General features: G+C 42.9%; 2 protein-coding genes across 2 annotated transcripts in view; one reads left to right on the top strand and one right to left on the bottom strand.

Annotated features, from left to right (window-relative positions):
- The window catches only part of MAGED2 (MAGE family member D2), a 6,135-nt gene extending 655 nt beyond the window's left edge, over positions 1–5,480 (bottom strand). The window contains exons 1-8 of the mRNA XM_059385247.1: positions 5,372–5,480; positions 3,824–3,897; positions 2,959–3,450; positions 2,044–2,352; positions 1,862–1,925; positions 1,527–1,606; positions 874–968; positions 4–175 (exon numbers count right to left, since the gene is read on the bottom strand). Coding sequence (XP_059241230.1) covers positions 4–175; positions 874–968; positions 1,527–1,606; positions 1,862–1,925; positions 2,044–2,352; positions 2,959–3,450; positions 3,824–3,868 — 1,257 coding nt within the window. The 5' untranslated portion in view covers positions 3,869–3,897; positions 5,372–5,480. The remainder of the gene's footprint in view (positions 1–3; positions 176–873; positions 969–1,526; positions 1,607–1,861; positions 1,926–2,043; positions 2,353–2,958; positions 3,451–3,823; positions 3,898–5,371) is intronic.
- A 7,969-nt stretch (positions 5,481–13,449) lies between these two features.
- Positions 13,450–37,491, top strand: ITIH6 (inter-alpha-trypsin inhibitor heavy chain family member 6). Its single transcript, XM_059385246.1, is given in 23 exon segments — positions 13,450–13,539; positions 14,849–15,027; positions 19,433–19,548; positions 20,380–20,433; positions 20,436–20,607; positions 22,930–23,075; positions 23,078–23,112; positions 28,604–28,681; positions 28,683–28,724; positions 34,196–34,280; positions 34,283–34,351; positions 35,210–35,234; positions 35,236–35,581; positions 35,583–35,623; positions 35,625–35,685; positions 35,688–35,772; positions 35,775–36,194; positions 36,197–36,301; positions 36,304–36,610; positions 36,612–36,692; positions 36,971–37,184; positions 37,187–37,313; positions 37,316–37,491. Coding segments are annotated over 23 exon segments (3,054 nt in total).
- Positions 37,492–69,175: the final 31,684 nt, after the last annotated feature.

The raw sequence follows: 69,175 nt of genomic DNA, 5'->3' as shown, positions 1-69,175 counted from the left end.
AGCTGCAAGAGGAGGCAAGAGGAGACAGGGACAGAAAATGAGCATGTAGACTTCCAACTGTGGCCACCCATTCAGCTGCATGCCTACCCACTCACCCTCACTGGACCGATTTCCATTCATAAAGATGATGCTAAGAAGCACCATGAGGAGACCTAGCTTTGGTGAATCCTTAGTCCTAGGGAAATAACAGAGTAGAGAAAAGGTTTATGTCCAGCAGCCATCTTCAAAAAACACACCAGCCAGATCACTAGGCTATCCTTTCCCAGATTCCTGAGACATGACAGAATTCTGCCTAGTCTATGCTTCAAGCTCTATGTGACCCTGAGCAAAGCACTTAGACTCTTGAGTCTCTGTCTCCTATAGAGTAGAATGGGAAAATCCAATCCTCCACCCCAGGTTGCCAAGAGGTTGGAAGGATGCCTGTCAACCTAGGACAAGCCAGGGACCCAGCCAATGTGAGTCCCTTCTTTCTCTGCTAGACCCCTCTACCCCAAGAGAATTCTAGACAAAGCCCCAGTGATTCTGCTGTCCTTCAAGCATCATGATTCACCCACACCAGGGAGCCCTTCCTTGAGAAGCATTCAACCAAAGCCAGTAGAAAGAGACATGCAATACATGTCTGCTTTCCTGGGAAGTTTCTGAAGAAACAGAAAACAGGAAGAATGCACTGCTCCAAGATGCTATACCCTTCAGTCAATCATAATAAAGCACCGTTAGCATGTGCAGGGCTCCAACTATGTGACAGAACTGGAACAGGGGCTTTTTAAGTCCTGTCTTCCTACCTCTCCAAGGGACCATGGGGAGAGATGACAGGAATGGGGTAGTGCCATAGACAAAAGCAGAGTCTCCCACCCCAGCTCTTTCCCAGCTTACGTTCCCAGTATGCCTGCATCAGTGGGCTCTAAGGTGCTGAGAAGAATGTACAAGTGGTCATTCTTATCGATTTCCTTCAACTGAATCCCAAACACCTAGGATGGGGAAAACAGCTTGTTAAGATCACAAATTCAGCTTCCTGAGCATCCCACAGCTCCCATGTACTTAGGTGTGTATGGGTGTGGATGCGGGTGTGGTTGTGAGTGTGTGTTGTGGGAGGGGAGGTTGGTAAGTGAGATAATGTAGATAAACCTAAGTGGTTGGCTCACAGCAAACAGGTAAGAAATCTACTGTTGTTCTCAGCATCATCTCTGTGATTTGTGAAAATCTAAGGAGACAGAGAATGGGGAATGAAAGAAGACGAGAGCATGTAAAATGCATTATAGGACATCTCCAGCAGCAGACAAAAGCAGGACTAAGTCGGGTGGCTTGGGTCCTAGCTGTGCTTTTAGGAGACTTGCTATGTGACCCTGGACTAGTCTATGTCCCTCCTTAGGCACTCTGGTTATGGGGAGGCCCCTTCCTGTCTATCTATTCACACAGTGATAGGGCTGAATTAGTGAGTCTCTGTGGTCCCACCCCAGAACAGACATGTACACTTGGTCAGTTCGATGCTTCCCCACTGCATCCATCCCCCATGGCTGCCCCTTCACCTTCTCCAAGGAATAGCCTGCTCGTTCAATGATTTCAGGGTACACATCAGTGTATTCTTTGATGATGTCCTTCAGCATGTCTGCAAGGGGAGAGTGTTGCAAGCACCTGAGCTCAAGTGAAGCCAGGTGGCCCCAAATCCAAGCTAAAGACCCTCTGCAAACCCTGCTGTGGGTGGCACAAACAGGTTCTGAAGTAATGAACAGAGATGCTAGCACTACCAAATTAGAACTCTGGGAGTACAAAGGTAGGAGCATAAGGGCAAGGAATGTCCTCAGCACATGGGAAAGAGGGCAGCGGAGGGCACAGCTTAGGGGGAGGGTTAGCAGGACTCTACCTGAGCGTTTGATGGGAATCTTTGTCTGGTCTTTAACCAAGAGATACTTCACCAAATCATTTGCCTGGAAAAGGGAAAAAAAGGTAGAAAGATCAAAATATGTTTGCAGAACATTTGAGAAGAAGACAGAAAAGACAGGCAATGAAGTAAATAAGGCAGAATGGAGAAAACAGGGTTCTTACCCTCCCCTGCAAAAGGGCCACATCTCGAGGTGGTGGTGCTTCAGGCTCTTGGGATGACTGGAGCTTGGCAGCTCGACGGCGAGCCTTGCCCCTACGGGCCTTAGGTGACCTCAGGGAGAGCAAAGCTCTCCGGGCCCAAGCAGCCAACCGAGTCCTTGATGCCCTGCGGGCCCAAAAGGCTATGGGGCCCCTTGAAGCCCTGCGGGCCATTGAGGCCATTAGGGCCTTTGAGACCCTTCGGCCAGCTGCGGTTTCAGAAGCTTGACTCTGATCACTGTTTCCATCGTCTTCGCCATTCAGATGTTTCACCTGCATCAACGGAGAGGAAGTTCAATATTGTCAAATGGAGCAGGTGGTCCTTTTCCCTCATCTTATCTCTTCTAGAAGGCCCATTAATCCCACCCCTAGAGTAACACCTTAACTAGACACTGGCCACGTTGAGTCTTGGCTTTGTTTTTCACTGATTCCCATGCAGGAATTTCATCTCTCTACCAGGCCTGGAGCAACCTAAGGCTGGGGCCCAAGGATTCTCCTCTTCCTATGTCCACCACTGACTCTGCTTGTACCACCCTGAAAAAGTCACCCCACTTCTCTGGGACTCAGCTTCCTTTTCTATAAAACTGGATTACTTTCAGGATTTAATGAAATAATCTATATGAATGCGTCTAGCTCAAGGTCTAACACATGGTAGCTACTATGGAAATATAAACCGCTTTATTTTCACATTGCAGCTACGTGGACTATCTCAATTCTCTATAAGTCTGTGAACTCTGCAGAGAGAAAGTACATCACATGCCTCTTGTTGTTCCTTCCCACCAGCCTTAACCAGCACAGGGAACTTTCTAAATGTTTGCAGAACAAATGAACCAACTGAAAGAAGCAGAAAGAAAAGACTGGTGATTATAGAGGTCTTACCTTTCTGGCTTTCTTGGCCTTGACCTTGGGCCGAGTATCCTGATTCTCCTGAACCTGAGCAGCTGCACCCTCAGGCTTAGGTTCATCTGCCAAAGCCTGAGAGGCAGGAGCCTCAGTATCCAGGGCCTTTGTAACCACCTTCGTATCAGCCACACAGCTGACCTTTTTGGTCTCAGTGGCAGGCATTGTCACAGGCTGAGGGTCAGCACTCTGCATCTTGGTGTCAGCTGCTGGACTCTTCTTTTCAACTGCCAGAACCTGGGTATCAGTCAGCTTAGTGGTAGGTGAGGCCTGAGTGGCAGCTGCCTTCTGAGCCTCTGGGGCCTTTGAGACTTCTGTGGCCTTTGAGACTCCTGCAGCATTTGACACCTTCATGGCTTCTGAGACCTCTGGTGCCTTTGAAGTCTTCAGTGTCTCTGAGACCTCCAAGTTCTGAGTCACTGTCAATAGGGTCTGTATCTTCAAGCCACTGTCCTTCTCTGAAGCTTCAGTCTGCATGAGGAAGCAGGAAAGCTCACAGACCTCCCCACCCCTAACTAGGCGAATGGTTCCAATATTCCAGGGCCTCACTCCTCTGACCTATACTAACTCCTCCTTACAGTGTGCTCTGCCCACCTAACCCCAACAAGGCCTCTCCTTCCTCTGAGCAGGTGGCGATGGCAAAAGAAGGGCACCTCCCTCCTTCTTTTCTCCATCCTTCATTCCTTCCTACTTTCCTCCCTCCCTCTACTGTGGCGGGGGGAGGGCACCCAGGCAGTTATGTGGGTAAAGAAGGACAAGGATGGGAGGGGTGGTGCCAAGGGAACTAAGGCAGGAACAGGGGCTGAAGAAAAGTAGCAAGGTAGAGGACAGAAAGAAGCCTTACCTGGAAGCGGGTTGGACCCGTAGCTCTCTCGCTTGTGTCAGACATGTCTCAAGTTGGCCTGGCGAGCGCTGAGCCTGAGGAGAGAAGGCCTGTGTCAAAGTGGGGTGGAGGTGGGGCTCCTGATCGTCCTCTCCAGTTCTGCCTGGAAGCTGATCCTCACTTTCCCCAGGGCCCCAATCCCAAACCCCTCCCCCAGCCCCAATGACTCCGTTCTCAGATTCAATAATCCAAAGCGTCTAGATCCCAATTCTCCGCAGCCGCACCCTCCCCTTCTCCAGGAAGATGTGCCAGCGCGGCAGCTCTAAGGACCCCGCCCCTTTTCCTAGTGCAACCCCCCCACCCAGCCGCAGGCCAACAATGCGCATGCGCGTTCGCTGCAGGGCCCACCTCACCCCGCCCGCTCTCCCAGAACAAGCTTTCTTTTGATGTCCACCGTGCACATGCGCATTCGGTAGCTGCCCCGTCTCTACGCCGTCTTTTCTCTACACGCCCCTTCTTAGCGATCCACAGTGCGCATGCGCAGGGGCCCGGACTCAGTCCACCACCCCTTCCAACACACTCCCTGCTCCAGGTCCGCAGTACCATTCAGTCCCGCCCCTCCCCTACATGGCTCCCTCTAAAATCTTCGCAGTGTCTGGCGGTCTTGGCCCCTCCCCTCCTTACACCCACCCCAAATCCACACTACAGCCCGGTCCCGCCCTTTTTCACAACACGCCCCCTCCAGCCTGTGGCAAAGCGCATCTTGGTTCCGCCCCTTCTTTAATACCCCCCCCCCCCCCTCAAATCAGAATGGAGCCAGTGATTCCATCTTGGGCTCAGCCAAACCGGGTTCAGCCCCCTCCCTTCCCATCCGGATGGATCCGGTATGATCCGGTCCCTACAGCAGGTTTTCTCCAGATCCCAAAGGGTGGGGCCGATCCCTACTGGGCTGTGATCCAGAGCCGGGCCCCGCAGCTCACCTCCTCCTTAATTTTCAGAGTGCGTCCACTCTCCAAGCCCCTCCAAAACTCCTAGACTGCCCTCCCCGCTCCAGACCGGAAGTGGCCCCGCCCCTTTCCGCCTCCCTAGGGGGCCTCGGTTGCAGCCAGTCTGCCCTTCCCCCCCCTCTGCTACTTATTCCTTATCGCCCGTATTCCCTCTGCCTTGCTCCCTGCTCCCCCTCGCATTATCTATTTTACCTCACAGAATTGCTTATTCTCCTTCCTTACATCCTCCCGTGTTACCTGTGCACCCCTTTCCCTAGCACTCCTTAACCCTTCTCTGCATTCTCTATTTTCTTCTCTGGATTCCACTTTTCCTCAGTATTCCCCTCCCCCTCCCAGTCCGCCACCCACGAACTTGGTTCCTCTCCTCCCCCCACTAGTCTCTGATTCCCAGTCGTTACCGCCTGCTACCCTATGTAGTCCTCATTGCCTACATCCCGCTCCAGGTCATCTCTCCCTCAGCTGCAGTGGTGCAGTAAGTATTGCCCACCTGCCTGGCTATAGGTTGGAGGGGACTGAAATCACTGTCTGGCTGCCAGGAAACCCAAATCTCAACGCCCCTCACCTTGTCCTCGAGCAAGTCCGGGATGAGTCTGCCCTCTCGCAATCCCTCTCGAAGTCTCAGCCTCCAGGACTAGAGCTGCAGCCAGCCCAGCCCAGCCCCTTTCCGCAGCCCCCTGCCACCCCCCTCCTTCCTTGGGGGTGGGGCAATGGGGCCCTGCTCAGGGCTGTCTGACGCCAAAGCCCATGTTTATGCCACTGTACCAGACTCAGTCTGCAGACCTTCCAACTAAAATCATCCTCTCAAAGCGATTCATTCATTGAATGTATTTATTTTTATATCTTTTTTTCTTATTACAAAGGTAATGTGTTGTGAAAATTCAAATAATGCAGAAATATATAACATACCAATGAAAGGCCACCATTATCTTATTTCCCAGAAATAACCACTACCAACATTTTGATATACATCCCTCTAGATTTTTTCGATTCATATACTAATTATTTGGGTTTTCTCCCCACAAATGGTATCCAACACCTACTGTTCTGTGACCTGCTTTTTCCCCATTATATATTCTTTTTTTAAAAGATTTTATTTATTTATTTGACAGACAGATCACAAGTAGGCAGAGAGGGAGGAAGGGAAGCAGGCTCCCCGCCAGGCAGAGAGCCTGATGGGAGGCTTGATCCCAGGACTCTGGGATCATGACCTGAGCCAAAGACAGAGGCTTTAATCCACTGAGCCACCCAGGGTGCCCCACCCATTATATATTCTAAACAGCTTTCCATAGTGCACATTTTTCTTAACAGATGAATAATTTTTTCTTGTATAGATGGCCCATAATTTATTTAACCAGTCCAGGATACACGGATATGGACACTTAGATTGTTTCTCTTTCTCTGCTTCATGCTTAAAGATGCTTTCCACACTCCTATATTACAATCCCTATTTTTTCAAGCACTTTTATGACTTCTGTATCTACATTTAAATATTTGATTATTCCAAAATCTGTTTTGTAAGTGTTCAGCTTAATTATTTTCCAAAATCACAGTTTCTTATCCCTATACCATGTGCGAATCTCTTTTTCCCACTGATGTGAAATGACACCTTTATCACCTAATAAATTTGCATAAGTAATTGGGTCTATTCAAAAGAACAAAATAAGATGAGACAAAATTGTCATTAGTTATTGAGTAATATGAATGCAGACCTGGACAACCCAAGACCATCAACTAAAAACCATAGAAACCATAATAAAATTCAGCACAGCAGTCAGTTACAGAAATTCAATGCCTTTCTTACACTCAAAAGTAATTCAAATCGTCATACCTCTTCTGTTTTATGAGGTCACCTTTTCCTTTAGTAAGCTAATAAAACATCAATCCCTTCATTTTATAGATAATTCGTACACACACACACACACACACACATTTCCCACACATTTAAGATAGGCCTCTGTTCTCCTGACTCCTCTCTTTCTCTGAATTGTTGCTCCCTCCAAGTTTCTATCAGTTCGTCACTTTCTTGCCTCCTAGGTTCCCTTCCCCATCCACAGGGCTTTATTTCATGCTAGACACAGCTCCTCCTTGTCTTCCAGCTCTAGTACCCAAATTCTCATTGCTTCTAAATCATAGCAAGCCTTGAATACCAAGATAAGGACTTTGGCCTTGATCTTGAGAGCACTGAGAGGTTTTTTGAAGGGTCTTAGGTTTTGATACAATGCAGATTTGTGTTTTAGAGACAATACCCTAGCTGCCTAATCCATAAGGAGTATAGATTAGATGTCTACCTGGAAAGAGGGTGAGTAGTCATCTAGGTAAGCAATGATAGTGGTTTGGCCTAGAGTGGTAGGAATGGAGGTAGTGAGAAATAATTAAATTCAGAATATATTAAAGAAGTAAAAAAGCAAAAAGACTATGAATAATTGGGTGTGGGGACAGGGGTGAGAAGGAGAGAAGTATCAAAGGGAACTCTTAGGGATCTGATTTGAGAGACCAAATGTGTCAATGGTAACCCATTTCACTGAGATATGGAATACTAACAGAGGGGAACTAGGCATTGATATTGAGATACCTGTGGGACATCCAAGAAGAAATATTCCACAGGCAGTTGAATATACATGCCTGAAGCTTAGGAAAGAGGTCTGGACTGAAGTTACAGATCTAGAAGTCATCAGTATATAAATGGTTCTTTAAGCTAGCACTTTTAGCACCTGAGAAGACTGTGCATCCCTAGAAGAGATGGGGCCTAAGGAAGAGCCCTGGAGACCAGCAGTGACTATGGCATAGGTGGGGGAAACCGAGCCCAGGAGAGAGAAGGTTGGTAGTGACCAAAGAGATAGGGAAAAAAGCAGGAGAATGTAGTGTCACAAAACCAAGTGAAAAGATTATTTCAAAAGGAGGAAGGGGTCAATATTGTTGAATGCTATCAAGAGGTCGAGAAAATATATGGTTTCACTTATTTGTGGAGCATAACAAATAGCATGGAGGACATGGGGAGTTAGAGAGGAGAAGGGAATTGGGGGAAATTGGAAGGGGAGGTGAATCATGAGAGACTATGGATTCTGAAAAACAATCTGAGGGGTTTGAAGTGGGGGGGGTGGGAGGTTGGGGTACCAGGTGGTGGGTATTATAGAGGGCACGGATTGCATGGAGCACTGGGTGTGGTGAAAAAATAATGAATACTGTTATGCTGAAAATAAATTAATTAATTTTAAAAAAAAGTCCTGAAAAAAATGTCTAGGGTTTATAACAATCAGGTGGTAGTTGGTCTCTGGTGACCTTGGAGAGGATAATTTCAGTACAGACATTTGTGGCATTCTTATCTTCTTCCTTAGTAATAAAACATCTTGAGTTTTAGCTGGACACAACCTCCTTGAATAAAGGCCATGAAGACTAGGGTTAAATTCTAAGGATAGTGGAGCAGTAAACTAAAAAGAACCTGGGTGTCTTAACAATTTCACAGTGCCATCATACTGGCTTTGGACTGCCTACCCTCTAGATTTCTTTTGGGTGAGATAAATACATATATGTCTTATTTAAGCCATTTTTACTTGGAAGTCTATGCCATGCAGTAGCTTCTTGATTACAGTGAGCTGAGATGAGGTATACAAGGCAATGAGTATAAACTACTCTTTCAAGAAATCCCTGAGCCTGATTTGAAGGTTCTCCCAAAATCTAGCCCTAATTAGTTCTTCAGCCTTTTTCTTGTTGTTTTTCTGAACACCACTTATATTCCAACCAAACGAAACACTTACTGTTACCAGATAAGCCCTGCTTTCTCTTGCTTAGGAGCCTTTGTACAATTTCTTCCCCACAGAACACCCTCTGTTACATATCCTCTGTTACAACTTCCACCATTTTAAATTCCAGAACATTTTCAGTCCTAGTTGTGGCCTTTGGGATCCTGGAATAACTTTAAAGGAATACACAGTTGAAAGCTTAGGAGATACTGGATTCAAGCAGGGAACTCAAGCAAAATCTCAGTTTAAGTCCATTGGTGAGGCATTCCCAAAGATTTATGAAGCCAAACTTCCCCAGTCCACTCTCAATACCACCATCTTCCTAACCTAATACCATAGTCACACTTACCTTATGACCTGGAGAATCAGAGGACCGGAAGAAACCTTATCAGAAGAGAAAAAACAAATTCATTCACAATCTTTACCCTTTGATCAGAGGGATTTCTTTCAACCTTCTCCTTGTGAACACTTGGGATATTTTGATCTTTGGCACCTACCCATAAAACTGAGATCCAAGGTCACTGAGTCCCAGACAAGTTTCCAGCATCCATACATCAGCAGGCAAATACCTGAGATCATATGGGTCCTACATATCAACTAGGGACAAAGGTGAAAAGGTGAGTTATTACCAGCAGCTCTGTTCAGGAGATAAGGAAAGGCAGGCTAAAGATGGCTTAGTGCAGAACATCAGAGGATGAAACTGCCTAATCCAGGAACATCTAAGATTTCACATCACTGAGGCTTAAATTGGAAACCCAGAATATCCTTAACCACCAACCCTCTCCTAACATATTTTCCTTTCCCCAAACTATGCAAAATAAGTACCTCTTAATTTTGCAAAATTTTGGAAAATTTAGAGATAAGTCTGGAAGTAGGTGGCAAAGGTTTCTTTCCAGGGATACCTATCATGTCTTTAGTCATCTAAATCTGCATAGTCTAGCAATCAGCTTAAAACTGGACATCAGACTTTCCTGTTCTTCACACTTTTTTTTCAGTCATTTCCATCACTAGGAAAGGCCTACTAATGATCCCTTCTCCTGGTCCCCACTCCTCATTGCTGTTGGGCCCTTTCTGTCCTTCAGCCTCTGGAGGAGGCAAGTCTTCTATTTTCGATTTTCAGATTCCTATGTCCCCTATCATGAGCTGCTGGTGAAATCTCTCTTTTTCTTCCTTTTATGTGCAGGACAATCTATTTTGTAATACTCTACGCCCAGAAAGCCATCTACCCACAATCACAATGACCTCATTTTGTTAAACCAAGGACAGATTTCCCATAGATGAGGAAACTGGCTACCCCCTTTTGGACTAATTCTTTTTCCCCTGCTCTTTGCACATTGAGTCCTTTCTCAGCACAAGTCTGTGAAGCAGGTTCAGGCCATTCAATAGTCATTGAGCACCAACTCCCCTGCATTTTTAAACATTGATATTCCTTTTTTTGTTCTTGCTTAATTTTATAACTTGAAAAAATATAGCCTCCCTTCCTTATTCCATCCATTTTTGACAGATAATTTCAACTACCCACATTTTAGTACAAGGATATTAGGGTCACTACCCTCCCCCTGCCCATTCAATGACTCACTTGTCAGTTTTATCTTTCCTTTACATTGTTCAGGTTATTAACATTTACATTCTGTTCTGCAGCCACAACCAGGTCTTTTATGTTTTGTCCCCAGGTTGGCTCTAAAACCTGAAAACCAATAAATAACATTTGCGTTATCATGACTATGTAAATATTTTTCAAAACCCAGCTGGGTACTGAGCCAAGAATACACTTCCTTCTTTACAAGTCCAAAGGCACAGTCTTTGAGCCTCTCAAAGAAGATTTCTACTATCAAGGTAGAAGAGAGTCTCCCTTATGTTCTGTCAGTGGCTTATAATCATGTTATACTTTATTTTGCTTTATATATGGACCATGATTTTCTCAGTTATACATTACACACACACACACACACACACACACACACACACACACACTTTCTAATAGACTTTCCTTTTCCCTTGAGTCATTTGCCTTTATCATATTCATTCATTCAACAAATATTTTTTGAATGTCCACTATGTACCATACACTTGTTGTAGATGCTGAGGTTACACAGTGGTGAAGATAGACATTCTTGCTCTCAAAGAGCAAATATTCTAGTGAGAGCAAGAGAGAAAAATAATCAGATAAAGAAGTAAAATATATAATAAGTTAAAATGTGGTAGGTGCTATGGGGGGGGGGGGATAAATCATGGTAAAAAGAAATGTGGAATGCCAGGGAGGGTGGGAGATTATTGTAGTTTTAAATAGGTTGGTCAGAGAAAGACCCACTGAAAAGGTCAAATATGAGCAAAGACTTGCATAACATGAGAGAGCTAACCAAGAGGACACCTGAGGAAAGAACATTTCAAATGAAAGAACAGTCAGTGTAAAGGCCCTGGAACAGGACAGTGTCTACCATTTTTTCCTCCTGCCTGACATTTTTAGAGAGCATAAAGGTCAAAGTTGCTAGAGTGAAGACAGAGAGGGAAGTAATATGAGGTCAGATAGATAACAGGGCTTAATGTTATCAGGTCCTGTAAGCCACAGTGGGATCCACAGGAGACTTTTGAGCAGAGGTAGGTGAGGATCTGACTTTGGTTTTATGAGGATCCCTTAGGCTATTCGGAATACATACTGGTGGTGGAGAGGCGGGGTGAAAGGGAAGATGACAAAGGGAGAAGCAAGATGGGTGAGGAGGCTACAGTAATCCCTTGGGTGGGAGTAACCACTTCCTGGTTCACTGTTCTGGGCATCTGTTCTGGAAGTCCTTCAGTTTTGGAAAATTAACTTCTAATATGTTTTTAACTATTCTTCTTTCATTTTTTCTGTTCTATCTAGAACTTCTATTATTCAGATGTTGAAACTGCTGATCTCTATCTCTTAAAATTTCTCTCATACCTTGTGTTTCTTTGTTTTTTGTTTTTGTTTTTGTTTTTTGTCCCCTACATTCTGGGAACTTCCCTCAATTTTATTTCACAGTCCTGTCGACTTTTTTTTTTATTTCAACAACTGATTTTCCGTTTCTTTTTTAAAATTTTTTAATTTTTTATAAATATATAATATATTTTTATCCCCAGGGGTACAGGTCTGTGAATCGCCAGGTTTACACACTTCACAGCACTCACCAAAGCACATACCCTCCCCAATGTCCATAACCCCACCCCCTTTCTCCCAACCCCCTCCCCCCAGCAACCCTCAGTTTGTTTTGTGAGATTAAGAGTCACTTAAGGTGATTTTCCGTTTCTAAGGAGTCTTTCTTTTCTCTGATTGTTCCTATTTTGTGGTATCTAGCTCTTGTTTTATTCATGCTGTATCTTCTTGAATTTTACTGAGAATATTATCATTTTTTCCCTGCAGTTCTTTCTTGTTTCCAAAATTCCCAAATTGCTCTGGGATCAGTAGTTTTATTTGTTTACTTTAGTCTTTTTCTTCCATGCTGCAGGTTCTTTTAATTTGCTTGAGGATCCTTGGTTATCTATTCTTAGTTAAGAGATAGGACTGGTAGCTGGTTTCTCTGTTGTACAAGCAGGGCTGTTTTCTAAATAGGGCTCTCCTCCATGAGGAAATTCTGACAGGAAACAAACTTTGTGTGAACTTGGGAGAGGTATCAACTGACAGGCTATGAGTGGTCCAAATATCAAAATGAGGAGGCTTTGTTCTGTGGCACCTAATGCCATAGGACTAGTTGGAGTGTTCCCTACAGAGTTTGTAAAATGAGGTTAGAGATTTTGCCTGAAGCTAAGTACTGGAGCCGTATGTTCTCTACATGGGTGGAAAGGGCAGGGAGACAGGGGTTTTGGCTGATATTGACATCCCATGTGCAGACCTTCAGGTAATCTTTTTATCATCTCTACTTCTCACTGTCATCCTCCACTATACCTGCAGACACAGTCCAGAGCATCTCCGGGTTCCCCTATACTGACTAATGCCTACCAACTCAGCATCTCCCCAGACTTCCTCCACCTAAGTCTCCAGAGGGACAGGGAGCTTCCCATACTTTTCATCTCAGTCTGGTCTCATCCCACTCTAGTCCTAGCAGTTAATATTTACTGAACACTAATCTTGTTCCAAGCATTCCAAAAATACAGTGTCACTTAATCTTTATTACAACTTTACCACAATCTTATGAAGTAGGTGTTATTATTATCTTCATGTTATAGGAAGAAATGGAGGCTATAGAGTGGTTAATTAACTTAATACTATTAAATACTAACTATTAATATTATTATCTCAATGTTACATCTTCAGTAAGTGACAGAACTGAGCTTTAAATCCAGATGATCTGAATCCACTAGTTCTATTTTAAACTACTGTGTTATATTTTCACTCTCTCCCTAGCCCGTCTTGGCCTCTGACTATTCTGTATATTGTAAGTCTCATGTCTGTGGAAGTTCTAATTAGTTATGGGACCCTAAGTAAGCCTTTCTTGTCTCAAAGTTAAAGTTAGTGCCAGAAGGGACCAGGATTGGGGCCTTGCACCACCAACCCCTCTCTCATAACTGCAACATTTTTAAGATGATCCATCCTAAGTGACCTTTCTCTGGCCCGAGTTTCTGGTCTCCTCTAGATGTTTATAGGAAAGAAAAACTCCACCTTGAGCCAACATAGCAAACAGACAGATCCACAACTCTAGTATGTTTAGCTTTTATTCATCTACAGCTGGATGAGGGGGAAAAACGGAGGCATGGAACTGGCCCCTCTCCAGGCAAGATGACAACCCCAGCTCTTGGACAATTCTGGATTGTATGGGCCTCAATGCCACATTCAGAGTCTTCCCCACCCTTCAGGATAGTTCCTCTCTTTCAAGAGAAGGGATACCCTGAAGAAAGCAAGAATTTGGGGATTGACCCAAGCCAGAGGTGAGATATCTGGGTGGAGATGCTCATCTGTGTCAGCTTTTTGCTGACCATCCTCCTTGAAATGACATACCGGGGACCTCCATGCCCACCTCATCAAGCCCAAAGGTTAGTTCTGGGAAAAGGAAACAAAGTCTGGGATTTTTGAGAAAATTAGCTCTTTGAAGGGTAATAGGGAAAAGTTACTGGATCTGTTTTCTCAGTCCTACAACTCAGAAGCTAGGGGCAGAGAAAAGAGATATTATTGCTAAGCACATGTCAGGTGCTGCACCAGAGATTTTAGAGTTACTCTTTCACTTAGTCCTCACAGTGTCCCCGTGACCTAAGCTCTATTATTGTCCCCATCAAATAGAGGAGGAAACGGAGGCTCAGAGGTTAAGACTTAGTTAGGAAGTGGCGGAACTAAAATTTGACCTAGGTCCATCTGATCCCAAATGCCTTCATTTCCCACTGCCCAACACTGAGAATGAACTAGGTGTATGTTATATGTGGATAAATGGAAGGATCATGGCTTCAGAAAAGGTGAGGAAGAAGATCAGTATTTTAATTGTAAGTGACCTCAATCTCTGGGCCCAGTTAACACATTGGTAAAATGTGGACTAGAGTAGTATCTAGCTCAGAGAGTCAATTCGAGAGTTAAATAAGATCATGGGTGCCAGATGCTTATCATGCTTTCAGTGCATGATGGCATTTATCGGATGTAATTTTTTATACCTGAGATCTTGAAGAGGAAGAAAATAAATATGTTTGTCACAGTGCCTTGCATATAGTAGGGCTCAATGAATGACAGCCACTCTATTATACTCTAAAGCTTTGCCTCTCAAAGTAAAATCCATGTACTAGCAGCATCAGCATCACCTGGGAGCTTTTCAGAAAAGGCACAATCACAGGCCCCAGCCCAGACTTGCTGAATCAAAATCTGCATTTTTTTTTAAGATTTTATTTATTTATTTGACAGAGAGAGACCACAAGTAGGCAGAGAGGCAGGCAGAGAGAGAGAGGAGGAAGCAGGCTCCCTGCTGAGCGGAGAGCCCGATGCGGGACTCGATCCCAGGACCCTGAGATCATGACCTGAGCCGAAGGCAGCGGCTTAACCCACTGAGCCACCCAGGCGCCCCAAAATCTGCATTTTAACAAGATCTCCAGGAGATTCATGTGCACATTGAAGTTGCTGAAACACTTGTACAGATGTCCCTTAATTTGTGATCTCCTGAAAATCTGGTTCTGAGACTTGATAAAATTCACAGAATATTAAGCAGATTTATGAAATGGATGACAGAGGCAGTTTCCCCTCTCTGGTCTTCAGCTTCTCCACCTGTTCCCTGTGGTTCAGGAGTTCTGGGTTCCCAAGTACATGTTCCTAAGCACATGTAGGCCCATGGGAGAGTCTACTTAACCCATCTTCCTGTCTTCTCTCTCAGCTGTTGATGACAAGTTAGTGTGTACACTCTACTGTGGTTTCCCACTGTACTCACACCTTGGTCACCTCTGTCCTGTTCAATCTACATGCTGAGGCCCATAAAACCACCTTTGACCTGCAGCTGCCTCACCTTCCCTTTATCTCCAATTTCACTTATGTATGCCTGCTTCCAAACTTATTGTTTTATTCATTCGTGTGGACATTTGTTCATTCTTTTGTCCATTTTTTTTCAGTAGAGCATAGTGATAAAGAGCATGCATTATGAAATCAGATTTCTTGAGTTTGAATCTTGGCTTTGCCAATTTTGGTACTCAGGACAAGTCACTTCACTTCTCAGGGTCTCATTTTACACATCTGTAGAATGGAGATAAAATTAGGACCCACCTGCAAGAATTAAATGAGTTTACATATGTGAAAATGTCTGCTAAAACCAGTGCCAGGGACATAAGTCCCTGATAATATTAGCTTGATTATTTTTTTAACAAACATTTTCTGATACGATACCGACTGTGTGACTTGCACTGGGCTGGGTACTATGGAAAGAGGAAGATAAATCATACACTGTCCCAGATCCCAAAGAGTTCACAGTCTAATGGGGGACAGGAAAAAGGAAGCAGGTAGTTTTAATAATGTGCTGGGAGAAAAGAGAAGTGTGAATGCAGGATTATGGGAATGGTGAGGCCTACCAGGAGACAGTTAATTCCCCCATCCCCAGGCAGTCAGAGAAAGCCTTACAGAGATGACATAAATTGAGGCTTGAAATATGAGATATTCACCAGGTGAGTAAGGAGAAGGCAGGGCTGGGGAATTTCAATGTGCATGTGCCCATCACTTTAGAAATAACTGCAGTCCAGGGCACTTAAGTGGCACAGTTCGTTAAGCATCCTACTCTTGATTTCAGCTCATGATCTTATGCTCCTGAGATCAAGCTTCCCATCCCCCATCAGTGGGGAGTATGCTTGGATGCTCTCTCTCCCTCTCCCTCTGCTCTTCCAACTCATACTCTCTCTCTCTCTCTCTCAGATAAATAAATCCTTAAAAAACAAAGAAATAACTATGGCCCATAATGAGGAGACATGGCAAGGTTTTAAGTAAGATGTGACAATAATGAAATGGGGTGGGCTGGAGGGGCCAACTGGGAAACAGAGAGCTCAGTAAGAAACCTGAAGGATGCTGGAGCTGGAGCAGTGCAGTGTTGGTGGGATTAGAGACCATAAACAGGAAGAAACAATCTGATGTATGTGTAAAGTAAGTAATACAGAGGTGCCAACCTGATTTCAGCTTGTCTGACCTGGTAGAAGACAGTGCCTTCTTTGAGATGATAAAAATGGGAGAAGGATCAGGTCAAGGGGAGCTTACTGGGGACTCATTAGCCCATATAACACCTTAGGGTGAACTAGAAAAGTTCCCCCCACCTCTTGGGGAAAGGACTCAGATTTAGCAGTTGAGTAAGGCCAGCACAGGCAGTTTCAGTCTTTGTTCTGACCTCCTTCACCAGAGGGGGTCCCTGTACTGCAAACTACCTGCAAGCCTCAGCAATAGCCCTGGGCTTTGTCATCTGGAACCTTCTGGTTTTGATGAGCAGGTGGCAGTCCCTAGGTTAAGGAAAGTTTGGAGGATGTAAGATGTGTGCCCCTGGCAAGGGAGTTCACAGGGGAGGTGCTGAGGGGATTAAAGTGGACTTTCTAGAACCATGATTTTCCATATAGGTAAGATTTGAAGGTACCATAATCATTGCAGGGAAAGGAGAGAGGAACAAAGGCAAAACAGCTGGTATGAATTTGTATTATGAAGGCTAACCAGAGAGGTTGCTGGTCAAATGATGCAAGGGCTAAGTATTGGGGCAGAATTTGGATTTTTACTCCAATAGGAAAAAAAATTAAAAACACCAAACTTTTTTTTTTTTTAATTAGGCAAAGTAGGCTGGAGGAAATGTTCTTGGGCAGACTCTATGGAAAGTATGCTTGTTGGAGGCAGCGCATACACAAGAAGCCCCAGTGTGCTGCTGCCTGACCAGCTCCACCCTATACCTCCATACCTCCCAGAAGACCTTGGGGGCATTGCCAGTCCAGCCCACCCCTAACACAAGTGCAGCAATAGTCTGTTTCAACTCCCTAGAAACACTTCCCTCCTGAGTGGTCTCTTCTGCAAGCTGCATATCTTCCTCAAGTGTTCCTGTCAGACACTGCTTTGCTCAAATAACTTCACCCATGCTTCACCCCATATCTGTGCCTCAGTTTCTCCATATGTAAATGGAGATTGTTTTTTCTTCCTTTTACAGAGTTGCATGAATATTCTCTAGGACACTGAACTCCTTAAAGGACAGCTCTGACCCATCCCTTCCCTTTTCAAGATTTATCCCTAACTCCCTATTCTCCATAGCAAAAGTCTTCACTGCCATGTGAGCTCCTTGATTCTAGTATTCAAATCTCTTTATTTTCTAGGCCTACCCAAATACTCCAAATTTCCCTCCATATCTTCTTTACCTGCACCTCTGCTCTAACTAAATACTTGCTGTTCCTTGAAATACATTCTGTGTTTTTATGTTGTCTATCCAGAATGGCCACTATACATATAATTGTTGAGTACCTGTTGTGTGCCAGGCCATATTCCATGCACTGTGTATATAGCAGAAAATGAGACAGACAAAATCCCTGCATTAAAGGAGCTCATAGTCCACTGGAGAAGACAGACAAGGAAAAATTAAACATAGATGTATATGTCAGTTTATGGATAAGAAGTGTTACAAAGAAATAGAAAGTAGAACAAGGAAGATACAGAGTGAATAGGAAGGTGCTATTTTAGAGTAATCAAGGGTGTCCCTCTGATGAAATGACATTTGAACAAAGACCTGAAAGAAGACAGTGTGTAAGACTTGCAAAGATCAAGAGGAAGAGTGTTCCAAACTAAGGGAAAAGTCATTGCAGATACTCTGAGACAGGAGTATGCTGAACAAATTCAAGAAACAGCAATGAGGGAAGTGTGGATGGAGCAGAATAAGTGAGGGAAAAAGTAGGAGATTATGGGGTTAAAGAGGTGACTGAGCCAGACTGTGAAGGGTCATGGGGCCCTTGGTGAGAACTTTGGCTTTTACTCTAAGTATAGATAGTCACAGAGAGTTTTGAGTTAAAAAGGGACATGGCCTCACTTAGGATTAAATGACCTCTCTCACTGTTGTGAAGAGAACAGATACTAAAGAGGCAGAGCTTTACAGAAGGAAGCCAATTAATAAGTCATTTGTCCAAGCAAGAGATGTTGGTAGTTTGAACTTGGGTAGTAATTGTAGGAATGGTAAGAATTAGATTGTGGATGTATCTAAAGATAGTGCCAAAATTCCCTGATGGATTAGATGTGGAATGTGAGAGGAAGAGGGGGGGTCAGTCATGACTCTAAAAATTTTCATCCAAACAACTATTTCCTGAGATAAGGAGGACTGGGGAGGAGCAGACTGTGGAGGTGAGGGTGATACCAAGAACTAAGTTTGGGTTATGTTAGGCTTTAGGTATCTATTCGACATTCTAGTGGAAATGTCAAGTAAGCAATTAGATATGTACCTCTGGATTACATGGGACAGGTAAACAAGAGAGATACAGATTTGGGAGTCATCTACATATAATGATATTTAGAGCTATGGGAATAGATGACATCACCTAGAGAAGGACTGTAGAAAGAACAGAGGAGGGGAAGAGGAAGTTAAGAACAGAGTCTAGGAGCGTCCCAAAGAGTTAGATGCCAGGAAGGAAAAAAGCCAACAAAGGAAACTAAAAAGGCATGGCCAGTAAAAAACATGTATCCAAAGTCTCTCTGTTTTTCAGGCCTAGCACTAAGGCCACCTCCTCTAGAACCCTTTCCTAAAACCTTGGGAAAAAAGTGACCCCTCTCTTCTTTGAAATTTATACTCTATTAGCTTCTTAGAGCAACGGAAAAAATTGAGGGAGGTGTGGTGGTAAGCAGTCTTACTTGTATTCCATTAGTTCTCTGAGGTCAAGACCCCCTCCCTATTCAGGCCAGATGCCTTAGCAGGGATTTGCATTTTGCTTTCACAATTTTTATCACATGTACCACCCACCATATTAATCACTTAATGTAGTTTTTAAAAAATAGATATACTTTTTGAGATTAACTAAATTAGTCTTATCTTAAGCAGCAATATTTGTGAGTTCATGGGTTCAATGTGCTAGTTATATTTTAATACATATTACAGTAGACACATAACAGTTACAATAAAAATATTCAGTTGTGTTCCATAACTTCATGTGCCAAACCATGGAATTCATTCAACACTTTGAGAAATGAAAAAGTCCCAGCACCAGGTCTACCATATTCCAACTGTGTGGTCTCCATTTCCCCACCTGACAAATGGAGATAATGATAACTGCTTCACTTGATTTTATCTACCTGGACTCCCCTCTCTTCTGTTGTTCCTTTTCTCACCCTAGTTTTATGGTACGATTTTGCTCTTTCTCTCTCCCCATCCTCCACCCTTCTCTTCCTCCTTCTTTTTTTGTTTGTATCTTCTCTCTGTTTCTAACCACCTCTTTTTTCCCTTTGTCTATTTCTGTCTCTCTCATTCCTCATCTCTCAGGACCATCAACAATAAAGTCTATGTTGTGGAAGTCAAAGAGAAGCACCAGGCAAAGAAAATCTGTGAGAAAGCCCATCAGCAGGGAAATGCAGTTGCTCATGTGGGCATCAGATAAGGCTTCATCCAGTCTGAAATGTGACCAATTTCATCTTAACTGTGTGATCAGGAACTTCCACATGTTTTCCCAGGGCCTCAGTTCCTACCTCCATGAAACGGAGATAATATTCTTTACTCCATAAGATTATATGAAGATGACATAAATTAATATTCAAACTTGTAAGAAAGTAGGTGTTCAAAAAATGGGAATTTACATCCCCATTTCCACTTTCCTCCTCCCAGCAGGATGTGGCTTATTTAAGAACTGGCACCTTCTAGTAAGGTTATATTCAGGTAAGATTTTTCTAAATTGAATCCTATTTCCTAAATCAGTTTCATTCTACTGGCAGAAATGTAAAGTCTTCCTTCAGTGTTTCCTCCCAGCTTCCAAAAGAGTTTCATCAAGCACATAAACTTTAGGTTTGGCTCCTACATTCTGAGGAATTAATGGCATATAAAGAAGTTTACTCTAAAGCATGGGGAGAGGATGGGTGTAAGGGGCTATTTGATGGGAAAGAAGCATTGTGTGTAAATGGAAAACATTTTTCATAAAACAAAACATTAGCCATATTTTCACCCACAGAGTTTCTTTGTGTGTAAGCTGCCTGTGAATCAATTTATCAGGCACAATATTTAGGAGTGTGAATGAGGAAGAGAGATTAATGAGCAGATGACAAACTATGGGTGAGGGGTTTAGTTGAACTAGAAGCCCAGTTTAGTTGAACTAGAAGCCCAGCCAGGTATCCGAGGGCCAGGGTGGGCATGTGCAGAACTGGGCCATCTATCCATTTTCTTCCCTTATGAGATCTCATTCCCTTTCCACCGTCCCCCCTTTCATGCTCAGGGACTAGAAGGAGAGAAGTTCGGAATCTCTACTAGCCCGGCAGCAGGTCTGGAGGTGACTTTTCCCTGGTCTATGAGGGGCTGCTATGATGGTTCCAGGGCCAGTACCTGGCAGTGGTTAGCTTGAAGCTTGGCCAGTTGGTCACAAGGCTGACTGTGGAGGTCACAGTGTCAGAAAGAATGGGAACTAGCTATGTTCACATGCTACCTCTGAAGGACAGCCACCTGTGTACCAACACCCACAGGGGAATGTCAGCAGCACTATATGTCAACCATCATAATGGCTTCCCCAAAATCAGAAACTGCACTTGGGATTCCCTTTAATACCACTTGTGGCCTGACCTCACTGCCAAGATCCCTCTGCATTCAAATAACAAGGGGTAATACTTGGACTTCAAGATACTTGTGCCATAAATTTGGTCTGACACATGCAAGCTGTGTGAAATGAGCAAGTCCTATAACTTTTCAGTTGTGATTTCTTTTATGAAAAAATAAAATTGCAGTAGGGGCTGCTGGGTGGGCTCCATTGAATCATGTGGTGATAATACTGAAGTTGCAGAAGCCAACCCAGACAAACCTGGCAGTCCTCAAAAAACCACTCATGCCTGAGAATGCAAGGGCAATGGGAAAACAGTGTGAAGTGCAGGCTGCCCTTGAGGATACCATTTCAGGCTCTCTAGGCCAGAGAACTGTCCTGGCTGCCAGCCTTGTTTTGAACATTACATCAAAAACTAATGATGTATTGTATGGTGACTAACATAACACAATAAAAAAAAAATTGGAGCACCTGGGTGGCTCAGTCTAAAACATACAAACAAACAAAAATAATGATGTACCGTATGGTGAAAAACATAAAAAATATAAAAAATTTCATCTACAGATGTTTGAAGTCCAGACTAGCTACATCAGAATCACTATGTGAGCTGTTAGAAATACAGATTCCTGGACCCCACCCTTCTGGATTTTGCTTCAGTAAGTTAGGGAGGGGCCCAGGAATCTATGTTCTTAACCCATTTGCAGGTGAAATTGGTATCCAGCCAGATTGGAAAACCACTGAGCTGGCCTACCCACCTCCTCTGGGAGATGAATGGACAGGCGCAGAGAAACCACTCATGCCATGTGACCACCCTCACCAAACTGTTTAGCTTGGAGGCCTTGCCTCATTTGAGCCTACTGACCCAGAGAGGCAGGGTGGTATACATACATAAAGACACACACAGACCTGGGTTCTGAACCCGGCTTTGACCTTTTCCTAAGGTGGGACCTCAGGCAAATGACTCCACTGCTCCGCTTCACTATTCCCACCAGTACAATGGGGAGATGCCATCCACAGCCCAGGACCATTGTGAGAATTTGAGAAAATGCCTTCCTTCAAATCACTGGTGCAGAGTCTCATGAAGATGTGATGATAACTGTAATTGTTAGCGTTATTGAGCACATACTAAGAACCAAGTATGGTTCCAAGTGCTTTACGTAAATGGTCTCATTTAATCCCCACAAACGCTGTCTATGAAATAGGAGTTATTATAATTCCCATGCTACAGATGAGGAGACTGAGGCTTAGAGAGTGTGAATAACTTGTCTAGGGGCCCACAGGGAGCATCTGAGTCCTTGCAGCCTGCACTCTTAAGCCCTAAGCTATAAATGGCAGCTCCCTCCCCCTTCTCCTTAAAGGTTAAAGCAGAGGGTAGAGCCAATCCTGTGGGGAAAAAACAGAACAAAGACCTCTGAAAGGAAGGAAGCCAAGGGAATGTATGTAAGCAGAAGTCTCAGAGAGTATGGGGGCTCAGTTTGCCCCTAAGCTTCCTGACAGCTGTAGCAGGAAGAAGGGGGGGCGGACGCAGAATTCCCAAGGTTCCATTTTCTGGAAAAAGGGAGGCACAGGGACATGTCTAAATGGACATTTGTCTTGGGCTGGAATTCCAGAAGAGCTGATCTTGTGGCCTGCTCGGCAAACATCCGGGACCAGAAAATCATCTGTGATTTCATGAGGCGCTAAAAGCCTTCTTCACACACGTGATTCTGAGAGTCAGAAGGCCGGGTGGCGGGCTGTGTGTGTCAGAAAACACATGAAATTCTATCCCAGAGGAGAACCTTGCTAGACTGCAATTTTCCACAGCAGTAAGGGGCATGGGAGGGGACCTAGGCCCCGTTTCCGTGTTTGTCTCTCTCCACAGCACACACCACACAGCCTCTGTGGGAGGAGACCCAGGTCTCTGGTCTAGGTGGAGACATGACACGCCTCCAGAGACTGGGCCCAGGGACGAATGGCAAGTGAGCCAGGGCAAGGTTGTGGGTGAGGGTCAGACTTCTAGAGCCTGGGAGCTGTGGGGAGGGCTGGGTGGGTCAGCCTGGGCCTGCTGGAAGAGGCAGAGCAGGAGGAGCTAGCTGTGGGATTTGGAGAGGATTATAGCACTGGGGCAAGTGGAAGGGTGCTGTAAGCAGGAGGAGCAGCGGGTGGTGCAGGGTTTGCTTTTCCCCATGCTCAGATATTGCCCCTTTTGATGTCATCCCTTTCTGCCTGGTGAGCCCTCCATGCCACCCCTCTCAATCCTTCCCACCCATACAGGTGAGGCTGACTCGTCCCCATCTACCAGGATTGAGAGGGGGAGAGACCTGTGTCTGAATATCACTTTCTGCCCAGCACTGCAAGACCAGTCTGCCTTTTCCAGTTCAGGCACCATGGCCCACTTTGTGGTCCAGCACATGGAGTCATGGAGGGCATCGCTGGAGATGTGCAGGTGAGGGGGAATGGAAATGGAAATGGAATGGAAAGAGTCTGGCTCTGGAGTCAGACAGGCCTGGCCAGTAATCTGGCTTCTGCAAATTGCTCATCTGATTTTCCCTAGAGATCAGTGAGGACAAGTGAACACAGACAGAATGATGTATAGGGACACATGACTTGACACCACAGGAGACACATGCGCTTCCTCTAAGTGTTGGAGACTCAGAACTGCATAAATTGAATAAAACTCCAAATGAACCCGTTGCTTTTTTTTTTTTTTTTTAAAACCCCCTTAATTTGGAGGGAGCGGGGGGGCGAGAGAGTGAATGAGCGGAGGAGGGGGGGGGGGGGGCGTGCAGAGGGAGAGGCAGAAGGAGAAGTAGAGGGAGAAGCAGACTCCCCACTGAGCAGGGAGCCCAACACAGGGCTCCATCCCAGGACCCTACCATCATGACCTGAGCCGAAGGCAGATGCTTAACCCACTGAAGCACCCAGGCACCCTGAAATGAATCCACTCTTGGTTGAAGTAAATTATAGCCCACTCTTCACCAGTCCTTTTGGAAAGTGAACCATTGGCCAGTAATGGGTCTCTCCCACTCATGGGGCTCTCACACTTTCTGCAGCTCTGATATTCTCATGTTCCCTCACACTTTCATGCCGTCTCTAAGTTTTAAAAATTCTTTTTGCCTCACCTGAGCCATCTGCCTAAACAGGGAGCCCTTAATTCTGAGCTCACACATTCATGAAGAATATGCAGAAATCTCATGCTCTGCCAGGAGGTTCCAGCATGGATCCAAGACCCTTGGCTTGACAACGATTGCATGGCTGCCCGAGATGTCTGGTCCCAGCCTTCCTTTCTTGCCATATCTCTCACCACTTGCAGCACACGAACCACCCTCCAGCTGCCCCACACACCACACCACCGCCACATGCCTTTCTTTAAAAACACCTGAATTTGCCACTCATTTGTGCCTGAGTATTTGCTCATACTCTCTGCTTGCCCTGGGAATGTCTTCTCCCTCCTTTCTCCATTGGTCCTTGTCCTTGAAGATCTTGCTCAAATGCTACCTCTCTGATGAGCCCAGCCCATTGACAATTTTCCCGTCTGCTCTAGGCTAATATAGTGCTTTGGTAACACCTCTCCCCCTGCACATATTTACTCATTCATTCATATGTGGATACATCACCACCAAGCAGAGCTACTCTAGCCCAGTCCTGTCCTCACTGATTCTGGGAGCTCAGAAATGAGGTGGACACAACCCCTAGTCTTCCTTTGGAACATCCTAGCCCCTAAGCAGCCAGATACATAGACCTGTGGCAGTCATAAACGGTTCTAAATGCTGCATATAAATCTGTAATGGGTTATGCACAGATACCACTGAGGAGGGTTCCAGGAAAGCCTTCCTAAAGGAGTTGGCCTTTAAATTAGCCTGGGAAAAATATGAAGAGACTCTACCTCTGCCAGGGTCGTTGGGGTGAAGGGAATAGCAGATGCAGAGAGATGTAGGGAACAGTGTGTGCAGAGGCACAGAGGTATGGTACAGCCTGTTGCGGAGGGGGAGTAAAATAAGTCTCCCTCTCCAAATAAGAGCTGAGGGTACCCTGCCAGTAGGTGGCAGCAGGGGCCTTAACCTGCTGTTTATCCTGTGGGTGTGTTAATTGAGGTATTTGTCTGCATCTCATTCTTTACCTTTTTGACCATTGCCTGGAGCAGAAACATAATCAGAACAGATGGAATTAGGCACTAAATAGCAAGACAGATACTCCCATTTACTGTGTGCCCTGACTCCTGCATCCGCTACCAAGAATCCCTCCACTGACCTCCCATTCCTGCTTGAGGTTGCCCATCTTTCAAAGTCCTACACATTCACCCCTTCATTCACTCAGTTGGGACTCCCTGGGTACCTAATCTGCTTCATGCCCACTGCTGGCTGATGCTGGGAACCCTGAAGTGAATCACACGGAGATCCTATTCACTGTCTCTGGGTGAAACACACACACACACACACACACACACACACACACGATGAAAAGTTCTCTGTCAATGACAACACAAGCTGGGACGGATGCCATCATGAGGGAAGAAGGTGGTCAGGGAGGGCTCCCTGGCAGAAGTGAAAACTGACCTGGGTGAAAGAATGCAAAAATGGATGCCAAGTTGGGAGAGGGGCTGTGAAATGGGAAAGACATTCTAGCCAACCGAGGCCTGCACGATACAGGGAATGAAGGCTGGAAATATCCAGGGGTGTTTAGGGAGCCTCACGTAGGCTGGAGTTCCTGGAGCATTCATTTGAGACACAAGAAATGGTAAGAGGTGAGACCGAAGGCTACGAGTGCTGCAGGGGTGTGACGAGGAACATGGAATAAGTCTTGAAGGTGACAAGGGAGCCATGAAAGGGAATGACATTATGGGGTTTGAGTTTAGGAAGACCTGACTGAGCAGCTGCTGCAAAGATGCATGGCCGCAAAAGAAGGAGCAGAACCAAAGAGAAAGAAGTCTTGAATTTGGGTTTTGTTAGTCTGGAATGGAGAGGAGGGGTGGGCCTGGGATATATCCTTCACATTAAACCAGCAGGAATCGGTAGCTGGTTGGATGTGGGGAGTGAGGGGCACAGGAAGATTCAAGGGTGATGCTCAGGTTTGTATCTGGAGTGACCATGTGGATGATAGGGTCTGTAAAGGACAAAGGCACACAAAGGCAGGATGGGGGAAATATAGCAATTTATTGTTTGGGCAAAATACGTTGGAAGCATCTTCAGACGTGCAAGGGAATGGGTCTAACAGTGATCAGATATGCAGTTGTGGAAGGGGAAGAGTGGAGAACATTGGACAGGAGAAAGATGTGGTACTGGGTCATCATGGAGATTCAGGGACTGACAGTACAAGAGCTAGGGAAGCGACCCAGGGAGAATGTGTTGAGCCAGAAGAGCAGATCCACGATGGCAACTGCTAAGGTCCAGCAGCCACTGATCTCCTCAGCTCTCTGGGTGTCTAGCTCCACCAGCTGCCAGCAGTCTGCTCAGAGCTCTATATCGCCACCACTTCCCTCCATTGTGTTACACAAGCATAATCATTCTCTTTGCTTGCCATGACTGAAAAAAAAAAAAATCAGAAAGCACTGCTTAGAGAAAATGGAACTCATGTAAGAGACTGAATCAAATGGGCCAGAGAACTGGTCGGAGAGTAAGGAGAGTTTGCCATCTGAGTTTCCCAGGACAGAAGATTCTTCTTGGGACCAAAAGTGATCGCCAGTTGTGAAATACATCAGGGGGATGCAGTCTGATAAGAATCAAAAAACACGCACGTGCACCCGAATGTTTATAGCAGCCATGTCCACCATAGCCAAACTATGGAAAGAACCTACATGTCCATCAACAGATGAATGGATAAAGAAGATGTGGTGTATATATACACAATGGGATACTATGCAGCCATCAAAGGAAATGAAATCTTGCCATTTGTGAAGACGTGGATGGAACTTGAGGGTATTATGCTTAGTGAAATAAGTCAATTGGAGAAAGACAACTATCATACGATCTCCCTGATATGAGGAAGTAGAGATGCGACGTGGGGGGTTTAGGGGGTAGGAAAAGAATAAATGAAACAAGATGGGATCGGGAGGGAGACAAACCATAAGAGACTCTTAATGTCACAAAACAAACTGAGGGTGGCGGTGGGGAGGGGGGTAGGGAGAGGGTGGTGGGATTATGGACATTGGGGAGGGTATGTGATATGGTGAATGCTGTGAAGTGTGTAAACCTGGTGATTCACAGACCTGTACCCCTGGGGCTAATAATACATTATATGTTTATAAAAAAATAAAAAGTAAATTAAAAAAAAAAAGAATCAAAATACACCTATTGAGTTTGGAAACCAACTAAGAGAGGAGTCAGTGTGTGGTGGGGGCTGAAGCCAGTCTGTGGTGTGGAGAGGAATAAACTGGACGTGAGCTGACCACTGCAGTTGGTGATTCCATTACCTTGGTATGCTACAGGGAGGAGAGAAGATGGTTTAAAGTTTTGATGGGATTGGGATCAGTGGGGATTGTCTTAGTGGGTGGAAAAGACACAACACTTTCCATATCCTAAAGAAGACCCAGGAGCTTGTGTGGGGCAGGTTGGAGAGAAGGGTCTGACTGGCGGAGGAGGTGATGGAGCCTGGGAGGGCATGGGGTCCAGGACAAGACTGTTTTGTCCTTAATAGAGGAAGAGGTGTATGGGTGTGTGAACCCTGTGCAAGGGTGGGGTGGGCAGTCCAAGGGACATGGCCTGGTGCCATTAGTTTTCTTCATTAGGAAGGAAAGGAAACATTTCCTCCAAGTGAGGTGGCATGGCAGCTGAGGGGAACGTGAGAGGGTGGTGACCTGGGTCATGCCTCTGGCTTATAGGATGTGAGGTGTGAGGCCACCAGGGAGCCTGGGACCATGAGGAGATAGGAATGTGATTTTCCCAGAAACTCTCACTTGCTCAGGTTATAGCAGGAATCTCAGGACAGCTGGGCTCTGCCTTGGGCCTGGGCAGTGGTATGGTGGATGACCCAGGTCTTTGAGAACTGCTGTAGAGCGTCAGGAGAAAGTGGAGACAGAGCCTCCACATGCACGTGTGAATTAACTCAAAGGCTAGAGTGGAGGGAAAGAGCAAGATGTCCTCCCTTATCCTCCTTTCCCCCTGAAAGAGAAGGAGATAATGTGTCCAGGCTTGTGATCAGAGAGCGCCTGAATGGCAGAGAGGAGAGTAAAGCTGGCTGTCCCAAGGCAGAGCTTACTTCAGGCTACTGAGCAGCACAGACCCTCAGCAAGCCCATACTTCCCTAGGCTGAGCTGACACTGGCCCCCAGGGACATCCCGCCTCCACTTCCCTCATCTGTTCCAGCCCCCAAGCTCTGCAGAGGGGAGATGGAGTGGGGGAAGGGGGTCAGCAGCCAATCACATCCTTGGCAGCCCAAGGCATCTGCACCTGGTCTAACCAATCCCCTCTGAACAAACAGCTCACCCAGCCTCTGCTCCCTCCTTCCCTGCCTACTCTGCCCAGCAACAGCAGAAAGGAGGCTTAAGGAAGAGAGGGAGGCCTTGCAAACTCTCAGCCCCTGGCAGCAATGGAGCTGGGCCCCTGGCTCACTCTATAAAGGGAGGTTAAAACAATACTTACAGTTCCTGGAGCCCAGGCAAAATGTCCCCAGGGGCCCTCAGGACTGTGCAAGTCAGCTCTCATGAACAGGAACTCACATATTACAGAGATCCTGATCCTTGGAGCCTTGGGCCACAAGCCAGCCTCGTTCACTCCACAGTTCTGGGGCAGGCCCTGGGCTGACAGCCTGAACAGCAGAGACACAGCTCTGGTAGAGGAGGTGGACATTAAAACAAACAATCTCACAGATGCCTATTTAACTAGAAGCAGAGAGAAGGCCTAGGAAGGAAAAAGGCACAGGGTGCTATGCCGGAGAATAAGAGGGGACCTGATTTAGACTGCCTTTCCTACTTCTTGTTGGTTTCACTTCTTTTTGTCCAGATTTACGAGGGCTATTTTATTCATTATTTTGCCCCCAGAAGCCTCCCACCTATCAAGAAAAACGTGGTATTCGTTGTTAATACAAGTGGCTGGCTCAATGTTTGGCACCACGATGAAGCAGGTAACAAGGACCCGGCAGACCTGTTATAGCTCTTGTTTTAGAAGGCTCAGAAAGCAGAGAGTACAGGAACAGTGGTCCCCTGGGACCAGAGACTCTACCTCCCATGACCCTGGGATCTTAGAGGCCAAGCCCTCCCTTGGGGTCCTGGTACCTTGCACATTCAGGAGCCACATAGACCTGAAACCACAGAATACTGGGAACATTGAAACATTGGACATGGGGGGCTATAACCATCAGGACCCTTAACCACAAAACTTCAGATCACCAAGGGGCCCAGAGCCATAGAACCTTCAAGCTGGAGAACTCTGGTGTCATAAAACCCGAGTCAACAGTATAAAAAGGAAACCATAGTCAATTTAGACTCTGAACCTTCCAGAGGCCACAGGTTTGTTTTGTCTCATTTTGTTTACTTTACCTCAAAGCCAGAAAAATACAGTGCACTGGCATTGTAGTGTTTAGAAACTACAAAGTCCCGGATCCATCTAGATTTAAAATATTGTCGCCCTTCTACAGAGCACCCTTAAAATGGAATACTGGGGCCATAGGCCAAAGAGATTTTGAGTTTAGAGCCTGAATCCATAAAGTTCCGGAAGCAGTATTTTGAACTACAATACTCTGGGACTTGAGAATGATAAAGTCCAAGTGACCTGGAGCAGTACAGCCTTAAAGTTCTGAACCATAGAGCCCATGGGGCCCAAATCTACTAACTTGTACGATACCAGAGTGTAACCAAACTGGGGGAAGGGAAATATTGAAAGCTGTCTTTTGTAGTCTCAAGTGTAGGGGAAAGGCTATACCCAACTCCAAACTTTTCTAGCCTACCCATCCCAACTAAGGTCAGGAAAAAGCTGAGGAGCACTTGTGGCGGTCATATTTCAGGGGCATAGTTGCCCTTAGTCTTTTAGCATGGAACTATGAAATGCTTCTCCTTCCCCCACACAATATCACCACATGCATAACAACAGGAGATTATAGCTGATGGAACTGGAAGCTTAGAGTCTTTAAGAAAGACTATCCCAAGCAACCCAAGACAATAGAGGAGTCAAAAACAAGGATTCTAAAAGAAATTTTTGCCTCTGACACATGAAACTGTTAGCACCTAGCAAGCACAACCTAATTCCTGGCCGGATAAACATAGAATCTCCCACCAAAGGCCTATTTACCTAGGATCTTTTTACGTGATACATCATGTCTGCTTTCACCAAAAACTTACAAGCTATGCTAAAATGAAAACAAACCAAAACAAAACGAAACACAGTCCAAAAAGATGAATCAATCATCAGAACCAGACTGATACGGCAGAGAAATTATTAGACCTGGAATTTAAAGTGGCCATGACTAATATGCTAAGGGCTCTAATGGGAAAAGTGGATAACATGCAAGAATAGACAGGTAATGCAAGCAGAGATGGATACCCTAAGAAAAGAAAAAGTAAATGCTAGAAATATAAAACACCATAACAGGAATGAAAAATGTCTTTGGTGGGCTCATTAGGAGACTGAACATGGGCAAAGAACAAGTCAATAAGCCTGAGGATATGTTAATAGAAACTTCCCAAACTGAAAAGCAAAGAGGAGAAAGAATGTAAAACAAAATAAGAAAAAAGAGAATATCCAAGGACTGTATACAATTACAAAAGTATCACATATGTGTAATGGGAACACCAGGAGGAGAAGAAAGAAAATAACACAAGAAATATTTGAAGGATTACTGGGTACAGATTTTCCAAAATAAATGACAGCCACTAAACCACAGGTCTAGGAAGCTCAGAGAGCACCATGCAAAATTAAAAAAAAAAAAAAAAAATCTACACATAGGCATATCCTATTCCGACTACAGAAAATCAAAGAGAAATTTCTTTAAAAAAAAAAAAAAAAGCCCATGGAAAATATCACCTTACTTATACAGGAACAAGAATAGGAATTACATTGGACTTCTCTAGAGAAATCATGCAACAAAAAGAGAGTGAAATGAAATATTTACCGTATTGAAGAGAAGCAAAACAAAACAAGGAACCCCAAAAACTACCAGCCTAGAATTCTGTATACAGCAAAATTGTCTTTCCAGCGTGAATGAGTTAGGAAGACTTTATTAGCCAAACAAAAATTGAGGGACTTTTTGCCAGTAGACCTGCCTTGCACAGGTAAATGTTTAAAGAAGTTCTTCAGAGAGAAGGGAAATGGTGTAGTTCATATACTTGGGCCTACATAAAGAAAGGAAGAGTGTTAGGAAAGGAATGAATTATGGATAAAGAAACTCTTTTCTTTTTTAATTAATAGATGTAACAAAAAGAGTTTGCTGAAAATAGTGATAGAAATAATGTGTTCAGTGAATACAGCTTATAGATAAGTGAAATTAATGACAGCAATGTTACATAAGAGCCAGGAGGGATGAATTGGAAATATTCTTCCATGAGGTACTTGAAGCTGTATAGTGTTTTCTGAAAGTGGACTTGGATTAGTTGTAAAAGCAGATTACACACTCTAGGGCAATCAATAAGAAAAAAAAAAAACAACAACAACATTAAAACCATAATGGCTCTGCTAAAAGACAAGAGAAAATGGGATCATATAAAACACTCAATTAAAACCACAGAAGACAGAAAAATAGTTTAAGACCGAAAAAAGGAAGGAAGGAAGGAAGGAAGGAAGGAAGGAAAGGAGAGAGGGAGGGAGGAAGGAAAAGAAAAGAAAATCAAGGGTAGCAAATAGAAAACAGTTAAAAACATGTCAAATACTAATCTATCCATAACAGTAATCACTTTAACCATGAATGGTCTAAATACACGTATTAAATGACAGAGACTATCAGTGTTGATTAAAACAAAACGGAACCTAACAAAAACAAACAAAAAACAAACAAACAAAAGCAGACCCAACTCTGTGTTGTCTACAAGAAACCCATTTTAAATAAAAAGACACAGATAGACTAAAAGTCATGGTATGGGAAAAAAAGATATCCCATTCTGAACACTAATCACAAAAAAGCTGAAGCAGCTATACTAATTTCAGATGAAACAGACTTTAGAGCAAGTAAGTTATCAGGGATAATGAGATGCGTTGTTTAAAGAAACAAAGCAAATATCCCTGACAGATAACACACTGGTTGATCTCTTGGTAAATATGGCATTGTTTGCATGGAGGATCTGATTCACAAGACCTATAAAGTATTACTGTAAAGTATTTCAAAGAACCAAAAAACTTCCAGGGGCCCTGCAAATTATCTTCTCCATGAAGTGGAACGAAGAAAAGGATCACCCATTTTGTGGGAGGCGCAGTTGCTGGCAATAGGGAAGACCAGATGAACAGCTTATTAGAAGGATAAACTAAGGTATCTGCCATCACTATTTCTGCAGTTTGGCCAGTTAATAAACCATGACTGCTTTCAGACTGAAAAAAAAAATCTTATATAACTATAATTATATAATGGCTCTCCAAGAAGACACAGCAATCCTTAATGTGTAATGCACCTAACAATAGAATGTCAAAAGACATGAGGCAAAAACTGTTAGAACTGCAAAGAGACATAGATGAAACCACTGTTATAGTTAGAGACGTCAGCTCCCTTCTATCACAAATGGAGAGATCCAGCAGGCACAAAATCAGTAAGGACAGAGTTTAACAGAACAGCACCATTAATCAGTTGAATAATTGACATCTACACAGTACTTCATCCAACAGCAACACAATACACATCCATCTCAAGCTCACATGGAATGTTTGCCAAAATAGACTACATCGTGGGCCGTAAAACACGCCCTAACAAAGTAAAAGAGTACAAATCATACAATAAATATATGCTCTCAGACCATGTGGAATAAACTAGAAATCAATAACAGACAGATAGCTGGAAAATCTCAATAGATTAAATGACATACTTCTAAAAACACGATTTGTCTCTGGTTAGTGGGAGATTCTCAGGAAGGGCCATCATGCTCTATGTTTCAGTCCTCTGAATGAAAACAAGAATGAGTGGCTAAATCCTTAAAACCATGCAACATTTAGGCCTTAGTACCTTGTAGAGAAATAACCTTTCAGTCTTGAGGAAGACTTCAGCTCCCTATTCCAGAATGTGTGACCTCTACCCTGAGCTCATCCTGTGGCAGGAAAGACTCTGATCCCCTTGAAAGCATTCAAGGCATCTTCTATCAGTTTAAGGTGTAGAGAAAGGTGGGTCACAAGTGGTATTCCCTGTGGTCTCTGAAATCTATAACAATATAAAACTTGGAAGGCATAATGTTTAACACCTCCAAAATATGGATTTGCATCCGTGGTTCATCAGTGACTAGTTGTGTGACCTTGAGCAAGTCACTCTGCCTCTCTGAGCCTCGGTGTTGTCACTGATAAAATGGGTATAATATCAGTATCTTTTCCATTGTGTTGCTATGACGATTAAATGAGCTGATGCATCTAAGTATTTGGCACAGTGCCTGAAACATAACAAGTGCCCTGTAAGAGGTACCTAATACTAGGACCTGCATTCCCTGTTCCCTGAAACTCTAATGTGCCTAGACCTATGCTAGGTATTGTTACGGATAAGGGAGCCAAAAGGGAGAAGTATTGAAAGCCCTGTTCTCAGAGGGCTCAATATCAGTGTGGAAAATGAAAACATTCTACATATGACAGCGAGCAAACCATCTGGGACAGGGACTATCTGGGTACAAGGGGCATGGGTCAGAGTAAGCAATCAAGGAAGGGCTGCCCAGAGAAGGAGCAGTGAAGATATGAATAAGTAAAGGGGAAGTGGAAAGGTCTGTTACCTAAAGGGCACAATAAGAGCAAAGTTTGGGGGGGGGGGGAATGGGATCTGGGTTATCTGGGGACTGAGGAGAGGATCCGCCTAGAAGAAATGGAAGGTGAGGTAAAAGAACAGATTACACAGGGCAGAACCAGAGCTTGCAAAGTCACTTAAAGGAAGTTATAAAGACCCAGAATCATAAAGGTCTTAAGCTTTAGGGTCCTGGAATCACTGAATCCTGGGTCATGGGGTCCGGGAACCATGGAACACATAGGGTCCTAGCACCCTGAAAGCATGGAGCTTCAACCTTCTAGACCACCACTGTCTAATAGAACTCTCTTGATGATGGAAAAGTTCTGAAGTTCTGAGGTGTCCCATACAGGAGTAGCCACTGCTCTGCAATAACCCTTGTGTGGTTATTGGGCACTTGAAATGTAGCTACTGCAAGTAAAGGAACAGTTTATTCATAATTTTTCTTCTAATTCTAACTAGCTTACATTTAAGTAGCTACATGTGGCTAGCAGTTTCCATTGGACAGTGCAGTTCTAGGCTTAGATCCATAGGGCCTGTAGCATTTTGACCCCGAGAATTCTAGACTTACGGAGTGCCGGAGTCAGAGAGTCTTAAAACCATACCACACTTAGGCCTCAGTACCTTGTATAGAAGTAACTTTTTAGTCTTGAGCAAGACCTCCAGCCTTGGTCCATCTCCTTCATTTCACCCATATCCCACAGACTGAAAAGGCCACGAACGTGATCCTGGGTGGCGCGCGGGTCAACGACCACTTCTAAACCATCACCTTTTCTGACTTGGTTAGCATCTAGCTAGCATCCAGAATATCCACAGCACCAAGGACTACCTGGGTCACATGGAAGCTGGTGGTCGTAAGTGTAGACCTACCCACTGAAATGGATGGGCTGTGGTAATGTGGGGAATTCCTTTTTATCTATCTATCTATTTATTTATTTATTTTTCTATTTTAGGTAGGCCCCATGCCCAACATGGGCCCCGAACTCATGACCCTGAGATTAAGAGTCACGTGCTCTACTGCCTGAACCAGCCAGGTGCCCCAGATATGGGGAATTTTTGAAATGCTCCCTTTGTTCCCCCATCTACCTCACCTCTCACAATACCTGAAACATCACTATTATATTTTATACAAATATGTCCCTTCATCCTTCTGCCTCCCCTTTCCTAGTTGAAAGAACTTAGCACTATGTATTTTAGGGCACATTCCTCTTCGGACCTGCGTTTCTTTAAAGCACATACTCAGAAAAATTTGCCAAAACTTTTAAAAATCAATAATCTATGTAGGTATTTCCAAGCACTTGGTCAAGCTGTTGCCCTGATTCTGGCTTTTGATCAATCGTCTCTCAGAGAAGTACTGAAGTCTCCCCGACCCGCCACCTCTGGTAAACTCAGCCCTTCCTTCCCCTATAGCATGGAGGTGGGGTTGCTATCATTGGGGAGATGCCTGTCTGACTAGAGAATTAGATATCCCCCCCAGGAAACAGGCAAATCGTAGTCTGAGACAGGGAGTGATAAAAGCCAAGGACATGTGGGCCCCACTGTCAGATCTCAGGGAACCCGTGTGGGGGGCAGGAGTGTTGGGAAGGATAAGCAGCAGAAACAGCCTGAGCAAAGATGAGAAATGACTGAGCCTGAGAGGTTGGTGAGGTGTCTAAGGTGTCTGCAATGGGGATAGAAATAACTAGAAAAGATGGTCTCACGGTCTGCTTCCCAATTAGGGACCAACATCAGTGCAGCTCTGCTACAGCATAGCATTGCTAAACCACAGCAATCAGAAGACTGGTCAGGGCTGCAGTGTGAGGAGGATCCGTCTCATCATCTTCCTGACAGATGCGGAGCCCATAGCCAGTGTGATGACCCCTAGGGTGATCCTCTCCAACATCTGTCAGGCACTGGGCAACAGGGTGTCCCTTTTTAGTTTGGCCTTCAGGGATGAGGCTGACTTCCCATTGCTGTGTCACCTGCCCCTGGAGAACCAGGGAGAAGCCTGGTGCACGTATGAGGGCACTGATGCAGCCCTACAGCTGAAGGGCCTCTATGAGGAGATCTCCATTCCTCCGCTGGCAGACGTGCATTCTTGAAGGGAGAGCCTCCCCTCCTCTGGGAGGCTTGGTTGGGGCCTCCCCTTGGACCTTTTCCCCATTATTTTCGTGGCTCAGAACTGGTGGTGGCAGGACAGGCACAGGCAGGCAGGTAGGAAAGCAGGAACTTGGCATCCACCTGGCAGCCTGTGGCCCCAAGAGTCAGCTTCTTGTAGCCTGCCACAGTGGGGCAGCCACCAGCAGAGCCAGAAGAACTCTGGTGTCCCAGGGGAGTGGGCCTACAACGTAGCCCACTTCACCTGCTGCCTCTGGGCCTACACCACCAGTGGAGAGTTGCTGAGGGATGCTTCCAAGTCTGCTCGCCGCCTGCTGGCCACCGAAGTCCTCAAGCTGTCCCTTGAAAACAATGTTGTCACACCTCTGACTTCACTGGTCATGGTGCAGCCCAAGGAGGCAAGTGGGAAGGTCAGATCACAGATTTCCACTGCAGCTGTACTAGGCACCATTATGCCTTCATCCGCCAGCAGACGTGGCCTCGGGACAGGCACAGCCCCGTCAGCCTTGTTACCCAAGGTCTCTCCCAAATTAGGGCTTGTGAAACCAAGGTCCTACTTATCCCCAATGGCTCCTGCTTCTACAGAAATTATGTCCAGTTCCAAGGAGTCAGGACACTAAGTACCCTATCCACCCCAGCACACCCCAAATCCCCAAATCCTACACAACAGGATTCCGGCACTTTGGTTCAGCCAACTCTCAGAACAAAAACTGCTACCTTTGGCCCTCAAACTCTGGTGCCCTATTGCTTCTGAAGCCCAGCGTGCCATCACACCAGAATCCTGGTACCCTATTACCCATGACTGCCAAGACACAAGTCCCACTTCTGAATCCTAGCACCCCATCCCAGCCCAAAGCTGGCATTGTGAAACATGATATTCCACTGTCCTCCAAACCTGGTGTTCCATCACAACCCAAACTGGATGCTCTATCACATTCCCAACTTGGGATACTCACATCACAGTCACCCAAAAGCTTGCCACAGGCCAATCCTGGAGTCTCCATGCTTCAGGTCTTCAAACACTTATCACAAAACTAGACCAAAGGTTCCTGCTCACAAGACCCCAAACAATCTGTCACACCCTAAACCCAGCATCCTCTTAACCTAACATCCCTAAAATCCTAACACCTCTTTTTTTTTTTTTTAAGATCCCATTTATTTATTTGAACAGACAGAAATCACAAGTAGGCAGAGAAGCAGGCAGAGAGAGATGGAGGAAGCAGGCTCCCCACTGAACAGAGAGCCTGATGCCGGGCTCGATCCCAGGATCCTGAGATCATGACCTGAGCCGAAGGCAGAGGCTTTAACCCACTGAGCCAGCCAGGCACCCCAGTCCCAACACCTCTTAACTCTAATACCCCAGCTCCCCAAAATTACCCAAGCTTATCATTTTCCAAACCTAGGACCCCAATCCCCAATAAACCCAAAACCCCGTTATCCCCCAGACCTGTCAGACCAATGCCCCTACCTCCTCAGGATCCAAACACATTCACAAGCACAACCTCAAGTCCTGCAAGTCCCAGCAAGACCATGACCACCTCTGTCTTTGGAGCACCCTTCCCAATTCCCTTTGACTCCACCTTGCCCTTTCTGCTGCCCTGAGAAAGCTCTGGCTTCAGCAGGATCTGCTGCTGGGGCCCCCAAACACCAGGCAAATTCTGGGACTACTTGTGTCAGAAGTCCGAACAATGGGCCTCTCCAGCAGCTCCAGGCCTATGCCAGAAGGCAGCCCCCAAATGTGCCAGTCTTGCTGCCTTCTAGCATCCTCCCTGAGGTGGCCAGCCTGCTCCATTTCCCTGAGGAGCTAGAGCTGCTGTCTAAGTCAATGGTGGAGTCCATGATCATGGAGTCCTTGAACACACCAGCTTTCTATACCTTCCTCACTCCTGATGAAGATGGTTAGTGCCACGGGCAAGAGGTCAAGCCATGAGGAGGAGGTAAGAATGGAGAGCTCCGGGAACTAGGAATGTACAAAGCTTCTGCAGATTCTAGTGATGACAGTTGCCTGTTTGCTTGCTTTGAGACTTTGAATCAGATACTTAACCTCTCTGGGCCTTAGAACCTAAGCACAGAATTAGAGGCCCTGAGAGAGGAGGGATATTAAGACTGGGAAAGCGAAACAGAAAGAAACTGATCAAGTTGTGGTTTTGACATTTGCTCTGTTGGACAACAGAATTGCTCATGTTTCCAGGACAGGGTAGGGATACAGGGTTCTAACTGGAGGCATCACTGGGTAAGGCAGGTCTGATTAGTTCTTTTGTGCTCTATATATAGCCCTGCTTAAGGAGAGGGGTACACAAATTGGAAAAGATAACAATTATCCTTAAATTTCCTAAAGACTGTGAAGTAACAAAGGTTAACATTTTTTAGTCCTTCGTATGTGCAGGTACTTGTCTATATATTGCTTTTTTAGTCCCTCATTTAATACACATACACACACTCACACACACACAACCTGTGGATACCTGCATTTTACTCATGGGGAAACTGAAGTAACTTATTCCATGTCACACAACTAGGCCTGCATCATTGGATGGCATCATTTGGGCCTGCATCATTTGGTTGCAGACTGAATGTGCTCCACCACTCCATTGTTCTCTCTTCCTAAGAAGAGCAACATTTCTTGGGAGACATTATAGGGCAGGATTAGAACTAGTTGGTGGTGGCAGTAAGTCACCGAGATACAGATTTGGGCATGAGATCCTTGACATGCCCCTTTCCTTCACCACCTGCCAATATCCCATCCATCTTCAATTCTTGGCAATGTTGCCTCTGACATATTTGCTAAATGCACCCAGTTCTCACCACCTCAACTGTCACTATCTTAGGGCAGACTACAATCATGTCTACCATAGAAAACTGTTCCATTCTCCTCACTGGTCTCCCTGCTCCCTCTCTCGGGATATTTTTTTTCTTTCTTGCTTGCTTGTTTTCTTTCCTTCCTTTCTTTCTTTTCTTCCTTTCTTCTTTTTTTTTCTTTTGCCATCCTTCCTCAGCAGCAAAAGGATTATTGAAAAACAAAGATTACTTCATGTCCCGCTCCCACTTAACCCCCCTCAAGAGTTTCCCATCTTACCTAGAATGAAGCCCAAAGTTCTTTTTATACCCGACAAGGCCCTACGTGATCTGCCTTCTATCCTATACCCCTCTGACCTCACTTTTTCCCACTCACTCTCTGAACTCTATCCACCCCCCAACCCTGGCCTCCTCTCCGTTCCCTAATGGGCCCTGCCTCAACCCCAATTCCACTATGGGACCTCTCTCAAGCTGTTCTATTTGATAATTGCTCTGAACTTACCTGCCCTGGTCCCTGTCTACCATGCTCATCTTTTGCATTGCCACTCAAATTCTAGATCACAACTTAGATCTTGGCTCAGATGTCCTTCCCACCCTCCCCCAAACACTCCAGACTTCATCAAATATCTGTAACTCCCTCAGTCATTTAAGTAGTTTTTCTGGGGCTCCTGGCTGGTTCACTCAGGAGAGCACGTGACACTTGATCTCGGGATTGTGGGTTCAAGCCCCACGTTGGGATGTAGAGATGATCTCAAAAACAAAACAAACCAAACAAACAAACAAACAAACAAACAAAAACTAGGTGTTGTATGTAAGTGATGAATTACTGAAACCTATTCCTGAAACCAATATTGCACTGCATGTTAACTGACTAGAATTTAAATAAAAATTCGAAAAGAAAAGAAAAGAAAATTCTCCTTGAACTACTGAAAAAAAAAGTCTTAAGAAGAGAGAAAGTGAGCAAGAGAGAGAGAGAGACAGAGATATTCACAAAGACCCAGACACAAAAGCAGAGGAGACGAGACACACAGTGACACATAGAGACACAAGGACACAGAAGTAACCAGGGAGACATAGGTCAAAACCATAGCCCAATATACCAAGGTTGAAGAAGTAGAAGCATAGAGACATGATGACATGGTAACTGACAGAAATGGGATAGGGGATGGGAGAAGAAAACAGAGACACAAGACCACAGATCTACAAAATCATAGAAACAGAGATGTTACTTATACCAAGACTTGGTAACAAAGACCCAAGGACATGGGCGCATGCAGAGGAGCACACCAAGAGTCAAACTGGAGCACAAATTTATATACTCAGAGATCCAGTGACAAAAGCATGGGAATGCAGACACCCAAACTGTGACAAACACCAGCCAAGACATAAGGGTTAGGGTTAGGTTAGGTAACAGAGAGGCATAAAGACAGGCAAGCTGGAGGCCCAGGTACAGTGGAGACACTGTGACATAGGGACACAAGAATTTAGAAAAGGAGTGAGAGAAAGACACACACACACACACACACACACACACACACATACACATCCCAGAATAAGTAGACATGGGGATGTGAATCCACAAACACAGCCATATGGATACAAGGTAGAAATGGGAACAGATACACAGGATCATGTCTGGAAGGATCAAGATAGGAACAAAGAAACCTAGACACATAGGAACGGACACACAGAACATAAACAAATGGGCAGAGACACGGTGACAAGGAAATCTATCCAGAGACGCAGGGGGGCAAAGACACAGAATAAAAATAAACCTGGGGATACCCAGAAACAGAATCACACAAATAGGCAGGCAAGGCCAAAAATGAAGAGATGGGGACAGTGAATCAGGCACAGGGACACAGAGAGTGGCTCAAAAATAAAAAAGCCATGAGTAGGAGAAGACAAGATGACAGCAGAGTAGGGGAATGCTGTGCTCACCTCGCACACAATCAGAACTAGATAATTATCAAATCATCCTAAATGCCCCAGAAAGAGACCTGAAGACTGACAGAACAAACTCCACAACTAAAGGGAGAAACGAGGCCACATCCAAAAAGGTAAGGAAGTGGGGATCCATGGACTAGGGGAGAAAAGAATCCTGGGTGCTGCAGAGGGGAGGGAGCTGTGGTCACAGAGAAGGGTAAGAGAGAGGAGCATGCAGGGGAACGCATAAAGAGAATGCATCCCCAAAGCCACTGGCCTGGAAAGCAAGAGTGGCTGAATTTCATGAGTTCTTGCAACCAAGGGGGCTTAAAGGCTGGAGTTCTAGAGGTCAGTGGGCTTGGCTGGAATAGACTTGGTGGGCACTGCCCTGCTCCTGAAGAGAAGGCAGGCAAAGGACCTGAAGGCAGACAGTGTGGAAACAGTGATCTGAGAAGCACCTGGGACACACAGTGGGAGGGTTTGTTTGTTCTTCTCCTAGTGTGTCCCTGAGAGCCAGTATTCGTGGAGATGCTGCTCTGGGGACAAAGAAGCTGGCTGGAGCTATTTCCCTCCCCTGACCCACAGCATAAACACAGAGCCACCTGCAGGAAGCAACACAGCACCCACACTGGCTGCCTAACCTGCTTACACCAAGCCCCACACCCCTGCACACTGGAGAGACTATCCTTCTCAGTCAAACTTGCTCCAGTCCCAATGCAGAGGGCCCCTTCCCAGAAGACCAGAAGAAACCCCTGCCCACACCACATCTTCCAGCCAGAGAGTTCTTCAGCGCTTCAGTTCCAGTTCAGGTAGTATCAGGTCTCATCTAACAAGCAGGCTAGAGCACACGTGCTTAAAACTCACCACATTCTGGCAAAGGACCAAACACTGACCACCGCAGGCAGAGAGAGCCTCTGCAGACAACTACCCTGAAAGATAGATCAGCCAAAACACTCCAGCAGAGTGCACACAACACACACCAGAGACACTCACTGAAGTGCCAGGCCCTGGACACTGCATGACCTCTTCTTCATAAAGCCATTGCTCTCAGAAGCAGGAATCATAACTGGCTATCTATTCTCACATACAGATGAAGGCAGAGACCTAGACAAAATGTCACATGGAGGAATTCATCCCAAATGCAATAAATAAATAAATAAATAAGGCCATGGCCAGAAATTGAAGCAAAACAGATATAAGTAACATGAGTGAGGGAGAATTTAAAGCAACAAACATAAGAATACTCACTGGGCTAGGGAAAGAGTGGAAGAGTTCAGGGACCCTTACCCCAGAGATAAAAGAGTTAAAAGCCAACCTGACAGAAATGAAAAAGACAATAACTGAGATTCAAAACTGGCTGGATGGAATGACCACAAGGATGGAAGAATCAGAGGAATGAATGAGTGGTATAAAGATAGAATGATGGAATATAATGAGGCTCAACAGAAGAGAGAAAGATGAACTATGGATCATGAGAAAAGGCTTTGGGAACTCAGTGACAGCATCGAACCTAATAACACTTGTATCATAGGAATCCCAGGAGAGGAAGTGAGAGAAAAAGGGACAGGAAGTTTATTTGAGAAAATAATAGCTAAAAACTTCCCCAATCTGGGGACGAAAACAACCATTCAGAACCAGGAGACACAGAGAACTCCCATCAAAATCAACAAAAGCAGGCCAACACCAAGACATATTGTAATTACATTTGAAAAATAGAGTGATAAGTTAAAAATGTTAAAAGCAGCAAGACAAAAGAAGTCCTTAACTTACAAGGGAAGATACATCAGGCTAGGTTCAGATTTCTCAACAGAAACGTGAAACAGAAAGCCAGAAGGGAGTGGCATCATATATTCAAAGAGCTGAATTGAAAAATCTGCCACCTAGAATACTCTACAGCAAGGCTATCAGAATAGAAAGAAAGATACAGAATTGCCCAGACAAACAAAAACTAAAGGATATCATGACCAATAACACAGCCCTGGAAGAAGTACTAAAGGGACTCTTTGCAAAGGAGAGATGATAATGACAAGAAAGGGTCAATCAGAAATGACAAAAACAAGTAAAAAATTGGCAATAAGTACATACTATGAATAATTATTCTGAGTGTAAATTGACTAAATGATCCAATTAAAAGACACAGGGTGTCAGAGTGGATGAGAAAAAAAAAACAACAACCAAAAAACAAATGAGGTTCATCTATATACTTCGTACAAGAGACACATTTCAGACCTAAAGACACCTGAAGATTGAAAGTGAGGGGCTAGAGAAACATTTCTCACACAAAAAAATGTCAGATGAAAGCCAGCATATTGATTCTTGTATCAGACCAAGTAGACTTTAAACCAGACTGTAACAAGAGAAGAATGACACGATTCATAATAAAGGGGACAATACAGCAAGAAGATCTAACAATTGGAAACATTTATGGACCCAACACAGGATCCCCAATGAAACAATTAATAACAAACATAAAGGTCCTCATTGACAATAATACAATAATAGTAAGGGACTTTAACACTCCACTTACAGCAATGGACAGATCATCTAAGCAGAGAATCAACAAGAAAACAACGGCTTTGAATGACACATGGACTAGAAGGACTTTACAGATGTATTCAGAACATTTCCTCTTAAAACAGCAGAATACACATTCCTTTCATGTGCACATGGAACATTCTCTGGAATAGATCACATACTAGGTCACAAATCATGCCTCAACAAATACAAAAAGATCGGGATCATACCATGCACTTTTTCTGACCACAACACTATGAAACCACAAGTCAACCAGAAGGGAAAAAAACGGAGAGATCACAAGTACATGAAGGTTAAACAACATGCTACTAATGAGTGAATGGGTCAAGAAACTAAAAATTACACAGAAACAAATGAAAATGAAAACACAATAGTGCAAAACCTTTGGGATGCAGTAAAAATGGTCATAAGAAGGAAGTATATAGCAATACAGGCCTACATTAAGAGGCAAGAAAAATCTCAAATAAACAACCTAACCTTATACTTAAGGGAGCTAGAAAAATAACAACAAACAAAGCCTAAAATCAGCAGAAGGAAGGAAATAATAGAACAGATTTAAATGACACAGATACAGCAACAACAACAACAAACCAATAGAGCAGATCAATGAAACCAGGAGCTGGTTCTTTGAAAAAAATTAATAATGTCAGTAAACCCCTATCTAGACTTTTATAAAAAAGAAATGAGAAAGGACCCAAATAAAGTCACAGTTGAGAGAGGAGAAATGACAACCAATACCACAGAAATATCGGCAATTATAAGAGAATTTTATAAAAACAACAACAACAATATACCAACAACCTAGAAAAACAACCTGGATAAATTCTTAAAAACATACAATCTACCCAAAGATACAGATGTAGTGAAAAGAAGGGCCACATGTACCCCCAATGTTCATAGCAGCAATGTCCACAATCACCAAACTGTGGGAAGAGCCAAGATGCCCTTCAACAGACGAATGGATAAAGAAGATATGATCCACACAGACAATGGAATATTACACCACCATCAGAAAGGATGAATATCCAACTTCTGTATCAACATGGACGGGACTGGAGGAGATTATGCTGAGTGAAATAAGTCAAGCAGAGAAAGTCATTTATCATATGGTTTTCCTTACTTGTGGAACATAAGGAATAAAATGGAGGACATTAGGAGAAGGAAAGGAAAAGTGAATTGGGGGAAGTCAGTGGGGGAGATGAGTCATGAGCGACTGTGGACTCTGAGAAACAAACTGGGGGTTTTGGAGGGGAGGGGGATGGGGGGATGGATGAGCCTGGTGGTGGGTATTGAGGAGGGCATATATCGCGTGATGCACTGGGTGTGGTGCATAAACAATGAAGCTTGGAACACTGAAAAAAAATAAAATCAAAATTAAGATGTTAAAAAATATATTATCTACCAAATCTGAAACAGAAAGGAACAATTTGAACAGACTGATTACCAGCAAAGAAATTGAGTCATTAATAAAACAAACAGACAAACAAGCAAAAAAACTTCCAACAAACAAGAGTCCAGGGCCACACAGCTTCCCAGGGGCATTCTAGCAAATATTTAAAGAAGACTTAATTCCTATTCTTCTCAAACGATTCTAGAAAATGGAAAAGGAAGGAAAACTTCCTCATTCGTTGTATGAAGCCAGCACTACCCTGATACCAAAACCAGACAAAGATTCCAGCAAAAAAGAGAGCTACAGGCCAGTATCCCTGATGAACACGGGTGCAAAAATTCTCAAGAAAATACTAGCAAACCTAATCCAACAATACATTAAAAGAACCTTTTACCGCGATCAAGTGGGACTTATTCCTGAGCTGTGACCATGCTTCACTTTCTGCAAATCAATCAATGTGATACACCACATTAATAAAAGAAAGGCGAAGAACCACATGATCCTCTCAACAGATGCACAAAAAGCATTTGACAAAGTAGGACATCCGTTCATTACAAAAACTCTCAACAAACTAAGGTAGAAGGAACATAACCTAATAAAGGCCAAATACAAAAAGCCCACAGCCACTGTCATCCTCAATGGGCAAAAACGGAGAGCTCTTCCTCTACAATCAGGAACAAGACAGTGATGTCCACTCTCACCACTGTTATTTGACATAGTTTTGGAAGTGCTAGCCACAACAATCGGACAACAAAAAGAAATAAAAACCTGCCAAACCAGGATAGAGGAAGTATAGCTTTCGCTACTTGCAGATGACATGGCGTAATGTAGAAAACCTAAAAGACTCCATCAAAAAATTGCTAGAACTGATGCACAAATTCAGTAAAGTTGCAGGATACAAAATCAGCATACAGAACTCTGTTGCACTTCTATACATCAATAATGAAGCAGCACATCAATCCCGTTTACACTTGCAGGAAAAACTGGAAGATACCTAGCAATAAACCTAACCATAAAGGTAAAAGAGATGCTCCCTGTAAACTCTAAGACACTGATGGGAGACTATGCTGCCGTCATAGTAGGAGGACCCTAGAATTGCCTCATCCTTTGAACACAGCTAGATAACTATCAAATCATTCTGAATACCCAAGCAATCAACCTGAGGTTTGATAGAACAGACTACACCGCTAGAGGGAGAGAAGAGGCCACACTGAGGAAGGTAGGAAATACAGAGATGTGGTTTGTGGAAGAAAGGGGGCATGGCAGCTGCAGAGGGGAGGGTCCCCTGGCTGCAGAGAAAGGCAGGAAAGAGTGGAGCACACAGGGATATGCATGAAGAGAACACTTCTCCAAAGCCATTGACAGGCAAGCAACCCTGGGACAGACTGCATGATCTGTGGATCATCTCAGGTGCATGGGGAGGGACTATTTGTATGTTTTTGGAGTGCATCCACAAACGGTGGCATGGCCTCTCTGGGGACAAAAGAACTGGTAGGCACCACTTCTCTCCCCAGCCCTTCAGCATAGGTGCAGAGACACCTGCTGAGGGCAGCAAACCCAGACACTGGCTGTTTAGCCTGCGTTGTTCCAAATACCGTGCCCTTGTGCTCTGGCATGACGGACTTTCTGGGTCACACCTGTGTCAGTCCCACCACTGTGACACTCTTCCCCAGAGGACCAGCATGGGTCCCTGCCACATCAGGTCCCTGAGGTTTGGAATTTTAAAAATCATCAGGTGTGGCTGAGATAGAGCCCAAGGTGCACTGTACTGCTCCAGGCAGACAAGCAACCCAGAGACAGACAGTGTGGAAGCAGTGATCTGGGAAAAAAAAAAAAAAAAAAGCCTGGGATGCATGAGGGGAGATCATTCGCTCCTCTGAAAGTGCTGTCCTGAGAGCAGCAGGCATGGGCTCTCAGACTCCTGTCTCTGGGGACAAAGGAGCTGGCTGGCACCATTTCTCTGTCCCGCCCCTCAGCATAAACTAACTTCAGTAAACACCATAGTGCCAACACTGGCTGCCTTACCTGCTTCTACCAAGTCCTGCCTCCCTGTGCTCTGCCCATACTACTGCCATTCTTGGGCAAGTGTGCTTAAAGACCAGCTCAGTGGGCCACATCCCCAGAAGAGCAATGGAAGCCCCTGCACACAGGATGTCTAGGGACCACAGAATTCTGTAAATGTTCCATTCTAGTGGAAAAAACATCAGGTCCCTTTTAACAAGCAGACCGGAGCACGACTAGTTAAAACTCGCCACACTCTGGCCAAGATCCAAACATCCCCCACTGCAGGCAAGGAGAACCTCTGCAGACCACTGGCTTGAGGGATAGAGCAGCCAAAACACAGCACCAGAGGGCACATAGCACATGCCAGAGACACTTCCTGAAGCACCAGGCCCTGGACCTTATATGAACCTTTCTCTGTAAAACCATTACTTGCAGGAGCATGAACCACAGCAGGCTTTTCTAACATGCAGAAAAAGACAGAAACCTAGGCAAAATGCTAAGATGGAGGAATTTACCCCAAAAGAAAGAACAAGAAAAGGTCCTGGCCAGGGATCTAATCAAAACAGATATAAGTAATATACAAGACCCCAAATTTAAAGCAATAATCATAAGGACACTAGCTGGGCTTGAGAAAAGCTTGGAAGACATCAGGGAGACCCTTAGTGCAACCATAAAAGGGCTAAACACCAGTCAGACCAAAATGAAAAATTCAAGAACTAAGATTCGAAACTGGATGTAATGAGCACAAGGATGGAAGAAGCAGAGGAATGACTATGTGATATAGAAGATAGCATTATGGAAAACAATAAAGCTGAACAAAAAAAGAGAAGGAAACATTTTGGAACACAACAGTAGACTGAGGGAACTCAGTGACTCCATCAAACATAATAACATTCATATCATAGAAGTCCCAGAAGAAGAAGAGAGAAGGGGGGACAGAAGGTTTATTTGAGGAATTAATGGCCCCAAACTTCCCTAATCTGGGAAAGGAAAGAGACATCCAGTTCTGGGGGTCACAAAGAACTCCCAACAAAATCAACAAAAGCAGGCCAACACCAAGACGATATTGTAGTGAAATTTGCAAAAGATAGTGGTGAAGAAAAAAAAATCCCCAAAGCAGCAAGACAAAAGAAATCCCTAACCTACAAGGGAAGACCCATCCAGCTAGCAGTAGATCTCTCCACAGAAGCTTGGCAGGCCAGGAAGGAGTAGCATGATGTATTCAACATGCTGAATGGGAAAAATGTGCAGCCAAGAATTCTCTATCTAGCAAGGCTATCATTCAGAATAGAAGGAGGGATAAAGAGTTTCCCAGGCAAACAAAAACCAAAGGAGATTGTGACCATTAAAACAGCCCTGCAAGAAGTATTAAAGAGGACACTTCGAGTGGGAAGGGAAGACCAAAAGTGACAAAGACAAGAAAGGAACAGAGGAAATGTCTGGAAACAATGACAAAACAAGCAACGAAAGGGCACCAAATACATATGTATGAATAATTAGTCTGCACATAAATGGATGGAATGCTCCAATCAAAAGACATAGGGTGTCAGAATGGATAAAACCCCAAGACCCATCTATGTGCTGTCTACAAGAGATTCATTGTACACCTAGAGACACCTTCAGATTGAAAGTGAGGGCATGGGGAAACATTTATCATGCAAATGGACATCCAAAGAAAGCTGGAGTAACAATACTTATATCAGAAAAACTACATTTTAAACCAAAGACTGTAACAAGAGATGAAGAAGGGCACTATGTCATAGTAAAGGGGACTATCCATCAAGAAGATCTAACAGTTGTAAATATTTATACCCCCAACTTGGGAGCACCCAAATATATACAACAATTAACAACAAACATAAAGGAACTCATTGATAATAACACAGTAATAGTAGGAGACTTTAACACCCCTACACTTACAGCAATGGACAGATCACCTAAGCAGAAGCTCAACAAGGAAAGACTGGCTTTGAATGACACCCTGGACCAGATGGACTTAACAGATATATTCAGGACATTTCATTGCAAACAGCAGAATACACATTCTTTTGGAGTGCACATGGAACATTCTCCAGAATAGCTCACATATTGGGTCAGGCCTCAAGAAGTGCCAAATGATCAAGATCATACGATGCATCTTTTCTCATTACAACAGTATGAAACTTGAAGTCAACCAGAAGAAAACATTTGGAAAGACCACAGACAGATGGAGGTTAAACAGCATGCTCCTAAGCAGTGAATGGACCAACCAGGAAATTAAATGGGAAATTTTTAAAATACATGGAAACAAATGAAAATGAAAACATGACAGTTCTACACCTTTGGGATGCTGTAAAAGTGGTCATAAGAGGGAAGTATATAGAAATACAGGCCTACCTTAAGAAGCAAGAGGGGCACCTGGGTGGCTCGGTGGGTGAAAGCCTCTGCTTTCAGCTCAGGTCATGACCCCAGGGTCCTGGGATCGAGCCCCGCATCGGGCTCTCTGCTTAGCGGGGAGCCTGCTTCCCTTCCTCTCGCTCTGCCTGCCTCTACCTACTTGTGATCTCTGTCTGTCAAATGAATAAATAAATAAATAACTTTAAAAAAAAAAAAGAAGCAAGAAATATCTCAAATAAACAGCCTAAACTTGCACCTAAAGGAGCTGGAGAAAGAACAACAAACAAAGCCTAAAGCTGGCAGAAGAAGGGAGATAATAAAGATTAGAGCAGAAATAACTGACCTAGAAACTAAAGAAACAGCAGAAGAGATCGAAGAAATGAGGAGATGGTTCTTTGAAAAAAAATCAATAAAATTGGTAAACCCTTATCTAGACTTATAAAAAAGAAATGAGAAAGGACCCAAATAGAATTACAAATGAGAGAGGAGAAATGACAACCAACCCCACAGAAATACAAGTAAGTGTAAGAAGATATATGAAAAACAATATGACAACAAACTGGACAACCTGGAAGAAATGGATAAATTCCTAGAAACATATAAACTACCAAAACTGAAACTGGAAGAAATAGAAAACTCGAATGGACCAATAACCACCAAAGAAATGGAATCAGTAATAAAATATCTCCCAACAAACAAATGTTCAGGGCCAGATAGCCTCATAAGGGAACTCTACTAAACATGAAGACTTAATACCTATTCTTCTTCAACTAGTCCAAAAAATAGAAATGGAAGAAAAACTTCCAGTTCCATTCTATGAAGTCAGCATTACCCCGATTCCAAAACCAGTCAAAGACTCCAGGAAAAAAAAAAGATAACTACACGCCCATATCCCTGATGTATATGGATGTAACAATTCTCAAGAAAATACTAGCAAATTCAATCCCACAGTACATTAAAAGAATCATTCACCAGGATCAAGTGGGATTTATTCCTGGGCCGCAAGAGTGGTTCAGTATTTGTAAGTCAACCAAAGTGATACACCACGTTAGTAAAGGAAACGATAAGAAACACATGGTCCTCTCAATAGATGCGGAAAAAGCATCTGATAAAGTAGGACATCCATTCATGAAAAACACCATCAGCTGAGTAGAGGGAACATATCTGAACATACTAAAGATCACATATGAAAGAGCCACAGCTGACATCATCCTCCATGGGCAAAAACTGAGGGCTTTCCTTCTTCAGTCAGGAACAACACAGGAGTGTCCACTCTTACCACCGTTATTTAACATAGTATTGGATGTCATAGCCACAGATGTCAGACAACAAAAAGAAATAAAAGACATCCAAATCCTCAAGAAGTAAAACTTTCGCTATTTGCAAAAGACATGATACTCGATATCAAAACCCCAAGAGACTCCCCCCAGTGATTGCTTGGACTCATGCACGAATTCAGTCAAGTAACAGGACATAAAAAAAGAAAACCAATATATGGGAATCTGTTGCATTTCTATACACCAGTAATGAATCAGCAGAGAGAGAAATCAAGGAATTGTCCCCATTTACAATTGTGCCAAAAAGCACAAGATACCTAGGAATAAGCCTAACGGAACACATGAAAGACCTGCCCTCTGAAAACTATGAAGCACTAATGACAGCAATTGAAGAGGACTTCAATTCAGAGAAATGGAAAGACTTTCCATGCTCATGGATTGGAAGGACACATATTGTTAAAATGTCTATACTACCCAAAGCAATTTACACATTTAATGCAATCCCTATCAAAATTCCAAGAGCATTTTTCACAGGGCTAGAACAAACAGTCCTAAAATTTGTATGGAACCACAAAAGACCCCAAAGAGCCGAAGCAATCTTGAAAAAGCAAAGCAAAGCTGGAGGCATCACAATTGTGGACTTCAAGTTGTAGTACAGAACTGTAGTGATCGAGCAAATATGGTACCGGCACAAAAACAGACACATAGATCAATGGGACTGAAATTAAAAACCCAGAAATGGACCCACAACTACATGGTCAACCAATCTTCAACAAAGCAGGAAAGAATATCCAATGGGAAAAAGAGAGTCTCTTCAAGAAATGGTGTTGGAAAAACTGGAGAGCAACATGCAAAAGAATGAAACTGGAGCACTTTCTCACACCATACACAAAATGGATGAAAGACTTCCATGTGAGACAGGAATCCATCAAAATCCTACAGGAGAACACAGGCAGTAACCTCCCTGACATTGGCCATAACAACTTCTTACTAGATATGTCTCCTGATGCAAGGGAAACAAAAGCACAAATAAACTATTGGGACTTCAAGATAAAACACTTCTGACCAGCGAAGGAAACAATCAACAAAACTAAAAAGCAATCTTCAGAATGGGAGAAGATATTTGCAAATGGCACCTGTGATAAAGGGTTAGTATCTAAAATCTATGAAGAACTTATAAATGATCCAGTTTAAAAATGATCCAGTTTAAAAAATAATAGGCAGAAGACAAGAGCAGACATTTTTTTTTTCAAAGAAGACATCCAGATGGCTAACAGACACATGAAAGATGCTCAACATCACTCATCGTCAGGAAAATACAAATGAAAGCCTCAATGAGCTACACCCTACACCTGTCAGAATGGCTAAAATTAAGAACACAGGAAATAGCAGGTGTTGGCGAGGATGCGGAGAAAGGGGAACCCTCTTACACAGTCAGTGGGAATGCTAACTGGTACAGTTACTCTGGAAAACAGTATGCAGTTTCCTCAAAAAGTTAAAGGGGTAACTACCCTATAATCCATCTAGTGCACTACTAGGTATTTACCCATGAAATCCAAAGATACTAATTTGAAGGGATATATGCACCCCAATGTTTATAGCAGCATTATCTACAATAGCCAACTTATGGAAACAGCCCAAGTGTCCATCGACTGATGAGTGGATAAAGAATATGTGGTATACATATATATTGGAATATTAGTCACCCATAAGAGTGAAATCTTACCATTTGCAATGACATGGATGGGGCAACCGAGCATTATGCTAAACGAACTAAGTCAGTCTGAGAAAGACAAACACCGTATGATTCACTCATGTGGAATTTAAGAAACAAAACAAATGAACAAAAGGAAGGAGGGAGAAAGAGGGAGACCAAGGAACAGATTCTTCACTATAGGGTACAAACTGATGATTACCAGGAGGTGGGGGTGGGTTATATAAGTGATGGGGATTAAGGAGAGCATTTTTTGTGATAAGCACTGGCGATGTATGGAAGTGTTGAATCACTATATTGTACACCTGAAAGTACTACTACACAGTATGTTACCGAACTGGAATTTTAATAGAAACTTAAAATAAAAAGACATTGATCAGACACTAGGCACAAGCAGCAAGGCAGGAACAAGGAGGTGGTGAATCGGATCAAAACAAAAGCAGGGTCACAGCAAAAAGGTAAGAGAAACAGATGCAGAGAGGCACCCTGGAAAATAGACCCATAGAAACAAGAACACAGCCATAGGAACCTAGAGAAAATGAGGCAGGGACTGAGAAATAGGGGTATTGAGTCACCGAAGAACTTAAGGCACTGTCACAGCAACATCAAGAAATGAGTGCAGGGGGGCACCTGGGTGGCTCAGTGGGTTAAAGCCTCTGCTTTCGGCTTGGGTCATGATCCCAGGGTCCTGGGATCGAGCCCCGCATCCAGCTTTCTGCTCAGTGGGGAGCCTGCTTTCCTTCCTCTCTCTCTGCCTGCCTCTGTGTCTACTTGTGATCTCTGTCTGTCAAATAAATTAAAAAAGAAAGAAAGAAAGAAAGAAGTGCAAAACTGGCCAAAACTGGGGGAAGTAAATGGGGAATGGCAGTAAATACCAAATCACAGACATGGAGAACAAAGTCCCAGAGATGCACAGACTCAGAGACTCACCAACAAAAGGTACATGGAAGAAGGCTTATGCAGATTCAGGAGCACAGACACTGCAACACAGAGGCTCAGAGACACCCAGATGCAGGAATGCAGAGACCCTGAGACACACCTTCCAGTGGCTCACAGTGGTTCAGGGATATGCAAGGACTTGGGGATGCACAGAGATAGAAACTCTGAGACACTTGTCCTGGAACACAGGGCCTCATGGGCACCTAGATACAGAGATGCACAGATGCTAGTTCACAAGCTAAGACTCAGGGACATGTAATGACTTAGGGACACGCCGACTCAAGTATGCACGATGACTCACGTACACGTAAAGACTTGGGAACACGCAGAGATTCAAGGACATGTAATGAATCAAGAATGCACTAAACTCAGTGATGCACAGAAGAAGGGATGTACAAACACTCAGAGACAGTCGCTGGTTTCTCAGGCACTGAGACACAGAGATCTGTGGGTACACAGAGACAGGAAGACACAGACAGTAGATTGAAGAGGCTCTGGATATGCAGAAACTCAAGTACCTTCAAAGACAAGGATGCACAGACACTAAAACACAGTGATGAGGGATGCACAGAGACAAGAACATAGAAGATGCATAATACAGGCAGAGACTCAGGGACACTCAGAGATGGTGGTATACAGATGCTGAAACAGGGACTAATAGGATGTACAACACAGGGATGTGTGAAGAATAAGACAAAGAAACTCACAGACTTACAGGGGGTCAAAGACATGCAGATACTGGACCACAATATACAATGGAAGCCACGGACACCAGAGTACAGAGGCACTGGGGCACAAAAACCTTGGGAAAATGAAATATGCAGACACTGGAACACAGCTGGATACTTGCTCATATAAATATTAAGAAACACACAGCCATGAAGAAACATGGGCAACCACTAACACACAGAGAGACACAGGTATACACACAAACACACAGACACTAGAATGCATACACTAACACACAGACACTAGAATAGATGTCAGAGCACACAGAGATGCTGGCACACAGAGATAATGGGACCAGACACTGCCACAGAGTTACCGGTACATACAGACACTGGGATACACAGAGGGACACATAGGACCTAAGATGGACACACACACTGGGATACACACACCTTTGAGACACAAGGAAACCGGGGTATGAAGACTGAAGCACACAGAAGCAGAAACTCAGAGACACACAGTAGCATGACAATACTGGGACACACAGACAACAGGATACAGGTGCTGAGGCACACAGACACAAGGACAGACAAAAATGCTGAGACACACAAATAGTGGAACAAGCAAATACTGGAATATGCATGTACTGAAGCGCAGTGGCATTGGGACATACAGAAACTGGAGCACACCCTGGGACATAGAGTTGTAGAGGCTTACACAGGCAGTGGCTCATACAGCCATGGGGCTATACAGAACTGGCCCATACAGACTGTAATACATAGACACTGGGCTATAGATACTGAAGTCCACAGAAACACTGAAACTGATAGACACATGTAACATGCACATGGTCAAGTTACACAAACTGGGACATAGAGAAACTGAGGGATGCAGGCACTCGAACATGCACAGACTCCAAGACACACAGACCCTAGAATGTATAGTCACTAAGACATAAACAGATACTGGGGACACCCAGACATTAGTGTAGAGAGAAACTATGATCTGCAGACACTGGGAAATACATAGACACTGTGACACACAGTCATTTTTGATGCAGACACTGATGCACAGGCAGGGGTAGAGGCAGAAATTGGGATTTATAGACACTGAGGTTCACAGACACTCAGATACATAACACTGAGATATAGACAGATACGTGAGGGGTCGGAGTATAAACACTGGGACACAGCCCCTGAGACACATAGACATTTGTAGGTAGAGACATCAAGGAATAAGTCACTGGGACATTCAAGCACAGGGAAACAAGGTGCACAGACAGAGACAAACGACCACTGGGACATACAGACACTGACACTCATAGACAATTGCAATGCGTAGGTAATGGAACACACAAACGCTGAGGTTGTCAGAAACTGGGAGGTACAGACACCAGAAAACATATAGACCATGAGATATACGAACACTGGTTGCAGACACTTAAACCTACAAATTCTGTGACACATAAACACTAGGACATACAGACACAGGGATATAGTCTCCGAGGCACACAGAAACACTGAAACTCAGACATACGACACCATGCTGACACAGGGACATCCTTAGTGAAACATACAGACATTAAGGTACTCTGACCCAAACACACAGAAACTGGAGTACAGGCAGTAGAGCGCACAAAACACCAAAACACATAAACACACTGCAACATGCTTACTTTGGAACACAGTCACTGGAACACACAAACACTGGAACATACAGACATTGACACCAACGCTGGAACATACAGGCATTGGGACATGCGGACAGAAGAACACATAGACACTGGAACTTATAGATGTGGGGATACAGTCACTGGGACATGCAGACTCTTTTCACAGATATCAAGACACACAGAAAAACACTAGGGCACACAGACAAGGATAAAGATACTGAGGCATGCAGAAACACTGAACTGAGATACACAACCAACATGCTGGCATTGTGACAAACAGACACTGAGGGCACACAGATGCTAATGCACTCACATACAGACATAAGGAGAAAATGAAATACAAAAGACATTGTGTTACAAAGACACTAAGACACATAGACCTTAAGACACATAAACATTTGGATATACAGAGACTGGGTGAATGATGGAGCCATTTCCTAAGACGGGGATACCTAGGAGAAGAAGGAGGCTTTGGTGGGGAGCCTACATTAGTTTAAGGTGTCTGTGAGCCTCCAAAAACATTTATTCATTAATTAATCTCACTTCTTTCTCCAAAAGTCTTGAGATTTCATGCATAGATCTCTGTTACAATAATTTTGGTTGCAAGTGGTAGAAAATCCAACTCAAACTATTTTAATAAAGGGGACTTATTGGTTCATGTAACTGAAAGAAATTCAAAAGCAGGGTCGGTTTAAGAACCAGTTCACAGCTGTTCAATGATGTCACCAAGGTAACATTCAGCTCCTTTCTATCTATCTCTTCATTGCCTTCCACAGTCACTCTATCCTAAGCTTGGCTCCCTTAACAACAGGGTGATAGCCAACAGCAACAAACACTGACAGGAAGTCCAGAGCTTCAACTTGTGTACATTCCCACTTTCAAAACAGTTATTGTGTCCTAGGATATAGGGTCGTGTTAACTGGCTTAGACCAAACCCGCACCCACTCTTGGATGTAAAGGTTGGGTCAGCACCAACCAACTACATGGCTGCTACAGATTGTGTGAGGGGTAAAATGAATGTGGGATAGACCACCAAGCATGTCACTGCATTAGAATAAGTGGTTTGGCTATAATAAACACTGCAGACCAGGTCAAAGGACTAAGTGCTCAGTAATGGTGGGGTAGTAATTATACCAGAAGACCCATACTGGAGAAAGCTACTCCAACACAGCCCAGAAGCTTGAGCTTCCTAGCAACCGTGGTGCAAAATGACAACACAGTGATGATCTCTGAAGGTGTTCTTCAGATAGCTGTTTCTTCATAGTAGCAAACGACTACTACTGCCATAAGAGTCACAGTCCCCTTTATCTTCTAGGTAAGTAGGGTGGAATCTACAGTTCAGCAATGGTACTATTAACAGAGGATAAGACAGAGGACAGGAGAGTGTGTGTGACCTACTTTGGAGGACAGAGCAAGTCAATGGCAGAGCCGGGACTAGAACCCCCACTCTTTCTTAGCTAGAAACAACAAAAATAAACTCTGGCTGATTAAAGCACAAAGAAATTTGTTAAACAGTTATTAGATCATTCACAGAGTCTGCAAGAGCAGGAAAACCAGATGCCAACGGCTACATAGCCAGGAATGATACCCAGAATCCCACCTCGGAATTTTTCCTGCGGAGATACTGATGCCATCATTTGCAGTCCCCACCTTACCAACTCTTCTACTGCTTCTGGAAATCAGATGTAGCCACTGCAGCTGCATTCACCCACCAGCAAAATGGATTGCAGGTAGCCCCTGCTTCCTTAGGCTTAACTCCTGATTATAAGTCTAGGATAAGTTGATCTAATTACTGTAGTCTAGTCATGTGCCCAAGGCTTAGCTGCAAAGGAGTCTAGGCAAGCGAAGAGGTGGCTTTTTCAGCTTCTGTTGGGGGCAGGTGGGCTCTGCCTTATAAGGCAGGGGATTATCAAACACAGAAAAGGAGACCTGGCTTACTGTCACCCTACCCAGGGCTTCAACAAAAAGTGTTGCAGTAAACCCAAAACAAATCCCATCTAAAGGACTTTGTTGAATTTATTGATAGCCAGGATTCCTTAAATTGAATCAGTGTAGATTGAGCATATTGTATTATTGATTTTCTATTTGTAAAGGACTATAAATTATGTAAAACACATATTCCTAAACTGGATCATATAACTAACTGGTTTCTAGTTTATGCTATTAGGAGATAGGTTAAATAGTCTAATAAAATATTCTAGGGACACCTGAGTGGCTCAGTTGGTTAAGCATCTGCCTTTGGCTTGGGTCATTATCCCAGGACCCTAGGATCGAGCCCTGTATCAGGTTCTGCTCACTTAGCAAGGAGTCTGCTTCTCCCTCTGTCTTTCCCCGGGTTGTGTCCTCTGTCTCTCAAATAAAATCTTTTAAAAAATATTCTATATACATGCTTCTAGGAGACTAGGAATCTGACAGTTTTGTAAACAGCAGGCTATGGAGAAAATAAGATGTTTGGGAATGCTAGATGATTTGCCCTTAGTCCTAAGTTACTACCAACAGAATTTAAAAGTATGTTAGTTCATGAACAGTAAGTTCTAAACTACATCATGTTACTCAAGATGCAGCATACCATCGTGGATCCCTAATCTACAGTGGAAAAGCCTGCCAACTACTAATGAGTAAATTCTTAAGGTATTCTATTTAATTTACTATAACAGTTTGGACAGTCACTGTATTTATTACCCAAACAGTGGGAACATTTTTTAAACAGTTCTGAATTCTGCAAGATGAAAATTTAAATATTTTATATGTTTTTCTAACTCAGTGTGTTTAAAACTTGCAAGAGGGCCAGCCTGCAAACAGGCAGTATCTGAACATGAATAAGATACTCATCAGTGAAAAGGGAACAAATACCCATTATTATTGCTTCATTTAAAAAAAATGAAGTATGTAGGGCTTAACTTTCTTAGTATAAATGGGAATTGTTTGCTTATCCATTTGCCAGGGCTTTTTCTTTTCTGCATTAGCTGAAGTTGGCAACCACTTGGTTTTCAAGAGGAATTCTGGTATTGAATCAAGTCTTTGCCCTAGCTATTTGATTTTGGGATATTGATTCTAAGGAATTAAAACTAAAAGTTATTAGCTCAATAATCAGCCATGGTTTAGGTATTAAAAGATCCAACAAAGATGGTTTGTATCATAACACAGTCATTAAATATGTAAATACATGAGCATGGACTTAAATAAAGCAAGATGTGAAACTCTAAAAAAAAAAAAAAACAGAGAAGGGGGTGGGATTATGGACATTGGGGAGGGTATGTGCTTTGGTGAGTGCTGTGAAGTGTATAAACCTGGTGATTCACAGACCTGTACCCCTGGGCATAAAAATATATGTTTATAAAAAATAAAAAATTAAAAACAAAAACAACCAGTTGTTCAATAAGCATTCCCCAACATGGTAAAGTAGCAACACTAGGAGAAAAAAGTAGGGTATAGGAGACACATGCCCCCCCTGCCCTCCTTCCAGGCTGATTGGAGTGTTCTACCCAAACAGGAGTTCCTTGGTAAATAGCACCAAATGCTTTGAACAAGGTTTAAGACTGGAAAGTCTTCCAGGGTACCTGGGTGGCTCAGCTGCTTAAGCATCTGACTCTTGATCTCAGCTCAGGTCTTGATTTCAGGGTTGTGAGTTCAAGCCTTGGACTGGGCTTCATCCTGGGCTTGAAGTTCACTTAAAAAAAAAAAAAAAAAAAAAAAAGACCGGGAAGGCTTCCAGAGGAAGTAAAACTTGGCCTGAACCTTCGAAGATGGGTAGACATCAGAGAGGAAAAGAAGAAGAGAAGAGCATTGCATCTAGGCTCCACTCTTTTCCTCTCCTGTTTTGTCTGCTCCCTACCTGGTTGCTGCCTGTCTGAGGACCTATGCACATGTGTAGAGGATGGTTGATCATCCCCGTTGCCTCTGGATTTGCAGGACTATAGCCAAGGGCCACTCTGGGGCCAGCAGCAAACAGACACATGATACAAATGGCTGGATGGTATAGAACAGATGAGGTCCAACAATGGTCTCCATTGTCACCCAGTGGGATGTGTGTGTTATCACACACACCATTTCCTTCTCCCCTTTCACTTGACGTCAAGTTGGTGAGGTTTTCCCTCTAAGTCTCAGTAGAAGGGAGAGAATCAGTCATATTTTGCAAGGCTATGAAGTTGAAATAAGAAAAATGATGTATGTATGTATGTATGTATTTACATACATATATATACACCTTTATGGTACCCAGCTCAAGGCCTGACACATAAATGGTACTTAATGTTATTAGCATTCCTCATAGAAAGAGGTAAAAGGAGCTTTTAAAAAATTGCCTACTCTAACACTCATTTCTTAGAGTAGGTAGGGCTCAAAGCAGGTAAAAACATTAACTGGGATCACACAGGTTAATGGAAGAGAAAGAACTGTATCCCATTCTTCCCAACTCCTTCTCTATGGCTGTTTTTTTTTTTTTTAAACCCTTTCTAGCTGAGTCATGTTGATCATAATCCACACTGTGGAAGTAAAGTCAATGAGTCACCCCTCCAATGGGTGTTGGCCTGTCCTTAAGTTAGAGGATTTATTAATCTAAGATGTAGAGAAAATTTATCTATGCCAGGTTACTGCCAGACAAGGTGAGGGACTAAAGAGGACTCAGACCTGATCCCTGCCCCTGAGATATTCCAAGACCTGAGAGAAAATGGTTATAAACACAGACAACTGCAAATAAACAATCAAACAAAAACTAGAGATTTGTGTGGGGGTCCGGTAGTGAAGGGACTAAAGGGTGACTTTGAGGGATATTAATGATATTAGCCTCCCCCCATATAAAATCCATCAACCAATCCACATCCATATCAAATAAATTAAATATTCTTTCTATGGACAATTAAAGCTGCTCAATCTTTTGTAAAGCGTGACTAAAATAATCGTGAGAGACTTCCAGCTATGGTTTATTGAGAAGATCGGCAAACGCTCGCCTCAAAAAGTAACCATAAAGCAGACAAAATTGATTTTCAAAACCCTAACTGTATTGGAAACCAAAGGAATACAACAATCTAAGAAGTTTTTATACTTTTGTGTGTGTGTGAGTGTCTCCATTTTTTCCAGGTTTATTGGAAAACATCACTCTATAAATTTAAGGCATACAGAGTGATTGATTTATATGTATTATGAAATGATTATCACAATAAGTTCATCTGATATCCATCTTCTAATATAGACACAATAAAAAGAACAGAAAAAAGAAAGGGGTAAAGGGAAAAAAGTTCTCCTTGAGGTGAGAAGTCTTAAGATTTACTCTCTTGGATTAAGGACCTAAATGTGAGACCCGAAATCCTAAAAGCCCTACAAGAGAGCACAGGCAGTAATTTCTCCAGCTTCAGCCACAGCAGCATTTTTAAAGATATGTCTCCTTAGGCAAGGGAAACAAAAGCAAAAATAAACTTTTGGGGACCATATCAAAATAAAAAGCTTCTGCACAACAAAGGAAACAATCAACAAAACTAAAAGACAACCTACTGAAAATGGGAGAAGATATTCACAAATGACATACCAATCAAGGGTTAGTATCCAAAATACATAAAGAAGTTATACAACTCAACACCAAAAAAACAAGTAGTACAAATATATATATTTGTACTACTTGTATATATATATATATATATATATATATATGTATATATATATAATGTATATCATATATATGTTTAATGAAAATAAATAAAAAATAAATTTTCAAAAATGGGCAGAACACACGAACAGATATTTCTCCAAAGAAAACATAGAGGTGACCAGTAGACACATTAAAAAAAATTTACATCACTTAACATCAGGTAAATGAAAAGCAAAACTATAATGAGCTATCATCTCACATTTGTTAGAACGGCTAAAGTCTAAAACTCAAGAAATAACAAGTGTTGACAAGGATGCAGAGAAATGGGAACCCTCGTACACTGTTGGTGGGAACGCAATCTGATACAGCCACTGAGGAAAACAGTATGGCGGTTCCTCAAAAAATTAAAAATAGAAGTACCATAGGATCCAGTAAATGCACTAGTGGATATTTACACGAAGGATATGAAAATGCTAATTTGAAAAGGTATAAGCCCCCCTATGTTCACTGTAGCACTATTTACAGTAGCCAAACCATGGAAGCAGCCCAAGCGTCCATTGATAGATGAATGGATAAAGAAGAAGGGATACATAATGGGTATATGACTGAATATTATTCAGCCCTAGGAAAAAAAAATTGAAATCTTGCCATTTGCAACATGTGGATGGAGCTAGAGAGTATAATGTTAAGTGACATAAGTCTGTGAGAGAAAGACAAACACCATATGATTTTATGCATTTGTGGAATTTAAGAAACAAAACAAATTCAACTAACGAATCATTGAACACCATGTCAAAAACTGATCATGTACTGGACCTTGGCTAGTTGAATTTAAATTAGAAAAGAAAGAAAGAAACCAAATGAATGCAGTATAAAAGAGAGAGACGGAGAGACAGAGAGGAGTCAAAAAAACAGACTCTTAAGAAAGGAAGAGAAGAGAAGGACCTGGTGGTTGTGAGAGGGGAGTTGGGTGGGGTGGGTGGGTAAAGTAGAAGGTAGGGATTACAGAGTACATTTATCACAATGAGCACTGGGTGACACATGGAAGGGTTGAATCTCTATATTGCACACTTGAAACTATTATAACACTGTATGTTATGTATACTAAAATTAAATTTTTTAAAAAAGTTTTCCTCTCTTAACAGATTTCCTACATATCACACAGCAGTGTTAGCTATAGTCATTGTGTTGTACATTGTACCGTGGTACTCATTTACCATAACTGGAAGTTTGCACCTCTTGACCACTTTCTTCCAGTTCCCCTTCAGTGCACCCTCTCCCTCTGGGAATCACAAGTCTGATTTTTTCAATGAGGGTTTTGTGTCTTTAGAGCCCACATCTAACTGCAATCATACAGTATCTCTCTGTCTGAATTATTTCACTTTAAAAAAAGGATTTTATTCCTTAATTTGAGAGAGAGGACACAAGCGGTGGGGAGGGGCAGAGGGAGAGAGAAAAGAAGCAGACTCCCTGCTGAGCAGGGAGCCCAATGTCGGGCTCCATCCCAGGACTCTGAGATCATGACCCGAGCCAAAGTCAAATGCTTAGCCAGCTGAGCCACCCAGGCGCCCCTGAATTATTTCACTTCCTGGAATCCTTTGAAGGTCCATCCATGTTGTCACAAATGGTAAGAGTTTTTCCTTTTTATGTCTGAGTAATATTCATATATATAATATATAATGTCTGTGTTATATATATATAGTGGTATATATGTATGTAAATATAATGTGGTATATACATATGTGTAATGTGGTATGTGTTTGTGTATGTGTGTGTGTGTGTGTGTGTTTGTGTGTGTGTGTGTACCACAACTCCTTTATCTATTCATCCAACACGGACACCTTCTATGTCTTACCTATTGTAAATAATCCTGATATGAACATGGGGGTGCAGATATATTCTCAAGTTAATGTTTTTATTACCTTTGGATTTATTCCCAGAAATAAATATCCACAAAATTGCTGGATCATATGGTAGTTCTATTTTTAACTTTTTGAAAATCCTCCATAATGTTCTCCTTAGTGGCTGCACTAATTTACAAACCCACCAACAGTGAACAAGGGTTCCTTTTTCTCCACATCCATGCCAGTCTGTGCCATCTCTTGTCTTCTTGATGATGGCCTTCTAACAGCTGTGATGTGATAGCTCATTGTAGTTCTCATTGTAGTTTCAATTTGCACTTCCCTCATGACTGGTGATGTTAAGCATTTTTTCATGTACCTGTTGGCTTTTTATATATCTTCTTTGGAGAAGTGTCTATTCAGATACTTTGCTCATTTTTAAAATTGGGTTATTTGATATCTTGCTGTTGAGTTGTATGGGTTCTTCTTATGTTTGGGGCATTAACCCATTATTAGATATTTGGTTTAAAAATGATTTCCCCATTCTGTAGTTTGTCTTTTTCACATTGTTGAAGGTTTTATTCACTGTGCAAAAGATTTTTAGTTTGATGTAGTATGACCTGTTTATTTTTTGTTTTGTTGTTTCTGCTTTACGTGTCCTATCCAAAAAAGTCATTACCAAGACCCATGTCAAGGAGATTTGTTCCTCCTGTTGCCTTCTAGAAGTTCATGGCGTCAGGTCCAAAGTTTGAGGCCTTAATATATTTTGAGTTGATTTTTGTAAGTGGTGAAAGGTATGGTTCCAGTTTCATTCTTTTACATGTGACTATTCAATTATCCCAGCACCGCTTAGAGACTGTCTTTTACTGAGTATGCTTGACTCCCTTCTCAAATATTAGTTAACCATATGTGCTTGGGTTTATTTCTGGGCTCTCGATTCTGCTGCATTGGTCTATTTCTCTGTTGTCATGCCAGTACCATACCGTTTCGATGATGATAGCTTTAGAGTATAACTTGAAATCAAAATGTGTGATATCTGCACGCTTTGTTCTCCTTTCTCAAGATTGGTGGTGCTATTTGGGGTCTTTTGGGGTCTACATGAGTTTTAGAGGGCCTTTTTCTACTTCTGTGAAAAATGCACTGAGATCTTGATAGCGTGTGCATCAAATCTCTACATGGTTTATGGTAGTATTGACATTTTTAATGATATTAACTCTTCCAGTCCATGACTACAAGATACCTTTCCATTGATTTGGGTCTTCACCAATTACTTTCATCAGTTCCTTCTAGTTTTCAGTATGGAGATATTTCCCCTCCTTAGTTTATTTTTAAGTCTTTCATTGCTTTTGATGTAATTATCAATGGCCGCAATTCCTTTGCCCTCTGATTAGATGCGTATTTTATTTAAAACAGGTTTAGAATTGAGAAAATCATTAGAATAAAAATCATTAACATAAATAATATTTATTGATGACTTCATGCTAAATATATGCGTGTATAATTGTATATATGCATATGCATACATGTATATATGCATGCATACATGCATGTATGTGTATACCTATATATATATTGTTTTTACTGTCATTATCTCATTTTGCTTTATGTCATTCAAAAGAGTTCGTCATTTTATGCCCATTTTTATGGGATACTTGACTATGTAATGTAAACTGATGTAAGTATATGCAGTTAATAACTGATAGAGACATAAATTTAACCCAGGCAATTCTGTCTCCAACAACTATGCCTTATATTTTATTTTATTTATTTCTAATTTATTATTGAGGTATAGTTGACATACAATGTTATGTTTCAGGTGGACATAATGATTTAACCATTCTCTACATTACTCAGTGCTCACCAAGATCAGTAGAGTCACCATTAGTCATACAACATTATTACAATATTATTGACTGTATTTTCTATGCTGCAATCCCTACCTCTTAATCCCCTTCATCTTTGTCACCCATACATCCACCCATTTACCCTCTGCTAATCCCAAGTTTGTTCTCTATAGTTGAGTCTGTTTTGGGGGTTTGTCTCTTTTTTCCCCTTTGTTTGTTTTGTTTTGTTTCTTAAATTGCACATATGTGTAAAAGCATATTTTATTTGTCTCTCTCTGACTGACTTATTTCATTTAACACTATACTCTCTAGCTCCACCCATGTTTTTGGAAATGGCAAGATTTCATTCCTTTTTGTGGTTGAATAGCCATTCATCTATTAATGGATACTTAGGTTGCTTCCCTAATTTGGCTATTGTAAATAATGCTGCAAGGGTGCTTGTATCCCTTTGAATTAGAGGGTTGGTTTTGGTTTTGGTTTGTTTGTTTGTTTGTATTTTGGGGGTAAATACTCCGTAGCACAATTACTGGATCATAGGGTAGTTCTATTTTTAATTTTGTGAGGGACATCCATACTGTCTTTCACAGTAGCTGTGCCGGTTTGCATTCCCAACAAGAATGCATGAGGGTTCCTATTTCTCTGCATCCTCGCCTACAATTGTTGTTTCTTGAGTTTTTGATCTTAGCCATTCTGACAAGTGGGAGGTAATATCTCGCTGTGATTTTACTTTGCATTTTCGTGATGATGAGTGATGTTGAACATCTTTTCATGCGTCTGTTGGCCATCTGTATGTCTTCTTTGGAGAAAAGTCTGTTCATGTGTTCTGCCCATTGTTTGACTGAGTATTGGGTTGTTGCTTTTTTTCCTTTTTCTTTTTTGGTGTTGAGTTCTATGAGTTCTTAGATCTTTGGATACTAACTCCACTGGATTATATCATTTGCAAATATCTTCTCTCATTCAACAGGATGTCTTTTAGTTGTGCTGGTTGCTTCCTTGGCTGTGCAGAAATTTTTATTGTGCTATCGTCCCAATAGTTTATTTTTGGGAGTTACGCTGTGGAAACAGGTTGCATTTGTAATCAGGTTGCTCTCTGTAGTGAAGAGTCTGTTTGTTGGTTTGCATCTCTCTTTTTTTCTTCCATTTGTTCATTTGTTTTGTTTCTTAAACTCCACGTAAGAGTGAAATCATATGGCATTTGTCTTTCTCTGACTGACTTATTTCACGTAACACAATACTCTTTAGCTCTATCCATATCATTGCAAATGGCAAGATTTCATTCTTTTTGAGGGCTGAGTAATATCCCATAATATACATATATACCACTTTTTATCCATTCATCAGTCTAGGAACACTTGGCTCTGCATAATTTGGCTATTACAGCTATAAACATTGGGGTGCACGTATACCTTTGAGTTAGTATTTCTGTATTCTTCAGGTAAATACCTAGTAGTGCAATTGCTGGATCATAAGGTAGTCTTATTTTTACCTTTTTGAGGAGCCTCCATAATGCTTTGCAGAGTGGCTGCTCCAGTTTGCATTCCCACCAAGAGTGCAAGAGGGTTCCCCTTTCTCTGCATCCTCACCAACACCCATTTTTTTCTTGTGTTGCTGATTTTAGCCATTCTTACAGATGTGAGGTAATATGTCACTGTAGTTTTGATTTGCATTTCCCTGATAATCACTGATATTGAAGATCTTTTCATGCATCTGTTAGCATCTGGATGTCTTCTTTGGAAAAACGTCTATTCATGTCTTCTATTTCTTAATTGGATTATTTGGTTTCTGGGTGTTGAGTTTCACAACTTCTTCATGTATTGTGGATACTAACCCTTTATTGGATATGTCATTCGCAAATATGTCATATGCAAAATATCCCAATCCATAGGCTGCCTTTAGTTTTGTTGGTTGTTTCCTTTACTGGGCAGGTTTTGTTCTGATGGAGACTCAATAGTTTATATTTTACTTTTGTTTCCCTTGCCCCTGGAGACAAATCCAGAGAGACGTTGCTATGGTTGATGTCAAAGAACTAAATGCTTGTGTTCTCCTCAAGTTTTTGATGGCTTCCTGTCTCAAATTTAGGACTTTCATCCTTTTTTGATTGATTTTTGTGTATGGTGGATGAAGGTGCTCCAGTTTCATTCTTTTGCATGCTGCTGTCCAGTTTTCCCAACACCATTTGTTAAAGAGACTGTCTTTTCCCCATTGGATGTTCTTCCCTGCTTTGTCAAAGATTGGCCGACCATGTAATTGGTTCATTTTTGGTTTGTCTCTTCTTTCCTTTGATCTATGTATCTACCCTCGTGCCAGAACCATACTGTCTTGATCACGGCAGCTTTGTAATATAACCTCTACTCTGGGATTGTGATGCCTCCAGCTTTATTCTTCTTTTTCAAGGTTGCCATGGCTATTTGGGGTCTTTTGGGATTCCATACAAACTTTAAGATTCTTTGTTCTAACTCTGAAAAATGCTTTTGGTATTTTGATGGAAGTTATATTAAATGTGTACCTTGCTTTGGGTACTTTGGACATTTTAACAATATTTGATCTTCCAATCCATGAGCATGAAATGTCTTTTCATTTTAATATGGCATTTTCAATTTGTTCATCAATGGTTTATTGTTTTGAGAGCAAAGGTCTTTCACCTCTTTGGTTAAGGTTATTGCTGGGTATCTTAATGATTTTGGTGCAATTGTAAATGGTACTCTTTAATTTCCCTTTCTGTTCTTTTATTATTAATGTATAGAAATGCAATGGATTTCTCTACATTGACTTTATTTCCCATGCTTTTACTGAATTTCTTTTTCAGTTCTAGCAATTTGTTGGTGGAATCTTGAAATTTTGGTATAGAGTATCATGTCAGCCACAAAGAGTGAAAGTTTGCCTTCTTCCTCATTGATATGGATGGCTTTATTTGTTTTTGTTGTCTGTTTGCTGTGAATAGGACTTCCAGTACTATGTTAAATAGAAGTGGTAAGAGTTGACATCCTTATCTTGTTCCTGGCTGTAGAGGAAAAGCTCTCAGTTTTTGCCCTTAAGGTTGATATTAGCTATGGTTTTTTTTTTTCACATATGGCGTTTACTGTGTTATGTTCCCTCTACTCTACTTTGTTGAGGGTTTTATTTTTTTCCTAAGTTCGACTTTTTATTAAGCACTGAAAGCAGAGATTAGCAGAAGGAAATGGCCACTGAACTCCTAGTGCTAAGAAAGCTGTATAAGGAAATAGTTCAAAAGTGGCAATGTTGAGCCCTACATTTAGCCATAAGTAATGATCTTTGTTATTCTACTGAGTTGGTTTGTGTTCATCCAATCTTTGAAAGTCCACTAATGATTTGTAAAGTATATATTGTATACAAATTCTACAGTGTTTAAAGAAAGATCATGATATTGTAATTGGCAACATTATTGACAAGAACCACAGAGGGTTTTTACAATGAGTGAATACCCTAATTTGTCAAATGCCTCTCCTGCTTCTATTGAAATGATCATTTTCAATTTAACTTTAATTAATTAACTGTTGCAACACAACCTGGATCCTCGCCAATGTGACTGGGGTCATGTTGGATCCTGTGAGAAAACTCCAAGAGATGGGAAGCAAGAGTCTTCCCAGGTTGATGCCTGGAATAAACATGGGAGGATCCCAGGAGTGCTTTCGTTTCTTCCTTAAATGGATTTGATAAGTGTGAAGAATCCTTAATTTGCTCTTGTCATTTAAAGCTAAGAGATAATCATTGTTGTTCACTTGTCACGCTTGGTTGCCTGCATGTAGCCCACATGCTGCATTTAGCTCACATCTCACACGCAGTTCACGTCCTGCATGTAAATCTATATCCAGATCTTGGGTAAAGTATAATAGAAGTGATTGTAAGAAATAAAGTTGTCTACTGATATCAGTCAGTAGTTCCCCCATCATTTGGCACTGATCACCAAGATCCCCACTCATGAAGGTGACAATTAACATAGAATGTATTATTAGTTTCAGAGGCAGAGTTCGGTGACTCATCAGTTGCATGTAACACCCAGTGCTCATTATATCCAGTGCCCTACTTAATACCCATCCCCCAATTACCCCATCCTTCCACCCAATGCCCTCCCAGCAACCTATGATTCTTACTTTTTTTTAATGTGATTCATCATATTGATTGATTTGCAAATATTGAACCACTCTAGCAGTCCAAGAATAAATCCCTCTTGATCATGGTGAATGACTCTTAATGTCCTGTTGGATTAGGTTTAGTAATATTTTACTGAGTATTTTTGCATCTGTGTTCATCAGGGATAATGGCCTGTAGGTCTCTTTTTTCAGTGGTGTTTTTATCTGGTTTTGTTATCAGGGTATTGCTGATCTCATAGAAAGAATTTAGAAGATTTCCTTCCTTTACTCTTTTTCTTGGAATAGTTGAAGTAGGATAGGTATTAAGTCTTCTTTTCCTGTTTGGTAGAATTCCCCTGTGAAGCCACCTGGTCTGGGCGTTTGTTTTCTGGGAGTTTCTTGATTGCTGATTCAATTTTTTTGCTGGATACTGGCCAGTTCAAGTTTTTCTATTTTTCCTCTTTCAGTTCTGGTCATTAATGTTTCTAGGATTATATCCATTTGTTCCAAGTTATTCAATTTGTTCTCATGTAGTTTTTCATAATGTTCTCTTACAGCTGTTTGAATTTTTGTGGTGTCCTTTGCTATTTCCTCTCTCTCATTTGTGACCTTATTTATTTGGGTCCTTTCTTCTTTTTAATAAGTCTGGTTGTAGGTTTATGAATTTTTTTAATTTTTTTATTTTTTATAAACATATATTTTTATCCCCAGGGGTACAGGTCTGTGAATCGCCAGGTTTCCACACTTCACAGCACTCACCAAAGCAGATAAGCTCCCCAATGTCCATAAACCCACCCCCCTTCTCCCAACACCCCTCCCCCCAGGAACCCTCAGTTTGTTTTGTGAGATTAAGAGTCACTTATGTTTTGTCTCCCTCCCAACCCCATCTTGTTTCATTGACTCTTCTCCTACCCACTTAAGCCCCCATG

Source organism: Mustela nigripes, chromosome X, assembly GCF_022355385.1.
Source record: "Mustela nigripes isolate SB6536 chromosome X, MUSNIG.SB6536, whole genome shotgun sequence".
NCBI classification, from domain to species: domain Eukaryota; kingdom Metazoa; phylum Chordata; class Mammalia; order Carnivora; family Mustelidae; genus Mustela; species Mustela nigripes.
Note: the sequence above shows the minus strand (reverse complement) of the source record. Positions and strands in the feature narration are given on the sequence as shown.